Source organism: Peromyscus maniculatus, chromosome X, assembly GCF_049852395.1.
Source record: "Peromyscus maniculatus bairdii isolate BWxNUB_F1_BW_parent chromosome X, HU_Pman_BW_mat_3.1, whole genome shotgun sequence".
Classification (NCBI taxonomy): Eukaryota; Metazoa; Chordata; class Mammalia; order Rodentia; family Cricetidae; genus Peromyscus; species Peromyscus maniculatus.
This window is the reverse complement of record NC_134875.1, coordinates 56948735-57020823: the sequence shown is the minus strand read 5'-3', so window position 1 is coordinate 57020823 and position 72089 is coordinate 56948735. Positions and strand designations below refer to the sequence as shown.

At 40.4% G+C, this 72089-nt stretch overlaps 2 protein-coding genes and 1 long non-coding RNA gene across 6 annotated transcripts; all 3 read right to left on the bottom strand.

Annotated features, from left to right (window-relative positions):
- Positions 1-20182: 20182 nt before the first annotated feature.
- On the bottom strand, positions 20183-24346 carry LOC143270900 (melanoma antigen preferentially expressed in tumors-like). The gene is made up of 4 exons (XM_076562211.1): positions 24285-24346; positions 22690-22989; positions 21645-22226; positions 20183-20764 (listed from the first exon to the last, which is right to left on the bottom strand). The coding sequence occupies exons 2-4, from the start codon at positions 22977-22979 to the stop codon at positions 20251-20253; spliced, it is 1386 nt and encodes a 461-aa protein (XP_076418326.1). The 5' UTR covers positions 22980-22989; positions 24285-24346; the 3' UTR covers positions 20183-20250.
- A 26583-nt stretch (positions 24347-50929) lies between these two features.
- On the bottom strand, positions 50930-59457 carry LOC143270782 (uncharacterized). Its single transcript, XR_013048022.1, has 3 exons — positions 59365-59457; positions 54270-54423; positions 50930-51153 (listed from the first exon to the last, which is right to left on the bottom strand). It is a non-coding gene; the product is annotated as an uncharacterized LOC143270782 (long non-coding RNA).
- A 2734-nt stretch (positions 59458-62191) lies between these two features.
- Positions 62192-71366, bottom strand: LOC143270770 (melanoma antigen preferentially expressed in tumors-like). 4 transcript variants are annotated; one of them, XM_076561856.1, is made up of 6 exons: positions 71295-71366; positions 70776-70874; positions 67579-67703; positions 66627-66926; positions 65597-66178; positions 62216-64718 (listed from the first exon to the last, which is right to left on the bottom strand). In XM_076561856.1, exons 4-6 carry the CDS (start codon positions 66914-66916, stop codon positions 64205-64207), a joined length of 1386 nt encoding a protein of 461 aa, XP_076417971.1. In that variant the 5' UTR covers positions 66917-66926; positions 67579-67703; positions 70776-70874; positions 71295-71366; the 3' UTR covers positions 62216-64204. The 4 variants fall into 4 exon arrangements, with proteins under 4 accessions (XP_076417970.1, XP_076417971.1, XP_076417973.1 ...); XM_076561858.1 differs by having other exon boundaries at positions 67667-67703; XM_076561855.1 differs by lacking the exons at positions 70776-70874; positions 71295-71366 and adding an exon at positions 68360-68655 and having other exon boundaries at positions 62192-64718.
- Between the last annotated feature and the right edge of the window lie 723 nt (positions 71367-72089).

Sequence of the window (72089 nt, the reverse complement as noted above, 5' to 3'; positions counted from 1 at the left end):
TCTTTGTCAAAAATCAGATGTTCATAGGACCCATAGGACTAGACTAGGCCCTCTGGGTAAGGGAGACATTTGTTTAATTTGAACTGTTTGGGGAGCCCCTAGGCAGGGGGATATGGATCCATCCGTGGTGCATGGACAGACTTTCTGGAGTCCAAACTGCCTAGGGTATGACACATTGCTCAGCCTTGGTGCAGGGGGGAGGGGACTGGACCTGCCTCAGCTGACTGTACCAGGCTCTGCTGAGTCCCCATGGGAGACCTTGACTTGGGAAATGTGGGGATGGGGGTGGGTTGGGGGGAACACTGGGGGCTAGGAAGAAGGAAGAGGGGGAATGTGAGGTTGGTATGTAAAGAGAATAGAAAATTTCTTAACAAAAAGAAGAAGAAGAAGAAGAAGAAGAAGAAGAAGAAGAAGAAGAAGAAGAAGAAGAAGAAGAAGAAGAAGAAGAAGAAGAAGAAACTTTCAGAAAGTGGCCAGAATTGGTGACTCAGAGTGTGTGAAGTCGCCTGCCACCCAGCCTGACAATCCCCTGAACCCATATGTTATAAAGACAGAACCAACTCCTGCTATTTGTCCTCAGACCACCGCATGTGTGTGCATGTGGAGGAAGCACAACTAAAAAATGTAAGAAAAAATAAATTTAAATAAAGTGATGTTCAGTGTAAGTTTTTGTGTGTCATCTTAGCATGAGCTCTATTTCTCTGTGCCGTGGAACTTCAACTGAGAAAGCTCCTCCATCTGAATGTAGGCTAGTCTGTGGAGGCATTTTCTTGATTACTGATTGATGCAGAAGTGCCCTGCTCACTCTGGGGGATGCCATCCCTGGGCAGGTGATTCTCTGTGGTATAAGAAAGCCTAATGAGCAAGCCACAGGAGAAACCTAATAAGAAAGCTTCCTCCATGCTCTCTGTTTCAGTGTTTCTTCCAGGTTACTGTCCTGCTTGTGTTCCTGTCCTAACTTCAGTCAGGTTATTACCCTCCTAAAGTTCCTGTCCTGACTTCCATGAGGTTACTTCCCTCCTAATGTTCCTGTAATGACTTCCATCAGATTACTGTGCTGCTTGAGTTCCTGTAATGACTTCCATCACGTTACTGCCCTGCTTGAGTTCCTGTCTAGACTTCCATCAGGTTACTGCCCTGCTTGAGTTCCTGTAATGACTTCCATCAGGTTACTGCCCTGCTTGAGTTCCTGTCCAGACTTCCATCAGGTTCCTACCCTGCTAGAGTTCCTGTCCAGACTTCCATCAGGTTACTGTCCTGCTTGAGTTCCTGTCCAGACTTCCATCAGGTTACTGCCCTGCTTGAGTTCCTGTCCAGACTTCCATCAGGTTACTGTCCTGCTTGAGTTCCTGTCCTGACTTCCATCAGGTTACTGTACTGCTAGAGTTCCTGTCCTGACTCCATCAGGTTATTGCCCTGCTTGAGTTCCTGTCCTGACTCCCATCGGTGATGGAGTATTACCTGAGCATTGTGAAAGGAAATAAATGCATTCCTCTCCAAGTCACTTTAAGTTATAGCATTTTTCACAGCAATAGAATCCAACTAAGCAAAAGGTATTTGGATCTCATACCTATGTAACAAAACATTTAAATGGGTGCATAGAGATTGTTTAATATATATTTATATGTGTGTTAGGTCTCAAACTCAGGACCAATGGATAACTGAAGTGCCTATTTAACACATCAAAGTGGACTCTGGCTGCCAGTTTCTCTCAATTTCTACTTGTTACAGGGTCATCCTGGCTGGCAGATCTCACCTCCTACCCTAAACTGTTGCTGGAGAGCTTCTCTCCCGGTTCCACCAAGCCCTGCAGTCCAACAATCCAAGTATAAAATAATCACTTATTAATTAATTACTTATAAACTGTATGGCCATGGCAGGCTTCTTGCTAACTGTTCTTATATCTTAAATTAACCCATTTCGATAAATCTATACCTTGCCACATGGCTCGTGGCTTACTGGTGTCTTTACATGTCGCTTGTCCTGGAAGCGGCTGGCAGTGACCCCTTCCGTCTTCCTGTTCTTTCTTTTTTCCTCTCTGTTAGTCCCGCCTATACTTCCTGCCTAGCCACTGGCCAATCAGTGTTTTATTTATTGACCAATCAGAGCAATTTGACATACAGACCATCCCACAGCACTAAACTTCTCTAGCCTAGTTCCTGGGTGGGGATTCCCTTCCCTCAGCTTCTCTGATTCCTATATAACTCAGCCTGGCCACAACTGTCTCTTGGTCTCCTGGTTCACTCCTGATCTCATGGCTCCTGTTCCTCTTTCTCCCTCTCTCAATCTCTTTTCCCACCCTCCTCTGGTGGCCCAGTTGCCACTAGACCCAGGCAGGTGAAAGACAGGCACAGGCCACCTTGGTCCTCCCAGTCCAGGCTTGCTGAAGTCATCCACAGAAACACCTTTGCAGAGCCTGGTGGGTAGGTGCAATTAAGATGAGCAAGTATATGTTGGAGAAATGGGAGAGAAGGAGAAGCAGATAGGTTCATGTGCTGTGGAAAGGAGCATAACTGGAGAAGCAAAGGCCATGAGGAACAAGCGAATGTGGGTATCTGCTTGCCACCTGGGGCCTGGGTGAAGTCCAGGCCCAGGCTGCTGCCAAGGGTAATGTCTAGGTCTGTGGCCCTGCAGCAGCCAGGGTCTAAGTTGATGTCTGCGGTTCCTGTTACCACTGAGGTCTGTGCAGATGCCTGCTGTCTGGTCAGCAACCTGAATCCATTAAGGTGTCTGGAGAACATGCTGCCCCCGGGGCCAGACTGATATGGGTGGCCTGTGCTGCCACCGGGGCCATGATGACCTTCCAGAGTGAGCTGCTGCTGAGGGCCATGTCTGGTTCAATGGCCCTGCTGCAGCTGGAGTCATTGTTGATGTCTAGGGCCCATGTTACCACGGAGGGGTCATAGGAACAATGGCTTTAGAAATCTGAGAGTGGGCTGAGCCAAACCTGCTCTTCACTGGCCCTGGGATAGCTGATTCTGTGCTTGGCTGGACACTGCAGCAAGAGAACTGGCCTCACCCCTCATTGAAGCAGATTCACAAGTAAGGAGTTTTTCAAAGAGGATCATGCATCCTCTGCTATAGGGGTTCGCAGGCCACCAAATGCCTGCGGTAGCTGTGTAAGACTCAGAAAAGCTCTCTCTGTTGAGACGGACCTGCTCTTGAAGCCGCAGAAGCATCTATCACAGCTCCTCATGCTGCATCCTGTTTCCTTGGTAACAATCTTCATTTCAGTGTAGGCTCATACTTCAGGAAACTCACTGGATGCTAAACAAGCCCTGAGATTGTCTGAGAAAGAAAAATAAGGTTGCTTCTGGAATCATGAGATACAGTGTTGGGTAAAAGCAAACCTTGACTGGAAAAAAGAAATCTTAGGAATGGATGCAAATGAGATATGGCAGCTCAGCTTTAATACCAAAGTCCTCTTGACCATCAAGAAATGTGAGAGAAGAGGCCGTCAGCTAAGTACCAGAAGCCTTGACAAGAGTACATTGAAGACACAGCACCACATTACTTAATTTTCTAAGGTTTTTAAGACGTTATTCACCAGTACTAATATTACAACTATTTTTGTTCAAATGGATCAGGTAACAGGGAAATGCACAAGGCACAGAATAGGCAAACACAGTTCTGAAACATTAAGGGTTTATACTATGTATGAATTGTGAGAGTCTTCTAACTTATCATTTTAGTCTTTAATTTTCTTTCCCCTTTTTTACTTATTTGTCCTCATTCTGATCCTGAGTATCAATGTTTCACAAGCTATATATAGTACAGGAAGAGAACACGAGGAATATGGACGTGATCAATTGCAACATCACACCCACCACTGTCCAGCCAACTAAACCTTTGACCTGTCCTAGTGTCCACCTACCAAAAAGAAGTAGACAGAAATAGGCTTCTCTGGGCAGCTCACACTCACTTTTACACACTCATACACAAGCCAGGTTCTATTATCATGACCAGAAAATTCTCCCAAAGAGTGTGATAGATTCAAAGAAGAAGAAGTTCACCAGTGCAAACAGCCATGTGAAATCTGCTCTTATATACAGCAGATAAATTGATCAGGCAGTTGAAGGGCAAGAAACCCCAAAAGGACAAATTCCACTCTTTCACAGCCTGAAGTAGAAATGACCTTGGCTTTCTGGCTGGGATACCAGAAGGGAACTCTGGCTTCTCACCTCCTCCTGAATTAGAGCCTCAGCTTGAGGGACATTGGAAGTTGTGACGGAGACTCCAGTCTGGACACTAGTTTCCACTGGGAAACACCTTTGTCATTACAGCTGGGTTTTCATGGTGAACTTGCCATATGTCTATTCCCAAATGTTAATCCATCTCTTACATGATTTAGGGACTCTCGGGGTATGTGTGACAGTACTCTTGGAGGCCATTGAGGATGAATACCAGAACTCTGATGAGGCTCTTTAAGGAAAAGCTCCTTCCTCCTGATGGAAGGAATGGAGGACATCTCTGCCTGTGGCTGGCTGGAGACATGAGAGTGTAGATGACTCTGAAGAACGATGTTACATACTATCATATCGTCCCTTAAGAGTTAGTTAAGCTGGGTCTGTCAGTCATCAGGTGAAGCAACAACCCCTCAGGCAAGCTGATTTTCCTGGAGCCGTGCTAAGGAGACAGAAGAACAGTTATCTGCACAATGAGACGATGTACTGGTCCCTCTCAGAATGCCACCTTTGGCAGGACAGAAGCTTGCAGAGCTTTCCTCCCACAGCACTGTGAACCTGATCAGACAAGTGAAGCTTTTCAGTTTTCTGCTTTCTGTCCCTCCCTAAGCCTGCGCATGCTTTCCCTGGTGCTCTGGGCTTTCTCCCTGTTTCTCTGTAGCTGACCCATCTCCTCTACCACATGTCTGCTTACAACAACATGGTTGTCTCTCCTTCTTCTCTAGCTTCCTCCTCTGGGCAGCTGCCAAGACCCACAGCTTGCCTACCCTGGAGTTTTTCTCTCAAAACTGAGAAAAACTGTGTTTGATCTTCCTTCTGACTCCATTTCTCAGTTTATTAATAAGACTAAGAACTCACAGTAGACCACTCCAGCTTCCCCAGTATCACAGGGGTCCCCACAGGGTGAACTCAGCTATTTAGCAGTGTACAGACCTGGAAAGTATGCTAGCCTCAAGCTCCAGGCATTTGGGACTGTTAGAATATTCTAAATAATGTGGTATTATGAAAATTGATTGTCATACCCATAGGACAGAATTATTTGCAAGGGTGGAAAGTACATTATAAAAAACAGTGGAAGATGATTTGTAGCTGGTCAGAGTAGTATTTTGTCATGTGATTTCCAATGTGTGGGAAAACAGGCACTTCCACATTGTGTTGTCAGGAATATAATTCGTCAATAGGTTATCCAATGTAAAGTATTATTATAAAATATAGATCTTATGATTCTGAAAGAACACCTTCAAGATTCCATTATTACAAATGTTTACAAGAGGTACCTTTGTAGGCAATAGAAAGTATGGGAATGGAAAATTCCCATCACTTGAGGGCTAGTGAGAGAGATTTTAACATATCCCAGACATGGATCACTGTGGACATAAAACTCATTCTTGAAATTTCAGTAAAATTTAAAATGGTGTCAGAGAAACAAAGTCTCAAGCAAATACGGCCAGGGAAAGAACAAACATAGCTTATCATCACATCTGAGAAATAAAGTCCCTGCTAAGAAGCTGTGTCTGGCCATGAACCTGTGGCTCTGGGAAGGAGCCTCCTTGACCACAGACACTGAAGGACCATGGGAATTTCAGTAGTCTGGAGACATAGGAATTTCCTAGGTTCAGAGACTATTTACTTTATCTTGGGCTAATGTTAGGAACAGCTGTTCTCTGTCCCACTCTGTATCTGAACTTACACCTCTTAGAAGAAAACCCTCTCAGAAGCTGTTAATTTAGAACTTTGTCTTGTGATCATAAACAAAAGTCACTTAGAAGCTATCAACTTAGTAGAGCACTACCTTCCACCAATCCAAGAGCTAAAAATGACATCAGACAATGTTGTAGGCCTATGAAAGAGCTTCTCCACTCTCAATGTTTCCCCTTCTCTGGTGTACCTATCAATGTAGTTTAAACTAGCCTTGATTTATAACATATTTTATGTGCTGTAAACACATTAAAAAGACGTGAATCCACTTCTTCATTGGAACATGGAATTTGGGGTAACCTACATCTGTATCCCTGTGTCATGGTCACTCATAATGTCTCCAGAATAAACTACCCCTTATTCCCTTTAATATGGAGCTGAGATTTTTACATCAACAAGTCAAAAATGACACAAATTCACTTTTTTTGTGCAGATCTCTATCCAGAGGTCTCAGAACATGAAAACAACAGAAAACCTTCCACTTCTGGTAGCACAGAACTTTCTCTTTGATAAGGAAAATGATCTAGTTTCCCCCTAGAAGCCACCAGTGTCCCTCAAAGATTTGAACCTTTGAATGCCTTCCAATATTTGTCTTCTGGTTGTACTTCACAACTGTGCCATAAGGTGGCTCTATGATAAAATAACTTAAGTGTCCACAAAGAGCTAAAGAAAAATCTTGGAGCCAGGGATGTACACCCTGGTAGAATTCTTGTCTGGCATGGATATAACAAACAACAACAGAAATGCTCTGGGATGGCAGTGTAACTCATTAGCAGAGACTATGCCTAGCTAGCATTTACAAAGAGAGTGTTTAGATTCTCTGCACCACAAAAATGAACATATAATAATTATTTAAAATGAATGAGGACCCCATGGGAATGGAAATAAGCAGAGTGCTGGAGAGGTCCCCAGATATCCACAAAGATGCCTCTCCTATAGACTGCTGGCAATGGTTGAGAGAGTGCCTGAGCTGACCTCCTCGGGTGATCAGATTGCAGAACACCCTAACTGTCATGATAGAACTCTTGTCCAGTCACTGATGGAAGCAGATCCAGAGATCCAAGGCCAAACCCCAGGTGGGGCTCCAAGAGTTCAATTGGCAAGAGAAAGGAGGGATTGGAAAAAGCACAGGGACAAATAGTCAAGCTTGCAGAAACACATGAACTGTGGACCAATAGCTGGGGAGCCCCCCATGTGGCTGGACCAGGCCCTCTGCATAGGTGAGACAGTTGATTGGCTTGAACTGTCTCGGGGGGCCCCCAGGCAGTGGGACTGGGACTTGTCCTTGATGCATGAGCTGGCTTCTTGGAACCTAGGGCCTATGCTTAGACACTTTGCTCAGGGGCCGAGTTCTTTTCTCATGCATCAAAGGTGTCTCTTGCTCATATAATGGTGCATACTCTTCTGATACATCACTGTATTGCACAGTCATTGTATCTTCCCATATATACACACTATTTTCCACTAGTAGAACTACAGGAAAGAACTTCCACTGAAGCTATTCTTTTCCATTTAATATTCTCACGATTCCTCAGGAACTCATGAGTGCTTGTGTTTGGACATATTAAAAATATGTTGTATGAACTGCTCAATGAAATCACTACCTATCCTCCCCATTAGTAAGTGATCTCAGGGGTAAGAGATAATAACCCAGTGTTTAGAATTTGCTTGCAAATGTTTCCTCCTGGTGTTGACAAAACTCAGTGTTTTTATACAGTTGGAATGTAGTTAAAAAAAACCCTTTTTGTTTATTCTTTGTGGATTTCATAACACGTATCTCCATCCATTTCATCTCCATGTCTTTTTATCTGCCCTCTGCCCTTGTAGCCTCCTCCTTTAAAATAAAATTTAAGAGAAAAGAAAAAAAGAGAGAAAAAAATCTTGGGGTGGAACCTGTTTTGTGGTCCCGTGAATCTCACAGTATATACCTGTGTCCATATATATTTACTTGCAAGAGTTCATTGCAAAGAGTCATCGGTCTGGTTCATGGCCTCTGACTTCTGCTACACTATTGATGCTGGACCCTCATGGGACTCCTTTTGTATATCCTCACCCTGTGTCATGGAGATACTGCAGGTTTGGATCTGCAGGTCTGGCTCCTTTATGTGCTCCAGCAGATCATAGATGAGTTGGATGTTGGGGTAGGCTGAGTCATAGCCCTGGTTATGGGTTTTGGTTCTTGCTGGGTTGATCAACCTGCCAGCTCTCCCCTGTCCTCACCACCAGGGTGAGCTCTCTGGCATTGCCCCAGCTGGTTCACCCTATGCAGGAAGGAGCAAGGGGCAGGACCAGTTCTCCCACTTTCATGCCCCCAGGGTTGGCTCTCCCACACATACACCACCAGGGCCAGCTCTACTGTGTTGCCCATGCAGGTGCAGGGGCACCCTCCCTAGTGTTGCAGCTGGTGAGGGGCAGGGACAGCTCTCCTGCTCTTATGACCTCAGGGCCAGCTCTCCCTCCTCCACAGGTGGTGAGGGGCAGGGTGGAGGGGAAGGCATCTCTCCCTCTCACATCCCATCTTATGGCAGATGAGGGGTGGGGCTAGATCTCCCATGCTCATGTTCTTGGGGCTTCTCACCAATGCCCCTGTCAACAGGGTCAGCTCTACTGTGCTGCCCAAGCGAGGTGCAGGGCCAGTACCCTCAGTGTTGTAGCTGTTAAAGAGAGTGTCAGCTCTCCCTAGCGTTGCAGTCAGTGAGGGCAGGACCAACTCTGTGCAGCCCTATCCTCTTGGTCTTCATTGGTACAGGAGCCAAGGACATCAACACAGACCGTGGCTGGAGCAGGGCCTGGAACCCAGATATGGGTCTTGGCAGCAGCCCAGGCCTGTACTTCAACTTGTGGCACTGGGCAGTTCCATAGGGCAGGTAGTCCTGGGCTGGCAAGGGGGTTTTCTTCTCCCACTCAGTTTTAATGGCACTGAGCTGGGTCTTGTTTCCCTCTAGAATGTAACTTTAGATTCCAATAATATCATGGGATAAAATATTTCAATTATTTGAAAATGTGCTTAGTACCTCATGAAAGATTTAATAGTAGTTCCTAGAGCTATAATATAGCTATAGCAGTTCCTAGAGCTATAATATAGAGTGAAGGGAAATTTAGTAAAGCTTTACAAGAGGTGGGGATGTAAGTTCAAAATACACAGCATGAAATTCTGAAAAAAAAATAATAAAAATACTATATAAAGAAGAAAAGATGATAATTCCAAAATCAGCTGTTAATCTGATGACAAAACCTTGTTTTTCAAATGTACTTAAACTCTCCAAATTAGTACCTCCTTCTGGATATCTGAATAATGATGGCTGTAACTAATACTGGCTTGACGCCTTGCTGAACATGTGACTTCCCCTCGCTCTTCTTCCCCTAACCTCTCTCATCCCTTTAGGGACCTGCTATCTCATGGTGATTCTGTGTGCAGTTATCCTGGGAGGGATTTCCTCTTTTCTCATCACCCAGAGGGCTGTTGATGGGGACTCACCCGACTACAACACCAAGAGATTGTAAAATGGTCCTGCCTCAAGGCTTGAAAGTCCATCTTCTAAAGGAGAGGCTGCTCTCTGGGAAAGGCTAGGGAAGAAAGTTCCACTCAGCTCTGTCAGTGTGACATAAGCTTTGTGAGGAAATTTATTAACTGTTATCTAAGGACACCATCCTCACAGAGCTCACTTGAGGCCATCTTATAAAATCTTCCTGTTGTCCACGTACAGGGTGTGATGTTGATGGATCTTTAAATGTTAGGACATGGGGGCTGGAGAGACGGCTCAGTGGTTTAAACCATTTGCTGCTTGTGCAGAAGACAACGGTTAGGTTCTCAGCAACTATGCCAGGCAGCTCACAACTTCCTGTAACTCCAGTTCCAGGGGATCTGATGTCCTCTTGTGGATGCTGTGGTCACCTGCATGCACTTGGTGCACATACATACTTCCTGCACTCACACATGGACACATGTGAAAATAAATCTTTTTAAAATGTGAAGATAGAGCATTAGATATAGCATTAGCTTGGTAAGGCCTGGGTTAACTGAGATATTGTAAAAATCATTTCTTATTGCCTCTTCCAATGAGAAACAGACATTTACACTAATGAAGTAATGTCTTCGGATGTCTTGAACTCAACATTTTGGAAACAAGGATTCATTTTTCGGTCCATGATAGGTGATAGGGGCTCTTTGTCATCATGTCTTTGAGGAACCCAAGTAGATGTCCCCATGAGGTAACCCAATTAGAGGTCCCCCAATGGGAACACCTCCAATGGGATGAGTCTATGAGTCTGTTTGGTGTATTCTGCAACAGATCACAATGGAGATGCAAAACACAAAGTTTGCTTAATGGCTGTTTCCAGACTGCATAGGGTGCTGGTAGTAACTTTCCTGGACCATTCAACCCATCCCACATTCACAAGTACAGGGCTTCTCTGATCTATCAGTATCCAGCCAAAACCACATCACGATCTCTGCAACCTGCTACCTACCTCAATCACGGAAGTATTACTAATGTTTATTTCACATTTTCCTTGTATTTTCCCCTAAAATTAAATTTAAGCTTTGGGGATACTAGGTTCCCTACATTCTTGGGTGGGTCATTGTCTTACAGATATGGTTTGATATCGTTGGTCTGAGAAAATCAAAATGCCCTTTTCCCTATCTGGAAGACCGATGTGTCTTCAGTTTCACCTGTTAGCCCAGATGACCCACACTGGTGCAGAATTTTGACACCTAGTGAGGCTCTGAGTCTAAGAGGGAAGCAGGAGGTAAATGGAATTTGCATTTTGTTAGTTTATTGTGAGCCTGATGCTATTAAAAAACTAAAGTCTATTTAAATATACTCCTTAAGATCCTCTAAGATACTGAAGAGGAGCAAAGTTTCCTTTTTTTATTTTGAGACAGTATTTCTCTGTGTAGCTCTGGCTGTTCCAGAACTCACTTTATAGACCAGGCTGGCCTCAATATCAGAGATCCACCTGCGCCTGTCTCTCCAGTGCTAGGATTAAAGGCATGGACCAGCAGCACCCAGCGCAAAGTTCTAACTTATTTTATAAAGACAAGATCACTATGATATAGAACCAGACAAACATTGTAAGAATAGAGAGTGATTATACCTCATGTATACTAACAAAAATCTCCTCAAAATGGTAGAAAAAATTTGGCTGTATATTGAAAGAATCTCATACCTCATCCACATAAATTTCATTTCACCAATGTAAGTTACACATTGGGTTTGGTAATGACTTCTTGGGTCTACCAAATCATATGTTGCAGTCCATATGTGGTAGTATACTTAGTGCTTCACATAACAATGCCTAGGAGAAAAATGTAAAACAAGATGGGAGAAAACATTTGTAAATCTTATATCTAACAGTGTTAATCTCCGGAATGTGAAAGCCATTGTATTCAGAGGCTTGAGCATGGAGAGGGGAATCAGGGGTTCATGCTGTAATCAGACACCCTTGTTGGGAAAAGATGTAAGAGAAGAGTGGTGGAGGATGGGATGGTGTGTGACACCAGCTGAACCTGCCATCTCCCTGTTGTGATCCTAGTTGGCTCAGACCAGTAACATGGGTTTTGAAAATGGATGAAGGACTCTGTTACACATTCCTCTAAGACACACAAATGGCCAATAAACTCATGAAAAGATACATAGTGGCACTCCTCATTAGAGAAGTGCATATCCAAACTGCCTCATATCACAATTCTACTACCACAAAAAAATAAATAAAAATCAAGAACCCCCAACATGTAAGTAGAACTTCCAAAGTTGAGCTTGGAGAAAACAGAGCACAGAGTGGATTACCAGAGTTAAGAGTGAAGGAAACAGGGTGCTATTGATTAAAGGATAGAAGTATTCAGTTACAACTGAATGGGTTCTGTAGGCCTATTATATAGTACCAGGACTGTGATATTAGTTAACAGTCATGCATATTATACTTGAAATAATACTGAGAGACTAGATCTGTATTCATGTCACAAAAAGGTCAATATATGATTTGATGGATGTGGTTATTGGCTCTGTTGAGGTAATCATTTCACTATATATACACACACAAATCAATTCTCTGTATCACTTAAATCTATACATTTCTGCTTATCATTTATAGATCAATAAAACTGACAATTAAAAAGTGATTGAATATTCATTATCATCAGCCTACACATTGGGAGTGGCAGGTCTACTAATTCCTAAACAAGATACAGAAGAACAGATAAAAGTGACTGTAATGAATTGTGTGCTAGTCTTTTTCACACACTCCCTGTGCTCACAGCACCAATATGAGACCAATTTCCTACCCTTTCCATGTTATAGATGAAATCTTGAGAGGTGGAGACAATAAGGGTTGTACTCGTGACTACACAGTCAGCAAAGGAGAGACCTTGAATTTGTATCCAGTACACTGTTCTGGGCTCTGGGAAAATGCTGAAAATTTGTTGTTGAGAGAGAGAAGGAGCTGACAAAAGAATACATATTAACAGTAACTATCAATTCGTTGGTGAATTTGTACAAGGTTAGAGAAAATAAAATGGTTGTGACCTTGGTGAGAGGACACCCATTGCAATTTGGGGACAGAAGTCCTGGTGGAGTGGAATGAAGAGTCCGTAGGAAGTTCGAAATCTTAACAGAGAATGGAGAAATCTATTTTTTGTGTTTTTTCAGAGACAAAGAGAGAGAGAGACAGAGACAGAGACAGAGACAGAGACAGAGACAGAGAGAGCAAGAGCCTGCATGAGAGCAGATCCATGATGTCTAGAGATGCAGATGGCAGAGTGGGGAGGGGCAGAAAAAACAAAACAAAATCAAAATAGACAATCATCACCACCACCACCACCATCACCACCACCTGTTGCTAGAGTTTTCTGCCTTGCCCACAGTCAGGAAAAATCTTGGTCACCCGCCAGTCTCACAGCTGCTCAGACTCAAACAAGTAAACACAGAGACTTATATTGCTTACAAACTGTATGACTGTGGCAAGCTTTTTGCTAACTGTTCTTACAGCTTAAATTAATCCATTTCTATAAATCTATACCTTGCCATGTGGCTTGTGGCTTACTGGTGTCTTCACATGCTGCTTGTCATGGCGGCTGGCAGTGACTCTTCCCACCTTCCTGTTCTCTCAATTCTCCTTTCCTTTAGTCCCGCCTATACTTCCTGCATGGCCACTGGCCAATCAGTGTTTTATTTATTGACCAATCAGAGCATTTGACATAAAGACCATCCCACAGCAACCACCATCACCACCACCACCACCACCACCACCACTACCACCACCACCACCAGCAGCAGCAGCAGCACCACCACCACCACCAATTGGAATGACCCCCAGAGATAGGGAAACTGGTGAAGGCACAAAATATGGTAAAAGCCCCTCAGCTTGGCATTTGACTGGAGCAGTGATAATAAGAATTTTGGGGGGACGCCTCACAGGCTCTCCTGGAGCTCTCTACATAAACTATGGGAGCCTTGAACTCACAAAGATCTTACTGCTTCTCCCTCTTGTGTGTTAGGATTAAACATGTGAGCCACCAAGCACCACAGAAGGTATTTTAAAAATAACCTCTACTGAATTTATAGCTAGGAAACTCTAGAGGGTAAGTTCTCTACCTGCATATTCCTCTCTGGGAACCTAGGTAAAGTGTCAAGGGACTACTTTCTTTTTAGATGTTCCCCTCCCTCCCTCCCTCCCTCCCTCCCTCCCTCCCTCCCTCTCTCTCCCTCTCCCTCCCTCTCTCTCTGTTTCCCACCCTCTGTGTGTGTGTGTGTGTGTGTGTGTGTGTGTGTGTGTGTGTGTGTGTGTTTATATCTCCTGTGCAGAGGCTAGAGGTTGACATTGACACTGGGGTGTCTTTTCTCATTACTTCTTCACCTCATTTTTTGAGACAGGGTGTCTTCCTGAATTTGCAGCTCTCCATTTTTTGCTGGACCACCAGGCATGTGAGTCCCAGGATCCACCTGTTTCTGTCTCTCAGTGCTGGGGATCCAGACACACACTGCCACAAGAGAAGAATTGGAGGGCAGGGAAGGGGAGATATATTGGCTACAAATACATTATTTCCACGTATGAATACTAAATAAAATGTCAAAACAACTACAGCAAAGAGAGCAATCAGGAAATGTGGAGGGATCAAAGACACAAAACCCAGTACATTGAAATCCAAGATCTGATTTGCCACTGTTGGCCATTATAGAATTAGTCAAAACCTCCTTTAAAGTATTGTGCAAGTTCTTGTGAGCTGAGCTGAGAGCTGCGTTCATGGAGAGAAGAGCTGGAGAAAGCCCTGCAGATTATCTACTTCAAGACGACCTACCTTGCCCAGGTAAACCAGGGGGCCTTCCTTGTATTCTTGGCTCAGGGTGAATGTTACTCTCTGCTCTTTTCGAAATCAGGGCCACTTCAGATTTCAGTTTGGCAAAGTTACATCGTTTTTATTTGATCATGTCTGCTGGGTTCTCTTGTAGGAGCTGATTTAAAAGGGTGATATCTTATAAGCTTTTCCAAACAGAGGGAAATTTTCAAAACTTCTGAAAGTCAACTAATGAAGCTTTGAAGAATGAAAGGATATTCTATATTCTAATGTGAAAAGACTCAATAGGAATAACATAAATATTCTCCACAAATCAATATTCATATTTTCAAGGTTATATTAAAATAGTTTTTTCTTGACAGCCTAATTCTTAAAATTTTGTTTAATTATGTATATCTGTGTGTATCTGAACATGTAAGTGCAATTGCATACAACTTTGAGAACAGGGTGTCAGATTACCTATTGCTGGAGTTACAGGCATTTGTGAGCCAACCTATATTGGTGCTGGGAATCAAATCCAAATCATCTGTGGAGAGCAGCAAGTGCTCTTAACCACTGAGCCATCTCTCCAGCCCCTCTGGGCAATTCAATTTTAGAGACCATTTGGAAAACAAACGAGTTACCATAAACTAGTGAGGGACAGAAGAATGATGCCAGTGTGGGAATGCACAGGAAACAATGGGTATTGAAACAGAGAGCTGGGTGAAAGACATAATCCCAAGCCTCAGGAACTGTGCACATGCTGAAAGGGGAATCGCAGGTCACTGTGATGCACTGCTTAATATTACTGGAAATGTCAAATGTCAAAAACCTAGAAAAGTCAGAGGAGATTTTTACACAGGAGTTATCTGAAGATAAGGGGAAGCTTTGCAATGGGAAAGGGGGCATTGTAATGGGACACTGCTCTCTGGTCCTGAGCTTGGAGTGGGAGTTTTGAGATGTGATGGAGACTGGAAAAGTCGTTCTGAGGCGATAAGCAACTGACTTTTGAGGTCATAGAGTACAGGCTCCCTGCACAGGGCAGGGCATTCCTGGGGTCTCTCTCCTGCATCAGGTATGTCAAGCTTTAGGCCTGGAAAACAGTAGTGATTTCAGAGTTCAGATCACAGCCCTGTGCAGGAACATGAGGGAAATCCACCTAGGAGAAGTGAAACACAGAGATACACTGGAACTGTAGGTGGGGCAGAGTCTGACCTTAAAGTCTAGTTGAGACATCAAGTCTTACCCAGATGTGCAGCTACCAGAAGTTTACTTGAAAGTACAGCTGCATCTGTGAGACTCATCTGCAAGTGATGGTAAACTAGAAATACATACCTAAACACATACATATCACATTGCATCAACTTTCCTTAGTTCACTGAGATGGATCACAATTTGTCTTTAAGTTTCCTAAACCGAACTGACAAATACAGCTAATGCTGCCATCTTTTATTACATTTTCAAAGCCCACACCATTCTAACATTTCTGACAATTGTAGTTCAGTAAGTGAGTTTGGGACTTCCAGGGGTTGTTGCTTGTATGTATTTAAATTTTTTCCATTTTTATGTGTATGAGTGTTTTGCCTGCACAGATGATTGTGTACCATATGTGCGCAGTGTGAAGAGGCTAGAAGAGGATGTCAGGTCCTCTGGAACTGGAGTTAGAGTTGGTTGTGCCCACAGTGTGGGTGCTGGGAATCAAACCCCAGGTCCTCTGGGAAGGCAGTCAGTGCTCTTAACCACTGACCCATCTCTCCAGCTCCCTTTCTCTATTTTTATGGCCCTTGAAAAATTCATTATTCGAAGTCTTTACCTCAGTCGGGTCTAACTAAAATGTAGATATTGAAATGTCCACTTTGAGCCTCCTGATGGAATATTTAAATTTCAGTATTTTCAAATACTATTTCTGGAAATTAAGACTGAAGGGAGAAAAAAAAAACCCTCTGCTGTAGGTTTATAAAATGTGATGTATGGGCTGGAGAGATGGCTCAGAGGTTAAGAACACTGGATGTTCTTCCAGAGGTCCTGAGTTTAATTCCCAGCAACCCCATGGTGGCTCACAACCATCTAGAATGAGATCTGGTGCCCTCTTGTGGCCTGCAGGGATAAGTGCAGACAGAACTCTGTATACATAATAAATAAAATAAATCTTTGAAAAAACATAACAAATTAAATGTAAGCTGGTTATGTTAATCTATCACACATAATTTAGAACCAGTTAAATCTATACTGTGTTATAAAAGAAGGTATTTTGAACTTCTTATACTCCTGTTAAAAGGAGCCAGGGAGCTAGTACAGTCAATTAAGGCACCTGCTGCCTTACCTGACAGCCTGAGTTGAATCCCTTGGACCCACCTGGCAGAAAGGTAGAACCAACTCCTGCAAGCTGTCTTATGAACTCCACATGTGTACATTCCTTTTGCATATTAAATGTGGCAAAATATTAAAATGCTTTGAATATACAAATATATGTATACACACATATATACATATATATATATATATATATATATATATATATATATATATATATATATATATATATATATTTGAATCACCCCATAAAATAGTGGTTTTCATTATGGAGAGTAGCAGGAATCTTAAAAGTTCTTATTAATAAAATCAAACCCAAGGCCAGTTATTGGGGTCAATGCTGGTAGATCAGAGAGACAGAACAAGCCACAGCTATCTCACCTTGCCATTTCCTCAGCTGGTCCTGTTTCCTCAGACGGGAAGCTTCTGAGTCCTCATCCAGAATGGGTCTCAGCTGAACTGTGTTGCTCCAAAGCCTGAAAGCTTAACCAGCCAAATGCTTCTAGTTTCTGGTCCTCACGCCTTATATATCTTTCTACTTTCTACCACCACTCCCTGGGATTAAAGGCTGGCTTTCTGGGATTAAAGGCGTGTGTCACCATGCTTGGCTATTTCCAATGTGGCCTTGAACTCACAGAGATCCAGAGGGATTTCTATCTCTGGTATGCTACGATTAAAGGTGTGAGTGCCGCCATTTTCTAGCCTTTGTATCTAGTGGCTGTCTGTTCTCTGACCCCAGATAAATTTATTAGAGTACACAATATTTTGGGGAACACAATACCACCACAATATGGAGTTTTCATATTTATTCATAATTTTAAAGGAAATCACAGTTAAGAAACTTTGAATTTTTAAAGAGATCTTGGACTGTTAATGTATTGAAAAAATTAAAGGCTGTGGTATTTTTAAGGTCACACTCTTTTATAATGTGATATTCACATGAGCTATTGGGGATCAACAAGGAAAGGGTGTAGTTTAGTAGTCATGTTTGTGTGGCAAGTTGACAGGATCAACTGCACTGGCTAGTTTTTTGTCAACTTGACACAAACCAGTCATGGAGGAAGAGGGAACCAGAGATGAAGAAATGTCTCCATCAGACTGACCTGTAGGCAAGTCTCTGGGGCATTTTCTTGATTAATGGCTGATGAGGTAGGGCCCAGACCAGTGTGGACAGTGCCTCCTGGGCAACTGGTCCTGGGTTGTATAAAACAGGTAGCTCAGCAAGTCACAGAAAGCCACTAAGCACCTTTTCTGCCCCTGCTCCTGTTCAAGTTCCTGCCCCGACTACCCCAGTGATGGACTGAGATTGGGACATGTAAGTCAAACATACCTTTTCCTCCCTCAGTTGCTTTTGGACAGTTTTTATCACAGCCATGTAGTGGCAACATAGTACACTCCCGTAGGTTATTTTTCAAATCTATTGAAAACAAAGTATCGAGAGAACTTTCTTGTACTAGGAATTTCCAAGAATATCCTTCACATTGTCAATATGACAATAATGAGTTCCAAATTCTCTCTTTATTGTAGGGTCTAGTTTTCACCTCAGGGTGCTGTGTCTATGACAGAAACATGGCACTCAAAGAAGGATGAAGGAAAGGGAGAAAATATGCCAATATTGATCCAGTTGCATCTTTCCCAGTATTCTGCCACTGTAACACACTGGACAGACTATACTTCTGAGAGCACGAGATCCCAGCTTATCCAGAGGCTATATAGTAAGAGCCATATGGATAAAACGAAGAGAAAGTTCAAAGAAACAGGTAGATTTAATTTTAATATTTTATTTAATACAAAGTGTCAAAAACTCCACAATTTTTAACTTGGAAACAATGTAAGTAAATCACTCTTTGCAATGGCATATCAGTAGGTCTTTGAAATTTTGTGCATTATATGATGATACAAGCATTATGGAAAATATGAACAAATGTGAAATGTATCACAAAAGAAATATGACACATTAATTTCAGTATATTTTAACATACTTTTTCTTACAAACTTGGAAATACAATGTTACCAACAAAAAAATAAAAATAGATGTTAACTGTCTTGCCAGTTTTCTTATTATAATAATGCATGTTAAATAAAGTTTGATATATTTACCAGTATCACTAGTGAAAACAAAATTCAATTACTTTTATCTGTGGTCAGACTGAAACTGAGTATGACCTCACTTAAAAAAACAATATAAAGATCTAAGCCATTGCTTTTACTAATTTATCTCAGTAAGAAAATAATTATGTATAAATGATTACTTAGATTCTACACTATTTGTTAGTCAGTCAGTGAAATGAAGTTTTGGCATTTCAAGATGTGGAAGGAACAAATCCTAATCTTCTATCTTTAACATGTCTCTGCAATGCAGTATGCTGTCTCAAGAAATTAACAATACCAGTAAGATATTTTTATGTGTCCATGTTCATGTTCATGTGTGGGAGGAGGTGTGTGCACTAGTCTCTCTCTCTCTCTCTCTCTCTCTCTCTCTCTCTCTCTCTCTCTCTCTCTCTCTCTGTGTGTGTGTGCGTGCGCGCACGCGCACGCGCACACACACACTCATGCACATGCTCACATGCATGGCAAAAGTCATCATCTGGCTTTTTCTTCTACACATATTTTCTGAGGCAGGATCTCTCACTGAACCTCGAATCCCTAATTTGCTAGAATGTCTGGCCACATGGCCACAAGGCTCTTTCTTCCTCCACCTTTTCACACTGGGATGACAAGTGTGCACTTGGATGCTCAGCTTTTTACACTAATGCTAGGTTCGGATCTGAGCACAGGCAGGCTTGTGTGGTAAGCAACTGGAAGACTGAGGCATTCCTTAGCCCTGTGCAAATTATTAACTATAGACTTTATACACATCATTTCTAAGTATATCTAGGATATGCAAACTGAATTTATAATTATGTTGTGTTCTGGAGAATAAAATAAGTTGGACTCAGTACTCACCCATGGATAGTATGTATCATACCAAATGGGGCACAGCTAATGGAAAAGAATCAATATATATATAGGGAATGATTTATACAGCTAAGTAAATGACAGGATTAACAGAATTGGGAGTAGAGTAAGAGAACTAAAGGAAGGAGGGGGAATATTATGGGAAGGACCCTAAATCCCACCTAAAAATTCATGTGACAAAGGCTGGAGAGCCAGCTGAGGACTTCATGGGAAATAGTGGAAACTTTAGCGCAGACCTACATCAAGAAGTAGGAAATGATCTTTATGTTCTTGAAGGTTCTATTGATACCTCAGAGCCTCTGCTGTCTTTCTTTCCTGGCCCCACTATTAAATCCTGATGGATTCCCAAAAGCAACCAAAATCAGCCTAAAGTACCTTAGGGGATGAAAATATTGTCTTCTGAACCACCAACCCTTCCACAAATACAGGCAGGAAAGGCTGTCATTGTTCTGATTTGTGTGATGTACCAACAAGTGAACCAAACAGTGTGGACAGAGAAAGAGCAAACTAGGACTTGATCATCCTGTATTGTACACAATACACATCACTGTAGTCAGTAAAATGAAATATATCAATAGTAGGCCAGTGATACACAGGAACTCTCGAGGTCCTCCATCTTTTCTAAAATACTCTGTGTAAGAATCAGTTACATACCTGTATTCCCTAAGTGTAATTTTCTATAATATATATATATATATATATATATATATATATATATATATATATATATATATATATATATAGTGTGTGTGTGTGTGGGTCCAGGAAATAACATTTAGTACTTAATAGTACATATCGGGTTGAAACTGTGTTGGACTGTGAAATTTACTCTACGTAAGTGATCCAGTTCATGTCAGGCCTCTCTGCAAGTGCTAACATCACCTTCAACCGTAGTTGTACAATAGCAAGCTTCCTTCGGTCTATACTGCCCTGAAAAGGCCACAGTTCATAGCAATGTAGAGGGATGGGATAAATCACATATTTTAGATTCTTCAAGGGTGTTAAATTATTCATGATAGTCACAAGCATAGGCATTGTGATGGGGTTAAAAGCAAAGCACAGGACACGGAGTTGAGTACAACGAATCAGGGCAGGGATAAGGACAGAGATTGCAGTATCACTTATAAGGCAATGATTCATCTCTAGATGCCGAAGAGTACCAGAGAGATTTACCAGAAGAGTTTGAAAAGGCTCAAAATCATCCCAATACATTGGGTTGTTGCTAAGATTCAGCAGCTTTAGGCGGGAGACCTGAGGGTTCTGGGCCAGAAATCTGAAGTCTCTGTGCGAAAGATCACAGAATGTCAGATACAAGAAATTCAGACCAGGTGGCAGGACTCTGTAGGGAGAAAACAAAAAAAAACTTGTGAAGAATGAAGATTGAATAAGGAAAAATATACCTTTGTATCAGGAATAAACTACTTTTCACATGCATTATAATTGGGTATTAATGTGTCAATGTGTTAATGTGTTCACTTAATAGTTTCGTGACTCTGCGAATTTTTTTAGACAGATTCTTACTATGTAGCCCTGGCTGTCCTGAAACTCACTATGGAGATTATACTGGCCTTGAACTCACAGAATCTGCCTGTCTTTGCCTCCTGAGTGCTGAGATTAAAATCCCGTGCCACCACATTTGGCTGAAAGTTTTGTTTTCAACACTGAGATACAATTTCTTTTAATCTTAAGAATGTGTACAGCACATTATAATAAATGATTTTAAGAAATATTAAGAGAAAAAACTGAAAGCACTTGATACTTACAAAATTATCCATTGTATATTTCAGTTCACCTTTTTAGTGGGGAGGGATCAGAAAGAGCAGGCAACTGAAAACTCCCTTTGTTCAGTCCCTACATACCAACCTCTACTTTCATGGCCTATGCCTTGGACAATACATATCAGTAAAGTGATCTGACACTGTGAAGTATGGGCATCTATGATGAGGTGCATCAATGCTACAGCAAAAAGTCTTCCCCCTTCTCAATCCCTGTTCCTCTTCATATCTAGAAGGCTAGTGTTTTTCACCTTTTATTTCTACACTTGTCTGTACATTGCTGGATGTTTAATTTTTGTAATTCTGTCTCCAGTTTCAAATTCCCAGAAGCAACAAAATGGAAAGTATAAAAGCTTTTCAGGAGTTTAGGAATACCCAAGAATGTTTTCTTTCCTGTCTCAACAAGCCTTCAAGGAAACCCAGGGCCCTGGCCCAAACTCTCACCTGAGCACTCTGTCCAGATGACCTGTGAGACAGAATGAAGAGAAGCTGACTTCTTTAAGGGTGTTCATACGTTGCAAGTGACCTAGGAAATTTTTAAAGAGTTTCCCACGCAGAGATCTAAAATTGACTTTAGACAGACTGAGGCTCTCTAGGTGGTCCATCTGAGACAGGACATTGGTGATATCACTCAGCGAACCCATATCAATTGACAACTGACCAACACAGCTGAGATCAAGAAAATTCAGGGTGCATTTGCTGTGACACAGTTTACCAACTTGCAAATCTCGACAGCATATGTGCAAAGACCCTGAACTCTCCCTAATTTTACTTGTAAGCAAAACTAAAAATTCCTTTTCCACTAAGGAGCCATCTAGGGAAAGATCCACTAGTAACTCTACAGGCCTGGGGAACTGAACCATGGACTCTGTATTTACAAAACGATGCTGCCCTTCTATTTTCAGGATAGAGCTGTCAGAATAAGCACAAGAATGAAAACAGAAAGGTTCCTTGATGCTGACATCATGGCATATGGTCCTACAGTCGTTGTCTTGCCTTAAATCTAGGATCCTCAGTTTCGGTCTCCTGTAGGGGTAAGAGGAGACAGAATAGTTGAGAAATAGGGAACGATAATGATACTGAATAGAATCAACAATGACATCAAGGAAGCAATTCTTTTGTCCATAGCTCACACTCCTTGTCCTAATTATCAACAAATCTTTCCCATGAAAATTCAGCCTCCCCCTATCCTTTATACACCTTAGATCCCCTCCAGTCTTAAAGCTCCTGTCTTTCTCTTATGTAACACCCCTTATGTAAACCCATCAACAGAACTCTCAGTAACAGATTTCAAAATGAACACTGAATACAATCAGTAACAGATTTCATAATTAACATTGAATACAATCAGTCTTTAATGTGTTACCAAGTTTGCGGGCAACAGCCTCACACATAAACCTTCAGAATTTACTTGTTTCTCCTTCTGGGAGAGTAGCAGGCTGTGGTATAACCTCCTCTGTCTTTCCATGTTTCTATTATCCAGTCTTACCTAGAAGCAGAGTTCTTTGAAGGACACACTGGAAGATTCTCAATCATGGCTTTCAGGAGTTCATGTTGAGGCTCCTGTACAGTTAATGACCCAATATGGAGACAGTAATAGGGCCACACTTTCACCATCTCAAGCAATGTATTCTTATGGCCACCCTCAAAGGCAGCAATGAACAGTGGAACAAAAAAGACTCTTGGCATATCCTCCAGAGCTTGGATTGCTACAGACTCATTTCTCAGCAGACTCTGTATAGCGAGATCCAACAGTGTCTTTGGGTTCTTTGCATCCATCTTTGTGAACCTGAATCAGAAGGCAAAATATTTAGAAGTTCTGAGAAAACATATACAGTCTCTTCTTTGCAACCAGCGCCAGCAAAGTAGAAATGTAAAGAATAAATGAACCAGATAGCCAACACTAGATGCATCTACTATAGACACAGATTAGAAAGTGACTTGTGAGTGTATAAAGGGGTGTGTGTGTGTGTGTGTGTGTGTGTGTGTGTGTCTTACTATTCCCCCTCTCTTGTGTATAAAGTATGTATATGATAAAAAAAATAGAAATGGGTAATAAGCCGGGCGGGCAGTTGTGGCACATGCCTTTCACATGCCTTTAATCTCAGCACTCGTGAGGCAGGGGCAGGTGGATCTCTGTGAGTTCAAGGTCAACATGTTCTACACAGCAAGTTCCAGGTTAGGCTCCAAAACTACACAAAGAAACCTTGTCTCCAAAAATCTGCCCCCCCCCCAAGAAGTCATTATTAAGTGAACAGAAAACAATTTTGGTCACTTAGCTACATGACTCCAGTATTTTCCCTCCATAGTATATAAGATATGATGAAGAAAAAGATAAATCTACAAAACAGTGGTAAAACAGAAAATATTACAACACCAAGTTCATTGTGATTAAAAAAAAAAGAATGCATTCCAGCCCTTGCTTTGTCTCACCCCTGTCACTGTATTTGTGGAAGACGAAGACACCAAAATGTCACAAGACAGACATGAAGGAAGATGGTTAACAAAACTTAAAGTTGACCTTAAGAATATTTGGAAAAACTAGTCATGATGTAAGCCTAAAAATGAAAAAGAAAACATAAAATCAAAGAATGCAGTACAGTTTAGGGCAAAGACTTCAAAACTGTTCCCTTCAAGTAAGAGATAGTCATCTGATAATGGAATACTGACTTCTGGGTTCTGGGATTAAGAATATATTGTTATGGTTACGAGAAACATTCAAGAAAATTTGTTGATGGTGGAAAAAGAAACAAAATGAGGGGGATTAAGAATCTTGTAACACATGAAAGAGTCAGAAAGCTCCTAAGTTTTTCTTCTACTTCGGGAACAACACCAAACCCTCTAAAAAAAATTACACAACACTGATAAACAGAAAATAGCATGATTACATTAGATAGCTTCTAAAACAATATGAATAAGCCAAATAAAGAAAATTTCCAAGCAAAAACATTAAAACCATAAGAAAACAAAAAATTAATGTTGATCATCCACCTACCTAATAGGGTACTTTGCTACAGCATCTCACACATATTATGGCATTGTCCTTGGATAAATGACTTGATGACTAAGATAAAATTATCATACTTAACAACAAAGAAGTGGTACTTATTCTTGAGGCTTCCAGGATTTCAATCTCAGGGACACATCCTTCATGCTTTCCTGAACACACGTCCCATGTTCTTAAAATGATTGTCTTATGTTGTAGTTCATGGTGTAAGAAAGTTTAAGTATACCCTATCTGTCAAGAACTTCTTTTGTGTGATGAAAAACTCAAACAGTCTTGAAATAAAGGGACTGGCCCATCCAAAGCAGGTGATTTCACACATTGTTACAAATGTTAGTGAAATGTATTCAAGAAGTTGCTGTTTGTGCTCTTTTACAAGATCACCTTGTTCCTTTCCTAGGGATATCTGTAAATATTCCAGTATTTTGGTTCAAAATTCAGTTGTGTATGTGCCTGATATGATTGAATAAGGACTCCAGATTCCATTATAAGGGTTGTGGAGCAATGCTATTTAAATTTGACTTTTCCTTGACAAACTCAGCATTTAAAAAATGTTCTCCCTTAGTTGATGTATAAATTTAATTCAATTTCAAAAATATCTACATTTTACTGAGTTAGACAGTGTGATGGTATAGTCCATATATGAAAGAATACACAAGAATAGCTAATAAGAGAGAAGGAAGACACTTGAGAAGGGACTCATGACACCATACCAAGAAAACGAAAACTTTCTAGAGAATTTCTGTAATTACAGTGTCTCATCATTGCTATAAGAATAGACAAATAGCTCAATGAAATTGGTTAGAAACCTTAGAAATAGAATCCATCATTGATGGACATCAGTGTTTAACCAAGAGCTGAAAGGATGGGGTAGCAATAAGAGTACTGACTGATCTTCCCAAGGGCACGGATTCAATTCCCAGTCCTGAAAATCATCCATAACACACTTCAGTTCCAGGGGATCTGATGCCCTCTTCTGGCTACTAAAGGCCCTGTACAAACGTGCTACACAGATATATAGGCAGGCAAAAAACCCATAGACATAAATCATAATTAAAATAAATAAAAAACCCAAAGGTGACGTGGAGAAGCCACTAAAGGAAAGACAGACATGCAAGGTACAGAGTGAGACTTGATTTAAAAAAAACCCTTAAAGTAGATCCATGAAACATGCCAGGTATAGAGTAACTAAAAATTGAGTTAAAGATTTAAAAGAAAAAATTTAAAGTAGATCCATGAAATATGCCATGTATAGAGTAACTAAAAATTGAGTTAAAGATTTAAAAGAAAAAACTTAAAGTAGATCCACAAAACATGCCATGTATAAAGTAACTAAAAATTGAGTTAAAGAATTAAGCAAAAAGTGGAATCACACAGCTTCTTGAAGAAAACATGAGAGGTTTTCTTTAAGCTTACTGTAGGTAAGGGATTTCTAAATGTCACTCAAATACTAGAGGTAATGAAAGGCAGAAATATATGATCCAATGAAATGAAAATCAAAGAATTTTAAAATATCAAATGCAAGCATTTCAAAAGAGAACTTACAGATTAAAATGATGTAGTAGTAAAACATCCCAGACAAGAGGAAACTCTGCTTCCTATAAAAAAAAAAAACTCAAAAACTGAGGAACAAAGGACCAAAAAGGTATGAAAATGAAGAAAAGATATGAACTAACAGTTCACACAAAAATGTCGAGGAGACAAAACAAATAATATATACCCAAATTTAATGACAATTAGATGTATGCAGTATATTAAAATAACATTGAGTTATCGCTTAGTCTCTGGTAACATGTAGGCAAAATTACAGTGATTTGCGTTCTATTATTAGTGAAATGGTAAGGAATAAAATTTTAAATATCTTACAAAGATCTACTTCTATAAACACAAATGTATATATATATATATATATATGCATATATATACATATATGCATACCCAAGGATATTCAGTGAAGCATTATGTATAATTTCATTATATAAACAATTAAAAACCTCATACAGAGGTAGATTAAAATGGTATGGAATAGCCATACAAATGTGTCTGATGCAAGTGTAAAAAAGGACAATGAAAATCCCTTAAGAAATATTAGGGAGGCATTTCAAGAGATGCTATTAGCTTGGAATACTCAGTCCCAAATGGGTTATCTCCTCCAACTCCCTTCCCTCAGGAGATCAGGGAACTCTCCAAAAGAGGAGGCAGAAAGATTATGAGTCACTGGGGATGGAAGACTCCAAGGAAACAAGACCTAGACACAACCAGAATGATGCCCCTATGAACCCACAGACTGTGGCAATATGTGCAGGGTCTGCAGAAGTGGACACAAGCCCCATCCCTTACTCAGAAGCTATTTCTAAATTTCTCAAAAAGAAAAAATTAGTTTTCTCCAAGAGTCTCATTGAATATACAAATCAGATTTAAGAGTAGACTCTATGCCTAGCAGTAGATGGTTAACACAAAATGAACTCAATGGTATGTTTGGAGTTTTGTTTTGTTTTTTAGTTGAATAATGCTCTATTTGGGTATTTAAAAAAACCTTGCAGGTCTTTTGCTTACATATTATGTTTTCAGTGTTGTGGGATAATCTTTTGTACACTGTGAAGATGTGTCTTTCCCAAGGCACCTTCTGTTTGGTTTAAAAATGAACTGAATGGCCAATAGCTAGGCAGGAGAGGACAGGCAGGACTTCCTGGCAGAGATAGGAACTCTGGGAAGAAGAGTCAGAATTTGCCAGCGAGACAGGGAAGTCAGACAAACAGTGTGGAGGAGAGGTGATGGTTCATGTGGGAAAATGCAGATTAATATAAATGGGTTAATTTAAGTTTTGAGAGCTAGTTGGGAACAAGTTTAAGCTAAGGCCAAGCTCTCATAATTAATAGGAACTCTCCATGTCATTATTTGGGAGCTGCTGGCTCAAACAAATTCTGAGTACACTTCAGATTTTGTTTTTATGGATTTTCTCCATGTGTGAATGTGTGCTTTTCTTTTTTCTGTTTGTCTGCCTATATTGTCCTATTCTGGTTTGGTTTTATTCTAGCTTACTTTATATTATTTTGTTAATCTTATTTGTTTGTTTTCTAATGAGAGAGAGAAAGAAAAGGTACAGATTTGGGTGAATGAGGAGGTAGAAGGAGCTGGGGAAAGTGAAACTATAATCAGAATATATTATATGAAAAAATCTATTTTCAGTAAAGAAAGAAATGCTCTTAAATAAAAAACAGAAATGTGCACAATATGCTCTCATGTAAGAAGGCAATGTAAGAAAATATGTTACCTTTCCTTTGTGTAAAATAAATGTAAGTGATACTAGAGCAAAAAGTGAATGATATTATTCCTTCAGGGAAGGATGAGAAAGAAATGCGAAATGAGAACAGGGTAGCAAGGACTGGTAACTTTCCAAATATACAGATTTATATTGGATTACCTGAATAATAGTAATATTTCACACACCAAAATATAAACACAGTTGGACTTTCTACAGCAGCATCTGTTGTGGAATATTGGTTTAAGATGTGTTACATATGTTTATGCTGTGGAACATTTGCTTTAATAATGCAAAGATGTGCTGCATTCTTTTATGCTGCATTTGTTTAACTCTGTAAAGCTGTGTTACTTTGCCTGCCTAAAACACCCGATTGGTCTAATAAAGATCTGAACGGCCAATAGCAAGGCAGGAGAAAGGATAGGCTGGCCTGGCATGCAGAGAGAATACATAGGAGAGACGAGGCAGGAGAGAGAAAAGGAGAAGAGAGGACAGCAGCGACCAGCTACCCAGCTACACAGCAAGCAGCAGAGTAAGAAGTAAAGAAAGGTATACAGAAATAGAAAGATAAAACCCCAGAGGCAAACGATGTAGGGAAAAGGGGCTGGTAAAGAAACCCCTCCTGACCCTGTAGCCCAGAACTAGGGAAGGAAGGCTCAGCTAAGGCCAGTGAAAGAAACACGGTTTGGCTCAGATCAGAGCCATCTCTGCCTCTGGCCAGCTGACTTGTGAAACCAACCAATCACAGAGCAGGACAGTAGCACCCTGTCCCTGGGACCCAGGACCAGGGAAGCAAAAACACAGCCTGGGTTTGGGACCTGAGCCAGAGAAATGAACACTTTATCCCCAAACCTAGAACCAAGGAAATGCCCTGACTCTGAATCTAGTGCCAAAATAACACTCTTGGTCCCTAGAATCAGAGTCAGTGAAAGAAATGTGACCTGGCCTTAGAAGCAGTGTCAAAAAGTCAAGAAAAGCCAGTGAAAGAAACAGAGTTTGGCTCTGAAATCAGGGCCATCTCTGTCCCTAGCCCACAAAACTGGCCAATTCCTGGGCAGAAAAAAACTAGTCAATCCCTGGTTGACTCCACCTCTAAGACATCCTATATAAACTGCCTTGCCTGGTCAGTTGTGGGCTGTTCTTCCCACCCTGGTAGTCCATCCTGGACTCCTCCTTTCCCAAATAAATCTCTTTCTCAAAAGAGTTTTGGGTGTAAAGATCTTTGTTCACTGGCGTGGAGAAGATCCTTGCTGAGACATCCCTCAGTGAACAGAATAAGGAGGACCTGAACAGAAGATCCTTGCTGAGATGTCCTTCAGTTGACAGAGCAAGAGAAAGCTGAAAAAGTAACACTTTTTTCCAGAGCCAGAGGAGATTGCTATGTTTCTGCAGGGGTTTCCTCTTTTGTAGAGTGAAGCAAAAGAAGCAACATCTTATTAGTTGAGAGAAACAGAGTTCTGCTAGGAAGCCCCCTTAAGCAGGGCTGAGCAAAGCTCAGCTGTAGCAGCTCTCCAGGAGAGGAGCAGGATTGCTATATTCTGTAGGAAGACCATCACCCATTACACCAGGTGTAGCCTGACTCTCCAGAATGTTCAGGACACCCTTCCCTGCAGAGCTGTCCTAGCAGCTCCAGGACTGACTTTCCTGAACAGTCAGGATAGCCTTCCCTGCTAAAGCAGTTCCAGGCCTGACTCTCCCCGGCAGTCAGAAAAATTTCCTTCTAGGGCTGAGCTGTCTCTTTGCAGTTCCAGCCATCAGAGCTGTCCTAAGCAGCTCAAGATGTTGCCTGACTCCCCAAGTAGTCAGGTTACATTTCCCCAGAGTTGCAAAACTCATGTTTTGGTGCCAAAACCTGGGACCCAAACTACAGAGTTGAAACAAATTTACTTACAAAAGGTAAACGAGATAATTTAAGAAAAGCTGGCTAGAAACAAGCAAAGCTAAGGCTAGGCATTCATAAGTAAGAATAAGTCTCTGTTTGTTTATTTATTTGGGAGCTGGGAAGTGGGCACCTAAAGAGTGGGAAAAACCCACAGTTATCCTTGCATGCTGTGAAGATTTCATGTCTGGTGCCAGGTATCATATATTAAGCTGTTGCTGAAACACTATGGTGAACACATCTCCCGTACTAAAATGAGCAAAGGGGAATATGGATGCCATTAGAACAAGTGTTTTTTCAGAAATGTACAATTCCAATACAGCCATAAGAAAACATAAAATTCTTAGGTAAAATGACTACATGGTAAGAGTAGCAGAAAGAGTCAGAGAACTAGGTGTAGTCACATATACCTGCAATCCCAGGACTCAGGAGGTGGAAGCAGATGGACTAGTAGTTCAAGGTATTCTCAACTATATAGTCAGTTAAAAATGCACCTTGGGCTACACGACACCCTATCTCAAAAAATCCAAATCCTTACAAACAAGCAAAAGAGAAGCCAGGGTAAGAAGAGATAGACTACTGAAAGGGAAAAAGATTAAAACATCAGGAATCACAAAGGAAAGGCTAGAACAGCTTAAAAGTGCTGAGAGACAGAAAGGCTATCCATCCACGAGTAGCAAGCTCCAAATGTTCCAGCATCAGTTCCATGGTGGAGGTATGAGGAATGAGGAAAAGCCACTTAAAATGTGGCTCTATAAATGTAACATGTCTCTGACAATAAAAGATGGACACCCCTACCTGAAAGGTCAGCCCAAGATTCTCACAAACATTAATTCAATCTGGGAAATTTGGGTCTGTGACTCTGCTGTTGCACTAGTCCACATAAAAGGAAAACATATTCTTTCCCTCTTCAGTGTCTGAAGGATATCCAGCCAGGTGCACTCTGGAGAGAGGCTAACTCCTTGAGACAAAAATACTCTTGGAAATAAGAAAACAAGGAGCAACTGCAAAATGAGAAGGACTAGAGAGAGTCTGCCAGACCAGCTTTGTGGGAGACACCTTTCGAAGGCAGTGATGGGCTGGGTGAATGACAGGCAAGGACACACTATAAAATGTAGGCAGTAGATCCTCTGGTAATGAAGGGCCCGCTGCTCTGAGGTCCTATCACTTGTGTGTTCATGAGCAGTCACCACCACCTGGTGATGACTGAGGACATTGGTGATCCCATGATTGAGGTTGGGGACCAGTTCTACATCTGCAGCCACTTACCTTCTGTGTGGTTCAATGCTGGTGAAATGGAGAATTCCGAGTTGCAGGTCCACGAAGGCCTCAGGGTGCAGCAGCCTCCTCCCTCTCACGGATGGTCTACTGTTGAGGGAGAAATGAATGCACTAAGACCAAAATTCCAGCACAAATCTCAGTGCTCTATTTCCTTCTCCTGTCTGTTCTCTTCATTTACTTTATTATTTATTATTATTTCTACTTTTACAATAGAACATTTTAATTAATTATTGAAATTTTCATACATGCATGCAATGTATTCTATTAGTATTCAACCCCAGTCCTGCCCATATATCCTCCCAGATCCATTTCCACCTTCAAACTCCTCCCAACTATATGTGCTCTTTCTCACAGCCATCGAGTACAATTAGTCCCACTTTTACCCAAACTGAGTTTTAATTTAATATATTACTGTACGTTATTTCTGTGAGTATCTGATTCATAGTTGGTGGGGCATGGTAGATAACTTTAATACTTTCTGAGTGTACTTCTATATATAATTTACCTATTACAGTGGTTCCTTTTCTTCTTTCTTTTTGGGACTTGAGCCCTCCACAGAAGGACTATACCCAATGAGAAAGGTAAACTTGAAGACATACTCATCCAATGCGATATAGAGATCACAACAAAAAAATATAAATATGAAAAAGCAAAGCAGGCCGGGCGGTGGTGGCGCACGCCTTTAATCCCAGCACTCGGGAGGCAGAGGCAGGCGGATCTTTGTGAGTTCGAGGCCAGCCTGGGCTACCAAGTGAGCTCCAGGAAAGGCGCAAAGCTACACAGAGAAACCCTGTCTCGAAAAACCAAAAAAAAAAAAAAAAAAAAAAAAAAGAAAAAGCAAAGCAGATGAAACTATCTCCTCAAATGCCATATCCAAAAAAATGAAGAAGTGTTTAAAATGCTGGACAAACAGTTTGAAAGTATACTAGAAAACAGGTTCAAGGGCTTTCACACATATGAATGAAGTGATGAAATCAACTCAGAATGTGTATGTATAGGCCAGCAACATAGATGAGAAAGTCATAAGGAGTTTGAAAGAAAACAAACAGAAATTCTGAAAATTAAAAACTCAATTACATCAATAAAAATCTGTAGGAAGTATCAATAAGCTACATTAATCAGAATTAAAAACAATAAGGCTTTAAGTAAAGTTGAAGAAAATATTATATTACACATGAGTAAAGAAAAAATAAGCAATCTTAAGCACAAATTCTGGAGTATGACCACAAGATAAAATACATCTACCGGTAGAAAAATGAGAGGAGATAAAACTTAAGACACAGAAAACAGTCATAGAAATTAAAGCAGACTATTTCCTGAGTCTACAGAAAAATAAATAAATTTTAAGCACAAGAGGCATTTAGACTCCAAACAGATATAACACCTCTAAGATGTATCAGAAGTAAAATGTACTGCTATAGAACATGGACAGTATGCTAAGACTAAAGAATGAAGACATAACATCAAAAGCTGCAAAGAAACATCCATGTCACTTACAAGTGACAACCAATCAGAATAACACCAGACTTCTTGGCAGAAACCTGAAAAGCCACAAAAATAGCAAATGATGGGTTTTAAGCATCACAGTAAATAAATGTCAAGTGAGATTATTATATCCAGCAGTTATCCCCTAAAGTCAATGAATAAAGATTTATAAAACAAAGATATAAAAAATAAGATTAAGGTAACTCCCAACAAAGAAAATCCTAGAAATACATGGATGAAATAAACATTTTATCAGACCTCAAAAATGCTCCCCAACTACTTGGTAAAACATAAAGGAAATGCTAAACTTCTCCTATGTGGACAATATACCATGATCTATAACCTAGTTCTGACTAAAGTTTTTGAAAATGAGGTTTTTGTGATATACATTATTAATAGATTACTTTATTCCAATAAAGTCTTTATAATGTGAATTTAATAATATATTTTAACATCATGATCAATTTGGTTTATATTAGGTATGCAAGGATTTTTCACATGTAAATAGGTTTGGAGTCAGAGATAACATGATGATCTTACAAGTGCAAAACAGGCCTTTATCACAAAAGCCCTGAAGAATCAAAGGCTAGAAGGAACATATCTCACCATGAAATATCTCTACATAATAAATCTATATTCAAAGTCACATTAAACTTGGAAAACTTGAAAGCATTTTTTCTCAAGTCAGGAACAAGAAAACATGGACCACCCTCTCCAATCTTATTCAATATACTGAATGAAGTCTTAGCCCACTGTAGTAGGGCAAGAGAAAATGGTAAATGATAAAAAAAAAGGAAACTGTCTAATTATTCCTAAGAACATTTGCTATAATCCTGTAATTAAAAGACTCCAAACACTCCAATAGAAAATACTTAGATTTGATAAAAGCAGCAAAAAAAATCAGTATTACAAAATAAGTGCAAACATTGGTGGCTTTTCCATATGCCAATAATCATGACATTGACAAATAAATGAGAAAAACTATTCCATGCACAATACCTTCAAAAATTAAATACCAAGGAATAGACCTAAATGAGCAAGTGAAAGACTGGAAGAATCTGACTTAATAACACTGAAGAAAAAAATTGAAGAAGACAGTAGAAGAGGAAAAGACCTCCTATATAGAGGAATTAGCAAGTAAATATTAGTTGCTTTCAAATTATATCATAGAGCAATAGCAACAAAAATAGCATGTTATTGCAACAAAAAGAGATGTGTAAGTCACTAGAATGAAATAGACAACCCTGAAACATCCACTTGAGAAAAGAAAAATTTTTTAAGAACCTTTTGTAATTTTTGCTAGTTTAGTAGAAGCAGCCATCTAAATGTAGAGAGATTTAACTGCATCCCTGTCTCTCTTTACAAAAATCAATTCAAAGTGGATCATTGTTCCTAATGTAAGATGTGACATACTGAAACTTCTATAAGAAGATATGAGAAACACACTTCAAGATACAGGCACAGAAAAGCCTCTTTAAAACACATTCAGGAAACAATAGCAAATACTGACAAATTAAATTGCATGAAATTAAAAAGCTTCTGCAGAACAGTAGAAACAATAGAGTGGCAATAGACAGAATGGTAATATTTTCTAGCTACACATTTGTGAAAATTAATATTTAGAATCTTTAAAGAACTTAAAGCATTAAATACCAAATACAGAAGCCAACACACTAATAAATGACTAATCAACTGAACAGATCTCAAATGTAGAAATGCAAATGGCTAATAAATATAAATGTTTAACTTCATTAGCAATAAGAAATAAATAATTAAAATACTTTGATATGCTAAATGAAACAAATGCTGGTGAGGATGTAATGGAAATGAATGCTTATTAAACACTGGAGAAAATATGAAAATCTTTATGGAAGATTCTGAAAAAATGAAAACTACAACTCTCTTACTTTTCACACATACTACACAAAGCAATCTAAATCAACACACCATAGAGATACCTGAACATTCAGGTTTCTTATGTTACTTTTCACAATAACCTTGGAATGGAATCAGCCTATAATTCCATCAACAGATGAATGGATCCAAGAAATAAGGTGTACATGTGAAATTATTACTAAGTGATAAAGTGAAACAAAATGATGCCATCTATAGATAAAAACACGGCAATGAAAATCATCAGTTTACTCAAAATCATCCAGTCTCAGGAAGACACATATTACTAATTGATCTCACAGGAAGAACCTAGATTTAATATGTAAATATATATTCATATATACACAATGATATGCAATGACAGTAGAAAGGGTCTGTTGGAGTGAAGGAAGGATAACTATCTTAAGAGGCTCAAGGGACAAGAGAGGGCACTGAGAGGGAACAGGAGCAAAGGACCATGATATATATACTAAAAATGTCATCATTCACATTTTGTATGATAATCTGTTTTTTAAGGGATGTGCTGTGGAATAATCCTTCTTTTTACACTGTGAATATGGATTACCTCACATTGGTTAATAAAGAAGCTGACTGGCCAGTAACTGAACAGGATGGGGTTAGTTGAGAAAGCCAAACTGAGAATGCTGGGAGGAAGAAGGGTGGAATACATCCACATAAAGCCCCAGAACGCTTTTAAAAAGGTTCCAAATACACAGAAATAGAGATAAATACAGCTTCCCAGTCTCACAGTCTAATGCCAGCTCAAGTGCAGAGACACATCTCCCTACAGTGGCCTGCCAGACTGAGCCGCCAACTGCAGTGAACTAAGCGGGGTGGTGGGTTCCTGCAGTCTCTCACACAGACCACAGTACAGAGAGGCTTCTGCTAGCCATTACCTGTGGGCTTAAGCTATCAGTGCAAGTTCTGCCAGGATGCTGTCTGATCATGCAGACAGAAAAGGTTACAGATATGCAGTAAAGACAGATGCAAACAGAAAAAACAAACAAATAAAAACACCTCTAAAGAGGTTGCAGTGTGTTTAAAAATATGCATAACTTTGTGAGAGAAAAGGAAAGTGGTATAGAAAAAAATGTAGCAATAAAAAATATAAGCCACATAAAGATGGGAAATACACAGAGTCTGGATCCTTTATTCTATTGTGTTATCTTTGAATTTTCTAGCTGCTAAGAGACATTGGATTACAAAAACTGCTAGATTCAACCATGCTAGATATTTTAAAAATATCTTGACTTCAAAATTTAAGTCAAAAGGTATGTTAACTTTGGGGGAAAGGTTATGCTTATATTTCCACAGGAAATGAGAGGCTATGGACTCATTCTGGTTTAAGGAAAATCAGGTTTGATTGTGGAAGACCTCCTGAAAAACTTGACTACAAATATAAAGAAATAAACCTAGAAAAACTACAAGACGTGATGTATATTTTACCTGCTAAAAATAAAACAAAAAATCATCTTTGGCTGACTTATGTACAATGCACACTCTATATTTGTATTAATGCAGGTATGTATGTTACCATTAAAAATTTTTATATTTTCACAGAGTAACTCTGTCTTGAAAAACCAAAAAAATTATATTTTCAGAGTAAGAGGACAAAACCACAAAACAGATGACCCAGGTGATTCAGTATTTCAAAATGCCTCTGTTACATTCTCCTCAGAAGTCTGCATACAAAACAGCTTCAAGGATGCTGGCTGAGATGATACAGCCTCACAGAATACCACAGTCAGGACTTGATCATAATCCTAAATTTTCTCAGGTTCCCCCAAACATAGCAGCACCCACAAACAACAAGAAGCAGTCTAGAGAACTACACCCACATTCCCAAAAGATGGGTTATGGATATTGATTATCATTTAAGGGGGCTTGGTTCAAGTTGTTACTGGTAATGTTCAGGAAAAAAAGATGAAAAAAAAGATTATATTCAGGGATCTCATTCTAAAAAAAGGGGGAGAGTATAGAAATGATAGGATAAAAGGATAGATTATTGAATCTATTTTAATTCAAAAAGCAAGTATTAATCTTAAATATTTTACATTGGTATGGACTATGGTTTATTGATACAAATTTAAAGTTAATTTTGTTATACTGTATGTATATTTCTACTCTTGTTTAAGATATCATGTTTACGCAGCTCATTAAAAATGTAATATATAATTAAGAAATACAGATTAATAGTCGTCTGTGATAGTTAAACTTATAGTCTTGATAGGTATGTTTTCAAAGCCATACACAGCCATACTTAGATAGACAGATGGTCTTCAAACACTTCAAAGACCTACAGAATATGGCATTTAATATGTTTAATAACCTAAGGCTTTTTTTTAATGACAGTGAGACATGTCTGCTCCTGGTAGCACCAATTTACTTCAAAGGAAGATGATAGGAATCAAAGAACCTTTGCTTTCCTATGGCAAAACTAGCCATTTGGCCAAAGAAACTCACCTTGCCTCAATTGCTAACAGTCACTGTCCATACTGGACCAACAGGATGCAAAAGAAAATGACAGTCAGACTTTGCCAAGACAAGGAAGGGCAGTCCTTCAAAATTCCCTGCTTCACAGGAAAGTCTATCAGATATGCTAGGACTGTAGGTCAGAGTTAGATGCCCCAACATTATAGAGGAACTTTAGGTGACTGTCCAGGTATCCTGATGTCCCTGTCATTAGGTAACATTTCATCCTTCTGGGATTCTGATGGAGTAGAAGACTATATGGTTAAACTTACAGTTTTCCTTAGTTATGATAGAAAGCAAATGAGGTATAAAACTTTAGACTCACCAAGATAAGATGGATAAGAGATAATCTATTTTTGTCAAATACAAATAAATGGACTAGATAAGCAAAATTCTTAATAACTGTTTTTGTTGAATACAATTTTACTATGTTAAAGTTAAAAACCTTCCTTTTTAATTAGACAAAAAGGGGGGAAATGCTTGTGATTAATCCTTCTGTACACTGTGAATATATATTACTCTCATTGGTTAATAAAGGTGGCCAATAGCTGAACAGGATAATGGTACCCGAGAGAGCCAAACTGATAATGCTGAGAGGAAGAAGGATGGAGTCTAGAGTTGGCATCCAGACACAGAGGGAGCAGGAGGTGAACTTGCCATGCTAATAAAGTTACCATCATGTTGCAGAGCATAAATAAGGAATATGGGTTAACTTAAAATGTAAGAGCTAGTTAGTAATAAGCCTTAGCTATTGGCAGAACATTTGTAATTAATATTAAGTCTCTGTGATTATTTGAGAATGGCTGCAGGACAGGAAAACTGTGACTACAGATAAACCCACAAAACTTGAATAAAAACAATTCCTGACCAGTACTCTTCAAACATTTCAGACTTATACCCCTGGATGGGACTATGGAGAAATATGACAACCACATTCAATGAGGTATCCTGAATAGGATCCTGGAAAACAAATGGAATACTTCTGAAATAACATATATGTGGCAATATTTGGACTCAGTGGGTTATCATAAACAAAAAGACACCAAGGTGAAGCTGAGAGGGGATCATGTAGGGGAGGGTATGTAGGAGGAGTTGGAAAGGGGAAATGGGGGTGGATATGATCATATTTTACTGTATACATGTAGGAAATTCTCAATAAAGACAATTTATAATAAAAAGTAAAGGATAACACTGAAAAATGGAAATAAAATCTGTAATAACTCATTTCAATGTTAATCTCTTAGTTTTGACATTTTTATGGCTTTATAAGAAATCTCTCAGTAGAGATATCTTGGAGAACACATTTTAGAATTGTAAAATTATTTTCTAAATGTTTTAAAGATAAAGGTCAGGCATGGAGGCAAACACCTATAACTCTCACTTTCAGAATGCAAAGACAGGAAAATCATGAGGTTTCTGACAAGACTCAGCAGGTAACTGAAAAAAGTTCTAAATGCCTTGAAAATGAAATTACACTGGTCTCCAGTATGTATTTGTATTTCAAATTAAAATCCATTTAAAAATACATATTAAATAAACTGAAAGGGAAATAAGTATCTTCACAGCTCATTTAACTACCATTTTAAAAGCTGACTTATGAAAACTAGTAAGACTAAGATGCAAAGGAAGGAAAAAATTTGTTTTGTTTTATTTAGACAAGGTTCACCACGTACCCAGGCTGATGCAAAGGGAGAAAAAAATAATGTATTTTTTTAAACAAGGATAAACCTGGTACTCAGGTGGATGCAAAGAATGTTTTTTTTTATTGTTGGCTGCATTTTTTTTAAGGATTTTTTTGTTGTAGTTTTTGTTATGATTTTTCTTTTCTTTTCTTTTTTCTGAGACAAGACCGCACCATGTAACCCCGCTGAGGAAGAACTTGAAATCTGCTGGCTTCAGCCTCTGATATGCTACCACACCCAGCTCAGAAACACAAATAATTAAATAAGAGCTTAAAGGTTGTGCAAAGGATTTTAAATTGAGAATATAAGGCAATGGGTCACAGAATAAAAGCCACTCACACCTAGGAAACAATGCAATGAGCGAGCAAGGCAGATTCCTCCAGCCAAAGTAATGGAACCGAAGCCTCGAGTGAACAATGCCACACTGTTAAGATATCCAGGGAAACTGGCGGTTAATCCCACAACAGGTTCAATTTTAAAAAAGAAACTTCTGCCATTTATTTACCTGAGCGGGAGAGTGGGATGAATCTTCCGACTTTTTCACCCCCTCAGGCGCGGCAGCTGTGACCTCCAGACCAGAGCGCGATCCTCGAAAAGTCCTGCTAGGACCCCAACAGTTCCTTTCCAAATTTAGTGCCGTAACTGGAGGACTCCGATTGGCTTAGCTGGGTCAGCTGGACTCCGATTGGCTTAGCTGGGTCAGCTGGACTGTGATTGGCTTAGCTGGGGTCAGCTGGACTGTGATTGGCTTAGCTGGGTCAGCTGGACTGTGATTGGCTTAGCTGGGGTCAGGTGACTTCACCTCCCTCTGCGCACTTCCGTTCACGAGGCTGAGGTCCTCAAGTCATAGGTGTCTATGCACTTGCCTGCGTCGTTTTTGGTTCAAAGTTCTATGTGGACTATGTGAGTGTGACTGCAGCACTGCCTGACTGGAGGATTCTCCCAAGCCAGGTCTCAAGCTCAGGGACCAAAAGTCAGATAGAGTGGACAAAAGCACAGAAGCTTTTCTCTTAAAAACCAGGCCCTTGTTGGAGAGACGGTTCAGGGGTCCAGAGTCCCGGCTGTTCGCCCAAAGGCCCCAGGTCGGAAGGATGCACAGATCGGCTTTCTACATTAGGTACCTGAGTTCCCTCGAATCCACCACTCTCTTTAGGTGTCCATCAAGAACAGATGCCCTCTTCTGGATTTTGTGGGCACTGCAGGCACATGGTGCAAAAACCATACTTGCACAACCCCATACATCAAAAATGCATTTGTTAGAAAACACTCTCGTGTATTAATGTCCCTAGTTCTCTGATGTATGTGGTAGTGGGACCATCCCTGAAACATGGCTATAGTAAAAATATCCCTGAGACATGGCTATAGTAAAAATATCCCTGAGACATGGCTATAGTAAAAATATCCCTGAGACATGGCTATAGTAAAAATATCCCTGATACATGGCTATAGTAAAAATATCCCTGATACATGGCTATAGTAAAAACATCCCTGATACATGGCTATAGTAAAATTATCCCTGATACATGGCTATAGTAAAAATATCCCTGAGACATGGCTATAGTAAAAATATCCCTGATACATGGCTATAGTAAAAATATCCCTGAGACATGGCTATAGTTGTGGCATTTGGGAGGCAGAAGCAGAAGACTGCGGGAGACAAGCCTGAACAAAATAGCAAAGCCCAGTTTTAAAAACACAAAACGGGTTGGGGATTTAGCTCAGTGGTAGAGTGCTTGCCTAAGACCTGGGTTCGGTCTTTAGCTCCGGAAAAAAAAAAAAAAAGGAAAAACACCAAACAGGCTGGGCTGTGGTGGTTGCCCCCTTTGATCTCAACAATCAGGAGGAAGAGGCAGGTGGATCTCAGTGAGTTTGAGGCCAGACTGGTCTAAAGAAACCCTGTCTTGAAAACTCATAAATAAATAATAAACGAACAAATAAAAACAGAAAATGGGTTGGAGAGATGGCTTACTGGTTAAAACCACTCCCTGCTCTTGGAAGGAGCCCCGGTTCATTTTGGAGCTATCATATCGTGTCTCACAATCATACGTAACTCCAGTTGCAGGGACTCTAATGCCTTCTTCTGACCTCCATGATCACCAGACAAAACACTTACATTTGTAACATACATCTAAAAAAATTTTAAAACACAGAAAATAAAAGTTACTTTTCATTTTAAAATCTTGACAAATGGTTCTTATTTTTATCAATTGCTTTTTTCTGGCTGGTGACACAGTCATTTTATTTTTCTTCTTAAATTTCTTTTCTTTTATTTATTTATTTATTTGGTTTTTTGCGACAAGGTTTCTCTGTGTAGTTTTGGTGACTATCCTGGATCTTGTGCTATAGACCAGGCGGGCCTTGAACTCACAGAAATCTGCCTGGCTCGGCCTCCCGAGTGCTGGAATTAAAGGTGTGCACCATTGCAGCCTGGCATTAAATTTCTTAATATAGTGAAATTATTAATATAGTGATCTCATTTTTCAGAAACTGAGTTACTGGATAACAACCACTTTGTGATGCTGTATTATACTTTGTATATTGATAGATCCAATTTACTAATGTTTTCCTGAGAATTTTTACAACTATGTACAAGAATACTGGTCTATTTGTTCTTTTGATAGTTTTGGTTAGGTTGTCACAGAGAGTTTCGGATCATAAAACAGGAAGCTGGTCATATTTATATTCTTGAAAATGTTCTTCAGACTAGATTTACTTTACCTTTAAGTTTTGTTGGTATTTACAATTTCATTACTGTGGACCTATAGATTATTATTATTGCATTTGAAAATTTTTCAGCTATTAATTTAATATTTTTAATTGCTTCAAGGCTAAACAAAATTTCTGTTCCTTCCTGGGTATGTTTGTATCTTTCAAAAATTGCTAAGGTTTGTCTAATTTTCAAGTTATTTATATTGGTTTTAGTATTTCTTACTATAATATATTGTTTATTAATTCTGTAATAAAACCTTGCTTTCATTATTAAGAAGTTTTAATTTGTGTATTTGTCATAAAATACGATGCTTTTTGATGTGTATGTATGCGTGTATATTGTGTATCCTGTTCGAATTTCTGTGTGTGTGTGTGTGTGTGTGTGTGTGTGTGTGTGCTAGAGATTGATACCAAGTGTCTTCCTAGATTTGTCTCCTCGTTATTTCATCAAAACATGATCCTTCACTTCAACCCAAACCCACCTAGCCAGTTAGCTCTGGAGGTTCCCTATCGCTGCCTCCCAAGCACTGGGATTACAGATGGACCGCCTTGCCTAGTGGGCATTGTTTTTGTTTGTGTGTGGGGTGTGTGTGTGTGTGTGTGTGTGTGTGTGTGTGTGTGTGTGTGCGCGCTAGGACTCTAACTCGGCTTCATGCTTTAGTGGCAAGTGAATTATTGACTGAACTATCCTCCCAGCCCCCAAAATATTTTATATATGTTTTAGTCACTTTTAAATTGCTCTGAAGCAAAACCATGACCAAGGCAACTGAAAAGGAAATTATTTACCTTGGGGACTTGCTCACAGTTTCAGAGGTTTCATCCATTACCGTCATGATGGAGAGCATGGCAGCAAGCAAAGCAGCCATGGTGCTGGAGAAGTAGCTGAGAGCTACATCCTGATCTGCAGGTAGAGAGGCAGAGAGCCTGGGCCTATCATCAGCTTTTTGAAACCTCAACTCCCACCCCCAGTAACATGCTACTTCCAACAGGGACACACCTTCTAATTCGTCTTAAATAATGGTATTCCTTGATCATGTTACAACTCAGATGTGAAAGGTATTCTGGCAGTTGGGGGCCAAAGAATACCACAAAGTCATACCACACAACAAACCTCACACAAGAGATTCATTGGGAGGGAAAAACCCAGGAGGATGGCTGCCTCAGCTCTGCTCAGGCAAGAAGCATCAGAGAACTGAGCAGAAGAAAGGGTTTATATACATTTTGATTTCCAGGGTCACCAGGGATTGGAGGTATTATGTGGCCATTCTTGGAGGAAGTTCAGGGGTTAGTAGGATTTATTTTTCTGTAGGGCATAGCCTGGTCACTCTCCTGCTTGCGGGGGGTGGGGGTGGGGGGGTGGGAGGGATTACATTCCTTTGGATGGGGGAGCATGGCCTGGCTGTTGGAGCTCCTCAAGGCAGGGGTGTGGAGTTAGGGGCTGCAGGATGGCCACTCACATGCCTTAGGGGGTCAGGCCTGCCACTAGAGTAGTCTGGGGGTGGAGACTGGTGGCTAGAGGTCTCCAGGGCCATCTCTATGTGCAGCAGGGAAATCTTCCTTCACCACCCAAGTTGGTATGAATACCTAACACTGATGACTAAGAATTCAAAGTTATGAGCCTATTGGAACCATTTTTAATCCATCACATTCCATCCCTGGCCCCTGCAGGCTCATAGCCATATCATAATGCAAATATCCATTCAGTAGAACTTCAAAAGTCCCCATAATCTATAACAGTCTCAACACTGCTTGAAAGTTCAAAGTTCAAATTATCTTCCGAGATTCCTGGTAATCTATCAACTGTAATTCCCTGTAAAATAAAAATCATTAAGCAGATCATGTACTTCCAACATACAATGGCACCAGCTATACATCTCCATTTCAAAAGGGAAGAAAGGGAGCATAGTGAGAAAATACTGGACCAAGTAAGTTCCAAAACCAGCAGGACAAATTTCAGATTCTGTATCTCCATGACTGATGTCAAAGCTCTCTGCAGAACTCCAACTCCTTCCAGTTTTGTTGACTGTATCATGCCTGTCTCTCTTGTGGGCTGATTCTACATCTAGTCTGCAGCTCTCCTGGGCAGATATCCCACAGCTCTGGCTCCACCTTCACAGCTTCACAAAATGGCCTCTTACAGCCTCCATTCAGGGAATGCAAGGTCATGTGCCTGGCCTCAGCTGCTCTCCTTAAGCATAGAGGAAGATTCCACAAACTCTATCTTCAGTCCTTGACTCTGAAGTCAGAACCACGTGGCCAAAACTGCCAAGTTCTGATGCTTTATGGGGCTGGTAGTTTTCCCCCTTGTCCAACTACATTTTCATCAGATTGCTGTTGTTTCTGGTTTCCTTCACTGCTGTAGCTTTTCTTTATTGCTTTCCACAAGTTGGAAGTTTAGCTGGACAGGATCTTGCTCTGAGGTCACCACTCCATTTATTCTGTTTAGCATCAGGCATTTACTTAAACTTTTTATCTCCTTGAGTACTGAACTGAGCTCAATTATACTTCCTAATGTTCCTTCAGAAATTTGGGCAAGGGCAGAAATCAGCTACATTCTTTGCCAAAATATCACAAGAATGGTCGCTAGGCCTTAGTACTATTCTTCCCCTCTGAAACTTCTTGAGCTGGGCCCACATTGCTCTCAGAGCTACTGTCTTCCACCCTATCAGCACAGCCCATTAAGCCCCACTTAAGTGTTCAACTGCTTTTCTTTCCAAAGTCCCAAAGTCTCCCATAGTCCTCAAACCACAGCGTAGTTGGGCCTTTCACAGTGAGATCACAGTCTTTAGTACCACCTTCTGTCTCAGTCACTGTTCTATTGCTGTGAAGAAACAATGGCCACGACAACTCTCATTAAGGAAAGCAATGTTTCCCCTTCTCTGGTGTACCTATCAATGTAGTTTAAACTTGCCTTGATTTACAACATTTTTGTGTGCTATAAACATATTTGAAAAATGACAACCATGAATCCACATCTTCATTGGAACATGGAATTTGGGGTAACCTACATCTGTATCCCTGTGTCATGGTCACTCATAATGTCTCCAGAATAAACTACTCCTTATTTCCTTTAATATGAGAGCTAAGATTTTTGCATCAACTAGTCAAAAATGACACAAATTCACTTTTGTTTGTGCAGCTCTCTATCCAGAGGTCTCAGAACAGGAAAATGACAGAAAACCTTCCACTTCTGGTAGCACAGAACTTTCTCTTTGATAAGGAAAATGATCTAATTTCCCCCTTAAAGGCCACCAGTGTCCTTCAAAGATTTGAACCTTTGAATACCTTCCAGTATTTCTACTGTCTTCTGCTTGTACTTCACAACTGTGCCATAAGGTGGCACTATGATAAAATTACTTAAGTGTCCACAAAGATATAAAGAAAAATCTTAGACCCGGGGATATATTCCCTGTTAGAATTCTTGTCTGGCATGGATACAGCAAACAACAACAGAAATACTCTGGGGTGGCAGTGTAACTCATTAGCAGAGACTTTGCTCAGCTATTATTTACAAAGACAGGGTTTAGATTTTGTGCACCACAAAAATGAACATAAAATAATTCCTTAAAAATCTAGTTTAGGGGGGCTGGAGAGATGGCTCAGAGGTTAAGAGCACCAACTGCTCTTCCAGAGGTCATGAGTTCAATTTCCAGCACCCATATGGTGGCTCACAACCATTTGTAATGAGATCTGGCACCCTCTTCTGTGTACATAATAAATAAATAAATCTTTAAAAAAAAATCCAGTTTAACCAGGCATCATGCTGCACACTTTTGATCCCAACACCCACAATACATGAGTAAGCAGATATCTGTGACCTCAAGGCCAGACTGGTGTCTACACATGTTCCAGGCCATTGAGGGTACAATGAGACTGTCTAAAAAATTTCATTTTATGTACCTAAGCAAAAAAAATTTTATTATTCTGAAAATCCTGATAGGTATAAGGGAAGACCATGTACTTTATGTTTCCAAGAGTAACAAATATCTTAGACTACTGGGTTATACAGCAAAAAAGCAGTTTTGCTTATAGTGTGTAAACCTCCAGTCCTGGACAGTTTGACTCTGTTGCTTTTGACCTGTGGTGAGGCAGCACCATTTGGTTGAGTGCATGGTTAGCAAAACCAGCCCTCTCATGGTTAGGAAGCACAGGCAAAGAGACAGGCCTGGGTTCCTTGATCCATCCCTTCAGAGGCACGACCCCAATGGTATAGGGTCTCCCACAAAGTCTTGCTTATTAAAAGTCTTACCTTCTCCCAATAGTGTTGCCTTGACAACAAAGATTCAACAAATAGATCATTGGAGAATACCCAAGCTTCAGTCCAGAGCACATGCTAGAGACACACTAATATACTCCAAGTGTCCACATTACAAAACATCAGGTAGTTCTGGAGTTTGGTGGGAATCACCAGCATGTGCCAGGGAAGGCAGGGGCGAGTGGAAGCAGATGGAGATGCTGGTTCAGGACTTGGCAGGGGTGTGCAGAGCAGACAGGAGAGGAAGGGACTCCAGGACCTGGACAAATTTGGAGAGGCCTGTGAAGGGATGGCATGTTGGAGAACCCATACTCTACTCCAGGAGAGAAATCTCTACAGTGTGCAGAGCTCAATCTCTACAGTGTGCAGAGCTCAATCTGCACCGAGGCAGGAATAGATGAACATTGAGTGGATTGCAGATTTGGGGTCAACAGCAAACAGAACTGTCTGAATGTGCATGCGCGGAGATTTCAACACAGAAACACTGTTACAGTGAACATTTAAGATATTTAACTGGAAACAACTCAAAAGGACACAGCTGTGGTGCCGCCTAGTGGCCAGAGTCAGGATTTTCCCTCTGAGAGTCTGAACAGCTTACTCTGTAGTCTGGAAAGTGAGACCAAGACTAGGAACTTGAAGGAATGTATCAGTCTGAGCTTTATGAATATTTTAATGACTGGATGTGTTCACTTTATGTTTATCCATTCCTAGGATATCTAACTGAAACCGATAATCCTGAGCCCTCTCTGCAATGAGGGAAAAACTGCACATGGGAATACATAATGCTAGAGGAGACACAATCACATCCTCACCCACAATGGACACGTGCACTCAAACTAACAAAACATTGCTGTTATCCATTTTGTTCCTCCATAACACTGAATACAATGCATGCTTTTCCAAAGATCTGTATATCCAAAATACTTGTGTTAATCTGCTCACAATTTTATTCTGTAATATTTTAGTTATGAAATTACTGTTGTCTTGACTGAAGAAATTTAAAACTAGAGAAATGATGTTGTAGAGGGAAATCATTTACTCAGTGGCCCAGTTCTTTTTTTGTGCATCAAAGGTGTGTCTTGCCCATAGAATGGTGCATATTCCTTATACTTTACTGTATTCCACAATCATTATATCTTCCCACATATACGCACTAGTTTCCATTAGTAGAACTACAGGAAAGAACTTCCACTGAAGCTATTCTTTCCATTTAATATTCTCACGATTCCTCAGTAACTCATGAGTGCTTGTGTTTTGACATATTAAAAATATGTTGTATGAACTGCTCAATGAAATCACTACCTATCCTCCCCATTAGTAAGTGATCTCACAGATAATAATAGATAATAACCTAGTGTTTAGGATTTGCTTGCAAATGTTTCTCCCTGGTGTTGACACAACTCAGTGTTTTTATACAGTTAGAATATAGTTTAAAAAACCCTGTTTGTTTATTCTTTCTGGATTTCACAACATGTATCTCCATCCTTTTCATCTCTGTGTCTTCGTATCTGCCCTCTGCCCTTGTAACTTCCTCCAGCAAAATAAAATAAAATTTAAGAGAAAAGAAAAAAAGAGAGAAAAAATCTTGTGGTGGAACCTGTTTTGTGGTCCTGGGAATCACACAGTATATACCTGTGTCCATATATATTTACTTGTAAGATTTCATTGCAAAGAATCATTGGTCTGGTTCATGGCCTCTGACTTCTGTTACACTGTTGATGCTGGACCCTCATGGGACTCCTTTTGTATATCCTCACCCTGTGTCATGGAGATACTGCAGGTTTGGATCTGCAGGTCTGGCTCCTTTATTTGCTCCAGCAGATCATAGATGAGGTGGATGTTGGGGTAGGCTGAGTCATAGCCCTGGTTATGGGTTTTGGTTCTTGCTGGGTTAATCAACCTGCCAGCTTTCCCCTGTCCTCACCACCAGGGTGAGCTCTCTGGCATTACCCCAGCTGGTTCACCCTATGCAGGAAGGAGCAAGGGGTAGGACTAGTTCTCCTGCTAAATGCCCCCAGGGTTGGCTCTCCCACACATACACCACCAGGGCCAGCTCTACTGTGTTGTCCAGGCAGGTGCAGGGGCACCCTTCCTAGTGTTACAGCTGGTGAGGGGCAGGGACAGCTCTCCTGCTCTTAGGACCCCAGGGCCAGCTCTCCCTCCTCCACAGGTGGTGAGGGGCAGGGTGGAGGGGAAGGCATCTCTCCCTCTCACATCCCATCTTATGGCAGATGAGGGGTGGGGCTAGATCTCCCATGCTCATGTTCTTGGGGCGTCTCACTAATGCCCCTGTCAACAGGGTCAGCTCTACTGTGCTGCCCAGGCGAGGTGCAGGGCCAGTACCCTCAGTGTTGTAGCTGTTAAAGAGAGTGTCAGCTCTCCCTAGCATTGCAGTCAGTGAGGGCAGGAACAACTATGTGCAGCCCTATCCTCTTGGTCTTTGTTGGTACAGGAGCCAAGGACCTCAACACAGACCGTGGCTGGAGCAGGGCCTGGAACCCAGATATGGGCCGTGGCAGCAGCCCAGGCCTGTACTTCAACTTGTGGCACTGGGCAGTTCCATAGGGCAGGTAGTCCTGGGCTGGCAAGGGGGTTTTCTTCTCCCACTCAGTTTTAATGGCACTGAGCTGGGTCTTGTTTCCCTCTAGAATGTAACTTTAGATTCCAATAATATCATGGGATAAAATATTTCAATTATTTGAAAATGTGCTTAGTACCTCATGAAAGATTTAATAGTAGTTCTATAGAACTACTTATTATAGTAGAGCTCTAATTCCATTCTGAAACCAGAAAGAGTGAAGGGAAATCTAGAAAAGCTTTCCAAGAGGTGGGGATGTGAGTAAGTTCAAAGTACACAGCATGAAATTCTGAAAAATTAATAATACTATCTAAAAGAACAAAAGATGGTAATTACAGAATCAGCTCTTAATCTGATGACAAAATCTTGTTTTTCAAATGTACTTAAACTCTCCAAATTATCACCTCGTTCAGAATATCTGAATAATGATGGTTTGTGGTGGTATTGTGTTCCCCGAAATATTGTGCACGCTAATAAACTTATCTGGGGTCAGAGAACAGAACAGCCTCAATATTAAACATAGAGGTAAGGCAGTGGTAGCACATGCCTTTAATCCTAGCATTCCAGAGGCAGAGATCTACCTGGATCTCTGTGTGTTCAAGGATACAGCCAAGCATGGTGACTCACACCTTTAATCCCAGAAAGTGAGCCTTTAATCCGAGGGAGTGACGGCAGAAAGCAGAAAGATATATAAGGTGTGAAGATCAGGAACAAGAAGCTTTCAGGTGGTTAAGCTTTCAGGCTTTTGAGCAGCACATTTCAGCTGAGATTCATTCTGAATGAGGACTCAGAGGCTTCCAGTCTGAGGAAACAGGATCAGCTGAGGAACTGGTGAGGTGAGGTGGCTGTGGCTTGTTCTGCTTCTCTGATCTTCCAGCATTCACCCCAATACCAGGCCCTGGTTTGATTTTAGTAATAAGACCTCTAAGATTCCTGCAACAATGGTTGTAACTAATACTGGCTTGACGCCTTGCTGAACATGTGACTTCCCCTCCCTCTTCTTCCCCTAACCTCTCTCATCCCTTCAGGGCACCGTTATCACATGGTGATTCTGTGTGCAGTTATCCTGGGAGGGATTTCCTCTTTTCTCATCACCCAGAGGGCTGTTGATGAGGACTCACCCGACTACAACACCAAGAGATTGTAAAATGGTCCTGCCTCATGCCTTGAAAGTCCATCTTCTAAAGGAGAGGCTGCTCTCTGGGAAAGGCTAGGGAAGAAAGTTCCACTCAGCTCTGTCAGTGTGACATAAGCTTTGTGAGGAAATTTATTAACTGTTATCTAAGGATACCATCCTCACAGAGCTCACTTGAGGCCATCTTATAAAATCTTCCTGTTGTCCACGTACAGGGTGTAATGTTGATGGATCTTTAAATGTTAGGACATGGGGGCTGGAGAGACGGCTCAGTAGTTTAAACCATTTGCTGCTTGTGCAGAAGACAACGGATAGGTTCTCAGCAACTATGCCAGGCAGCTCACAACTTCCTGTAACTCCAGTTCCAGGGGATCTGATGTCCTCTTGTGGATGCTGTGGTCACCTGCATGCACTTGGTGCACATACATACTTCCTGCACTCACACATGGACACAAGTGAAAATAAATCTTTTTAAAATGTGAAGATAGAGCATTAGATATAGTATTAGCTTGGTGAGCCTTGGGTTAACTGAGATATTGTAAAAATCATTTTTTATTGCCTCTTCCAAAGAGAACACAGACAGGTATACTAATGAAGTAATTTTTTTGGATGTCTTGAACTCAACATTTTGGAAAGAAGGATTCATTTTTGGGTCCATGATAGGTGATAGGGGCTCTTTGTCATCACATCTTTGAGGAAATCCAAGTACAGGTCCCCATGAGGTAACCCTATTAGAGGTCCCCAGGTGAGAACACAGATTAGTCTATGAGTCTGTTTGGTGTATTCTGCAACAGATTACAATGGAGATGCAAAACACAAAGATGCAAAACACTAATGGCTGTTCCCAGACTGCATTGGGTGCTGGTAGTAACTTTCCTGGACCATTCAACCCATCCCACATTCACAAGCACAGGCCTCTCCGATCTATCAGTATCCAGCCAACACCACATCAGGATCTCTGCCGCTTTCTGCCTACCTCAATCATGAAAGTTATACTAAGCTTAACTTCACAGTTTTCCTTGTATTTTCCACTAAATTAAACTTAAGTTCACAACCTGTACTCTCATTCCAGGTGTCTCATGAGATCGAAGGGAATCAAGAGAGGAATACTCTCACAACATTAAGATTCTTGTGTTTCCTAACTCTTCCACATTATGTTTTCAAACTTACTCGAGTTTCACAAATGGAACACTTTCCACAACCTCTCCTCGGGCACCATCATCTCTGCAGTAATGAGAGTCATCCCTTGCTCCATTTCCCTTTCCTTTCTTCCACTGCCTGTCCTCCCTCCACCCTTCCACTTTCACATTCGTAACAGAGGGTTCTATGTTATCTGTAACAGGCTTTCCTTTGCAGATTTTTGGCATGATCCTCACAGCTTCATGCCTGTCTCAATCATGCACGATTGTGGGAACTGCTGCTTTCACTTAACAATTTGTCAATGTTTGCCCAGGCTATTAAGACTGATGTAGGTACTGCTGCTAAATCTCACAGATGCCTCAGCTTTCCAGATTTGGGGATACCAGGTTCCCTACATTCTTGGGTGTGTCATTATCTTACAGATATGGTTTGTTCTCATTTTTCTATGAAAATCAAAGTTCCCCTTTCCCTATCTGAATGACACATATGTCTTCAGTCTCACCTGTTAGCCCAGATGACCCATACTGGTGCAGAATTTTGACACCTAGTGAGGCTCTGAGTCTAAGAGGGAAGCAGTAGGTAAATGGAAGTTGCATTTTGTTAGTTTATTGTGAGCCTGATGCTATTCAAAAACTAAAGTCTATTTAAATATACTCCTTAAATATACTCCTTAAGATCCTCTAAGATACTGAAGAGGAGCAACGCTTCTTTTTTGTTGTTGTTGTTGTTTTCTTTTTTCTTTTTCTTTTCTTTTTTTTTTTTTTTGGTTTTTCAAGACAGGGTTTCTCTATGTAGCTTTGTGCCTTTCCTGGAACTCACTCGGTAGCCCAGGCTGGCCTTGAACTCACAGAGATCCACCTGTCTCTTCCTTCCAAGTGCTGGGATTAAAGACACGTACCACCACCACCCGATGCAAAATTCTAACTTATTTTATAAAGATAAGATCACTATGATAAAGAACCAGACAAACATTGTAAGAATAAAGAGTGGTTATACCTTATGATAATAAAAATCTCATCAAAATAGTAGAAAAAATTTTAGCTGTATATTAAAAGAATCTCATTCCTCATCCACACAAATTTTACTTCACCAATGTAAGTTACACAGTGGGTTTGGATATGACTTCTTGGGTCTACCAAATCATATGTTGCAGTCCATATGTGGTAGTATACTTCGTGCTTCACATAACAATGCCAAGAGAGAAAAAAGTAAAACAAGATGAGAGAAAACATTTGTAAATCTTATATCTAACAGTGTTAATCCCCATAATGTGCAAGCCATTGTATTCAGAGGCTTGAGCATGGAGAGGGGAATCAGGGATTCATGCTGCAATCAGACACCCTTGTTGGGAAAAGATGTAAGAGAAGAGTGGTGGAGGATGGGATGGTGTGTGACACCAGGTGAACCTGCCATCTCCCTGTTGTGATCCTAGTTGGCTCAGACCAGCAACCCAAGTTTTGAAAATGGATGAAGGACTCTGTTACACATTCCTCTAAGACACACTAATGGCCAATAAACTCATGAAAAGATACATAGTGGCACTCCTCATTAGAGAAGTGCATATCCAAACTGCCTCATATCACAATTTTACTACCACAAAAAATAAATAAAAATCAAGAAACCCTAACGTGCATGTAGAACTTACAAATTTGAGCTTGGGCAAAACAGAGCACAGCGTGGATTACTAGAGTTAAGAGTGAAGGAAACAGGGTGCTATTGATTAAAGGATAGAAGTATTCAGTTACAACTGAATGGGTTCTGTAGGTCTAATATATAGTACAAGGACTGTGGTATTAGTTAACAGTAATGTGTATTATACTTGAAATAATACTGAAAGACTAGATCTGTATTCCTGTCAAAAAAAGGTCAATATATGATTTGATGGATGTGGTTATTGGTTCTTTTGAGGTAATCATTTCACTATACATACACACATCTATGGTGATATTTTATTTGTGCTGCAATGTGATTTTATTTGTATGTTAATAAATAAAGTTACCTGGGGGTCAGAGCTAATAGCAAGCCATTTAGCAGAAGTCTGGCAGTGGTAGCACATGCACTTAATCTGATCACATGGCAGGCAGAATCTGTGTGTTCAAGAACACAGCCAGCTTGATGACACACACCTTTAATCCCAGCACCAATCATAGAGACCTGGAGGTCTGTATAGACAGGCAGTGACAAAGAAGTCATGTGGTTGGGTTTAAAACCAATGAGAAGGCAGAACAGAAAGTCAATAAAAAAATATAGACACACAGGAAGTAGGTCTCTTTCTCGGGAAGGACTACAGGGGCTGGTAAGCTAAAGGCTATTTGCTAGTGCTCTGACCTCGTGGGCTTTTAACTTTATTTGGCTCTGTATTTCTTATTTAATAAGACTCTTTAGAATTACATCTACACACATCAAATCAATTCTTTGTATCACTTAAATCTATACATTTCTGCTTATCATTTATAGATCAATAAAACAGACAATTAAAAAGTGATTGAATATTCATTATCATCAGCCTACACATTGGGAGTGGCAGGTCTACTAATTCCTAACCAAGATACAGAAGAAGAGATAAAAGTGACTGTAATGAATTGTGTGCTAGTCTTTTTCACACACTCCCTGTGCTCACACCACCAATGTGAGGCTAATTTCCTACCCTTTCCATGTTATAGATGAAATCTTGAGAGGTGGAGACAATAAGGGTTGTACTCATGACTACACAGTCAGCAGAGGAGAGACCTTGAATTTGTATCCAGTACACTGTTCTGGGCTCTGGGAAAATGCTGAATATTTGTTGTTGAGAGACAGAAGGAGCTGACAAAAGAATACATATTAACAGTAACTATCAATACGTTGGTGAATTTGTACAAGGTTAGAGAAAATAAAATGATTGTGACCTTGGCGAGAGAACACCCATTGCAATTTGGGGACAGAAGTCCTGGTGGAGTGGAATGAAGAGTCCGTAGGAAGTTGGAAATCTTAACAGAGAATGGAGAAATCTATTTTTTGTGTTTTGTCAGAGAGAGAGAGAGAGAGAGAGAGAGAGAGAGAGAGAGAGACAGAGAGACAGAGAGACAGAGAGACAGAGAGAGACAGAGACAGAGACAGAGACAGAGACAGAGACAGAGAGAGCAAGAGCCTGCATGAGAACAGATCCATGATGTCTGGAGATGCAGATGGCAGAGTGGGGAGGGGCAGAAAAAAAGAAAACAAAATCAAAACAGACAATCACCACCACCACCACCACCACCACCACCACCACCACCACCACCACCACCACCACCACCACCACCATCAGTTGGAATGACCCCCAGAGATAGGGAAACTGGTGTAGGCACAAAATATGGTAAAAGCCCTTCAATTTGGCATTTGACTGGAGCAGTGATAATAAGAATTTTGGGGGGGAAGCCTCACTGGCTCTCCTTGAGCTCTCTACATAAAATGCGGGAGCCTTGAACTCACAAAGATCTTACTGCTTCTCCCTCCTGTGTGTTAAACGTGAGCCACCAAGCACTGCAGAAGATATTTCAAAAATAACCTCTACTGAATTCACAGCCAGGCAACTCTAGAGGGTAAGTTCTCTACCTGCATATTCCTCTCTGGGAACCTAGGTAAAGTGTCAAGGGACTACTTTCTTTTTAGACCTCTCTCTGTCTCTCTCTCTGTCTCTGTCTCTCTGTCTCTCTGTCACTCTCTCTCTCTCTCTCTCTCTCTCTCTCTCTCTCTCTCTCTCTCTGTGTGTGTGTGTGTGTGTGTGTGTGTGTGTGTGTGTGTGTGTGTGTGTGTGTGTGTGTTTATATCTTCTGTATGGAGGCTAGAGACTGCCACTGGAGTGTCTTCTCTCATCACTCCTTCACCTTATTTTTTGAGTCAGGGTGTCTTCCTGAATCTGCAGCTCTCCATTTTTTTGCTGGACCACCTGGCATGTGAGTCCCATGATCCACCTGTCTCTGTCTCTCAGTGCTGGGGATCCAGGCACACACTGCCACAAGAGAAGAATTGGAGGGCAAGGAAGGGGAGATATATTGGCTACAAATACATTATATCCACGTATGAATACTGAATAAAATGTCAAAACAACTACAGCAAAGGGAGCAATCAGGAAATGTGGAGGGATCAAAGACACAAACCCCAGCACATTGAAATCCAAGATCTGATTTGCCACTGTTGGCCATTGTAGAATTAGTCAAAACCTCCTTCTATAAAGTAGTGTGCAAGTTCTCGTGAGCTGAGCTGAGAGCTGCGTTCATGGAGAGAAGAGATGGAGAAAGCCCTGCAGATTATCTACTTCAAGACAACCTACCTTGCCCAGGTAAACCGGAGGGCCTTCCTTGTATCCTTGGCTCAGGGTGATTGGAACTCTCTGCTCTTTTGGACTACAGGGCCACTTCAGATTTCAGTTTGGCAAACTTACATTGTTTTTATTTGATCTTGTCTTCTGGGTTCTCCTGTAGGAGCTAATTTAAAAGGGTGGTATTTTATAAGCTTTGGCAAACAGAGAGAAATTTTCAAAACTTCTGAAAGTCAGCTAAGGAAGCTTTGAACAAGGAAAGGTTATTCTATATTCTAGTGTGAAAAGTCTCAATGAAAGGATATTCTATATTTTATTGTGAAAAGACTCAATAGGAATAACATAAAAATTCTCCACAAATATTTACATTTTACATGATTATATTAAAAATGTTATTGTCTTTTCTTGACAACCTAATTTTTAAAATTTTGTTTAATTTTGTGTATATCTGTGTATCTGAACAGGTAAGTTCAATTGCATACAACTTCCAGAACAGGGTGTCAGATTACCTATTGCTGGAGTTACAGGCATTTGTGAGCCAACCTATATTGGTGCTAGGAATCAAATCCAAATCATCTGTGGAGAGCAGCAAGTGCTCTTAACCACTGAGCCATCTCTCCAGCCCCTCTGGGCAATTCAATTTTAGAGATCATTTGGAAAACAAACGAGTTACCATAAACTAGTGAGGGACAGAAGAATGATGCCAGTGTGGGAATGCACAGGAAACAATGGGTATTGAAACAGAGAGCTGGGTGAAAGACATAATCCCAAGCCTCAGGAACTGTGCACATGCTGAAAGGGGAATCGCAGGTCACTGTGATGCACTGCTTAATATTACTGGAAATGTCAAATGTCAAAAACCTAGAAAAGTCAGAAGAGATTTTTACACAGGAGTTATCTGAAGATAAGGGGAAGCTTTGCAATGGGAAAGGGGGCATTGCTGTGGGACCCTGCTCTCTGATCCTGAGCTCTGGGCCTCTCAGCTTAGGGAGGGAGTTTTGTGATGTGATGGAGACTGGAAAAGTCGTTCTGAGACGATAAGCAACTGACTTTTGAGATCATAGAGTACAGGCTCCCTGCCCGGGGCAGGGCATTCCTAGGGTCTCTCTCCTGAATCAGGTATGTCAAGCTTTAGGCCTGGAAAACAGTAGTGATTTCAGAGTTCAGATCACAGCCCTGTGAACTTTCTGATTATGTCAGTCTATACTCAAGAATTGGCTTCGCCCATGCCATGGGGCTTGCCATTGGCGCTGCCCTCCGGTCAGCCTACAAAGACCCTAAAACTTGTTTTAACTGCAAACAACAGTTTTTTCCCCCCGAGAATGCACTGTGCCTCATGCAGCTCCCAATGAGCGCCCTCCCCCCACTTCTCTTTGCCCGTGCTGCAGCGGGGTCAAGCACTGGGCTTCAGAATACAGATCCAAAACAAATGCACAGGGTCAACCATTACCTCCTAAACAGCAGGGAAACTTACAGAGGACAACCCCAGGGGCTATCAGATTTGTCCCCACTGCCCAGACTCAGCCACTCCCCAACCCTGCCAATCCATTTCAGATCTCTGGAGAGCAACTGCAAGGAGGACAGGACTGGACCTCTGTTCCACCACCCAGTCAATATTGACCCCTGAAATGGGCCCTCAGCTCCTAAATACCGGAGTCTATGGCCCCTTACCTCCCCATACCTTTGGCCTAATCACTGGAAGGGCTAGCACCACCCTTCAAGGGATTCAAATTTTCCCAGGGGTTATTGATAATGATTTTACTGGAGAACTTAAGATTCTTGCCTCTACAAGTACAAGCATGATTACTATCCACCCAGGAACCTGCACTGCCCAACTCCTATTGCTTCCTCTCCGACATTCAAACCTTAATTATAGAAAATTTGCCCACTATGAGGATGGTCCCTGTTGCTGGAGAGCTTCTCTCCAGCTCCCACCAAGCCCCGCAATCCCACAACCCATGTATAAAATAATCACTCAGACACTTATATTACTTATAAACTGTATGGCCATGGCAGGCTTCTTGCTAACTGTCTTACATCTTAAATGAACTCATTTCTATAAATCTATACCTTGCCATGTGGCTGGTGGCTTACTGGCATCTTTACATGCTGCTTGTCCTGGCGGTGGCTGGCAGTGTCTCCCCCTCCTTCTTCCTGTTTCCTCAATTCTCCTCTCTCCTTTTCCCGCCTATACTTCCTGCCTGGTCACTGGCCAATCAGTGTTTTATTTATATAGAGTGATAGCCACAGCAGTTCCGGTTCCTCCGATGGATATTTATTGGTTTCAACAATTCTCCCAATCCTGCCCCCTCTTAACTCTCAAGCTTAAAGGCAAACCCTTCCAAGGAATTTTGGACACAGGAGCTGATACCACTGTTATATCACATAGAGACTGGCCCACTATGTGGCCTCTTACCACAACCCACACCAATCTTAAAGGCATTGACCAGACTTCAAACCCTCAACTGAGTTTACAGGTCCCTAGTTGGACTGATGAAGAAGGCAATTCTGGTACTGTTACACCTTTTGTTGTCCCTGGCCTACCTATTAATCTCTGGGGCCGAGATATTCTTACCCAAATGAACGTCATCATGTGCAGTCCCAATGAAATTGTCACCAATCAGATGCTTAAACAAGGTTTCATTCCTGGCTAGGGTTTAGGAAAAAATTCTCAGGGCATTAAAACACGTATCCCAATATTTGTTAAAAATGGTTGGGCTGGATTAGGGTCTTCTCAAAATTTATCCTAATGGCCATTGACATTCCTGTACCCCATGCAGATAAAACTACCTGGAATACAAATTGATTCTGTTTGGGTTGATCAATGGCCTTTAACAAAAGAAAAGGTTGCAGCTGCTATAGAGTCAGTATAGGAACAACTTGCTGCAGGTCATATCGGACCAACAAACTCCCCATGGCATACACCTATTCTTGTTATTAAAAAGAAATCAGGAAAATGAAGATTATTACAAGATCTTAGGGCTATAAATAAGGTCATGGTTCCCATGGGTGCCTTACAGCCTGGCTTGCCCTCTCCAGTGGCAATTCCTTCTGGGTACTATAAAATTGTTATTGATCTCAAAGATTTTTTTTTTTTTTTACTATTCTCCTATACCCCAAGTATAAATCACATTTCGCTTTTAGCATTCCCCAAATTAATTTCCGGGGACCAATGCTACATTTCCAATGGAGGGTCCTGCCCCAGGGAATGGAAAATAGTCCCATTCTATGCCAAAAATGTGTGACTAAAGCAATAGATCCCATCAGAGTAAAGTGGCCTTCCATCTGTATTCTCCATTATATGGATGATACACTTTTGGCAGGCTGACATCAAGACCAATTCTTCCAGTGCTATAAGGAGCTAACCTATAGCCTTTCAACAAGGGGACTTCAAATTGCCCCTGACAAAGTCCAATTAGCAGATCCCTATCTTTGCCTGGGTTTTGAACTTTATCAACAGTGAGTCTTAACCCCAAAGATTCAATTACGGACCTCCCATCTTCAAACCCTAAATTATTTCCAAAAATTATTAGGTGATATTCAATGGCTCAGACCTTATTTAAAACTTACCACTGATGAACTGGTCCCCCTTAATGAGATTCTAAAAGGAGACTCAAATCCTTCATCTGCCAGAAAGCTTATGCCTGAGGCCCAGGTCTCTCTGGCTTTAATCAATAAAGCTATTCAAACCAAACTGTTTTTCAGATATCCTATTCTGACCTTGTTATACATAGCTTTTGCGACATCCCATGTCCCCACAGGAGTCTTCTGGCAACAAATAACCATCAGAGAAGAAAAAAGAAGGAATCCCCTACTCTGGGTCCACCTACCCACCTCTCCCTCAAAGGTCCTGGCCACTTACCCATCTTTAATGGCCAAGCTAATTATTAAGGTCAGAGAAACAATTAGGCAATACTTTGGAAAAGATCCTGACTCCATAGTCATCCCCTATACGTGAGAACAATTAGATTGGCTACTTCAAACAAATGGTGAGTGGCCCATTGCCTGCTCCTCCTTCCTTGGTGCTATCGATAACCATTATCCTAGAGATCCCTTGTTACAGTTTGCCAGAATTCATCCATTTGTTTTCCCCAAATTACTGCCTCACAACCTATAATGGAGGCTCCCCTGATATTTACAGATGGCTCGGCCAATGGGGTTGCCGCCTATGTTGTGGACGAAAAGGCTACCTCCTGCCTCATATTCCTCAGCACAGCTTGTTGAACTTTATGCAGTAATTCAAGTTTTTCAACTATTTCATTCTCAGCCCTTTAATTTGTATACTGATAGTGCTTATGTTGTCCATTCTGTTCCCTTACTGAAAACTGTTCCCTTTATTAAACCCTCTACCAATTGTAGCTTCATTTTTTCTTCAGTTGTGTTCCTTGATTATGGCTAGACAGTGCCCCTTTTTTTATTGGCCATCTACAGGCCCATTTAAAATTGTCTGATCCTCTGTTTGAGGGAAATGCCTTGGCTCATGCGGCCACACAATCATTTTTTCCTGTTCTTGCAGGATCCCTTTCTCAGGCTGCCCAAGCACACTCTCTTCACCATTTAAATGCTCATTCCCTTCGTTTGTTGTTTAAGCTTACCCTAGAACAGGCCCGGAAACTGTTAAAAATTGCAGACTGTGCTGTCTCCCTCCTGGTTCAACATCTAGGAGTTAACCCCCGGGGCTTGGTTCCCAATGAAATTTGGCAAATGGATGTTACTCATTTAATTGAATTTGGAAAACTTAAATATGTACATGTTACAGTTGATACCTCTAGTAGTTTTATATTTGCCTTTCTCCAGGTCGGAGAGGCCTCCAAAAATGTTATTTCCCATATTTTACAATGTTTTCCTGTCCTAGGAAAGCCTAAAGTTATAAAAACTGATAATGGCCCAGGATATACTGGAAAAAATTTTCAATATTTTTGCCAACAACTTCAGATTAAGCATGTCGCTGGCATTCCTTACAACCTCCAGGGCCAGGGCACCGTTGAACGTGCTCATCAGACTCTAAAATCTATGCTTAATAAATTAAAGAGGCGAAGCCTGTATGATACACGAGGCACCTCCGAAATCTTCTATGTCATGCCCTTTTTGTCCTTAACTTCCTTACCTTGGACAAGAATGAAAGGTCTGCACTGGATCAATTTTGGCATCCACAAAGTCAAAGCCACTAAGTATTGTTCATGTGGCGAGACCCCTTAACCGCCCAGTGGAAAGGGCCCAACCCAGTCCTGATCTGGGGTTGAGGGTCAGCATGCATCTATGACCAAACAGAGGGAGGCCCTCGTTGGCTCCCTGAGAGATTAAACAAGTCAGCTCTCACCAATCACCCAGGGAAAAGGATAGCCCCTGGGGTCGTTTTCCCTTTCCTTCTCCTTCTTTACAGATGCGGATGAAGAAAAAACTGGGAGAATTTCCCTGGATATTCTGGATCTTGCTGCTGCCTGTACCTTCTCATCAGGACCAGAGACCAGTCGACACATCCCCATTCGTATGGTGCTTTTATTTGACTGAAAATTATACTAATTATGCTAAAACACAGACCTTTGATCACCTATTGGCTATTGCTGATTGCCCCTTACACGGATGTCAGAGTCCCATTTTACTCAACTTTACTGATTTCCATAATTCCCCCGGCAAGGTGGCTCCTACTATCTGTTTTTTGTATGACCAGACTGTCCACAAGTGCAAAACTTATTTGAAGGAGAAAAGCAAAGGAGTCCCCTATTCTTACTGCAAAATTTATGATGCCATTCCTCCTGCTAAGGGACAGGTAATTGGGAGAGAATGGAATGGCCCTAAATTTTATAAGACATCCACAGGATATTCCCTAGTGGTTTGGGACCCGTGGGACTTGCAATGGACTAGTCCAGTAGAAGGAGCCATGTACATGACCCAAATGGCCACATGGCCTAGCTCCAGACTTTACATTTGGTGCTCTTATGTACAAGTACAGTCTACAGTCCATCATAATATCCTTATACAAGAAAAAATATTAATGACACAACTATCATCCCCCTCCTCTCCATTTTCTTGGCTTTCCCTCCTCTGAGAAGGCCTTATGTTTGCCAATGTTACTGGCATTGGGAATCTCTCATTGTGTTTCCTATGTGCAGCCTTGGGATGTCCTCCCCTGATAGCAGTACCCCTGCTGCAGGTCCTTAGTTGTACCACCACTGATAATCCCCATGGCTTCCGCCCCATCCCCGAAGTACCCTTGTTTCTTGACCCAGGCCTCTCCAAGTTTGACTTTTGCTTTTCCAGTGTTTCCCTTCCCTCTTGCAGTCAGACCGTATTCCCGTCATCCTTTTGCCCTCCCTGGGTTTTTCTTTCAGTACAATGGCACTCTATCAAAAAATTTGACCATCCCTATCCCACAGGACATGCTCTGCCTACCCAGCACTCTGCTCTCACAACTTATACTCAGGACCCCTGCAGAGTTCTTGGGATGGGATGCCTCCCCCACCTCCCACCCCTGCCCAAGCAAAAAAGAGCTGTCTTCTTGCCCCTTGTGGCCGGAACTTCCCTTGACCTCCCTGGTCTCTGCAGGCTTGGTAGGAGAAGCCCTGGGTGATTCCCTCATGACAACAGCTCACCTATCTGAACAACTTCAGGTAGCAATTGAGGCTTCTGCAGCATCCTTGTCCTCCCTCCAGAGGCAGTTAACCTCCCTAGAACAGGTTGCCCTACAAAACTGACGGGCCTTGGACCTGCTGACAGCAGAAAAGGGTGGGACATGCCTTTTTCTGAGGGAAGAATGTTGTTATTATATTAATGAGTCTGGAATGGTAAAAACCCAGATAAATAAGCTACATAAACTTAGCCTAGAGCTACATAAGCAGCAACTGTCTGCCGCCGCAGATAACTGGTGGAGATCATCCACGTTCTCCCTTTTGATGCCTCTCGAAGGACCATTAGTCAGCCTTTTGTTATTTATAACTTTGAGTCCCTTTATAATTGGCAGGCTAATCCAGTTCATCAAAAAAAAAAATACACTCCCTGGCATCAAAACCTATACAGGTTCATTATCATCAGCTCGAAATGCTGGATCGAGGATGTGATCCCTATGATATTTCTCAGTCCTCTTCTCCTTAGGAGCAGCATAAAGTCCAAACCTATGCTTATTGGCATCAGCCAGTATGGACACCGCTGGGAGCAAGGCCAAGTACTGCAGGGGAAGGCTGATTTAATAGCTTTGGTTCAGATTCCCTGAGAGACAAACCTGACTTGCATTGAGGTTGGTATCTAGAGGCAACAAAATGCCTAAGCCCTCTCCTCCCCAAAAGGTACCCTTCACAAGCCCTCAGCAGCTCTAGGAGGAGTCAGGTCAATGTCTCCCTGAGCCGGTAAAGGTCCACCACTATTCAGGTGGGCACACTTCCTCATATAATAAAATAAAGGGAGGAGATGCCAAGAACAATTGTAAGAGCCATGCCATATTGCCTGCCCAAGTTAAGTTTCTGTTCTCCAGTACTGACCCACTTACCAGAAAACTGTGACATGCCTGCACAAGTCCTGAGTTATTATAAAATAACTTAACATTTCCTTATCTTTCTGCTACACTGACCATTAGTAACAACGTTTTAGCAACCCAACACTACCCTGATCTTTTCCCAAAGAAAGCTTCCTGGTCTGCTTGCTATAACACTTGCCTGAGCAAAATAAAAATTTGCAGCTTGATGAGAATACCTGTCTTATTGTCAATTCTTTGTGTTTCTTGTCCCTTTCATTCGCCATTCCCCCTTCTAGAATCTCCACTGAAGATTCCACTGGTCAGGAAAAATATTGATCCAATTGCATCTTTCCCAGTATTCTGCCACTGTAACACACTGGTCAGACGGTACTTCTGAGAGCACGAGATCTCAGCTTATCCAGAGACTATATAGTAAGAGCCATATGGAAAAAATGAAGAGAAAGTTCAAAGAAACAGGTAGATCTAATTTTAGTATTTTATTTAACACAAAGTGTCAAAAACTCTTTTGACTTGGAAACAATGTAAGTAAATCACTCATTACACTGGCATATTACTAGGTCTTTGAAATTTTGTGCATTATTATTACCATGGTACCAGCATTATGGAAAATATGAACAAATTTGAAATGTATCACAAAAGAAATATGACACGTTAATATTAGTATATTTTAACATGCTTTTTCTTACTAACTTGGAAATACAAGGTTACCACAAAAAATTAATAAAAAACAAATGTTAACTGTTTTGTCAGTATTCTTATTATAATAATGCGTGTAAAATATAGTTTGATACATTTACCAGTATCACTAGTAAAAACAAAATTCAATTACAGTTATCTGTGGTCAGACTAAAACCAAGTATGACCTCACTTTAAAAAGAAAACAATATAAATTTCTAAGCTATTGCTTTTACTAATTTACTTCAGTAAGAAAACATTATGTGAAAATGATTACTTACAGTCTACTCTTTTTGTTAGTCAGTGAAATGTTGTCATTTTGGCATTTCAACATGTGGAAGGAACAAATCCTAATCTTATATCTTTACCATGTCTTTGTGATGCAGTATACTGTTTCAAGAAATACAATTGTTTATGTATTATTTTAACAATACAAGTAAGATGTTTTTATGTGTCCATGTTCATGTGTAGGAGGAGGTGTGTGCACTTGCTTCTCTCTCTCTCTCTCTCTCTCTCTCTCTCTCTCTCTCTCTGTGTGTGTGTGTGTGTGTGTGTGTGTGTGTGTGTGTGTGTGTGCGTGCGTGCGCGCGCGCGCGCGCGCGCGCACTCATGCACATGCTCACATGCATGCCAAAATTCAGTATCTGGCATTTTCTTCTACACATATTTTCTGAGGCAGGATCTCTCACTAAACCTCGAATCACTAATTTGCTAGAATGTCCGGCCACATGATCCCAAGGCTCTTCCTTCCTCCACCTTTTCACACTGGGGTGACAAGTGTGCACTTGGATGCTCAGCTTTTTACACAAACGCTAGGTTCTGATCTGAGCACAGGAGGGCTTGTGTGGTAAGCAACTGGAAGACTGAGGCATTCCTTAGCCCTGTGCAAATTATCAACTATAGACTTTACACACATCATTTCTAAGTATGTCTAGGATATGCAAACTGAATTTATAATTATGTTACGTTCTGGAGAATAAGATAAGTTGGACTCAGTACTCACCCATGGCTAGTATGTATCATAACAAATGGGGCACAGCTAATGGAAAAAGAGTCACAATATATATATAGGGAATGATTTATACAGCTAAGGAAATGACAGGATTAACAGAATTGGGAGTAGAGTAAGAGAACTAAAGGAAGGAGGGGGAATATTATGGGAAGGACCCTAAATCCCACCTAAAAATTCATGTGACAAAGGCTGGAGAGCCAGCTGAGGACTTCATGGGAAGTAGTAGAAACTTTAGCGCAGACCTACATCAAGAAGTAGGAAATGATCTTTATGATCTTGAAGGTTCTATTGATACCTCAGAGCCTCTGCTGTCTTTCTTTCCTGGCCCCACTATTAAATCCTGATGGATTCCCAAAAGCAACCAAAACCAGCCTAAAGTAACTTAGGGGATGAAAATATTGTCTTCAAAAACCACCAACCCTTCCACAAATACAGGCAGGAAAGGCTGTCATTGTTCTGATTGTGTGATGTACCAACAAGTGAACCAAACACTGTGGACAGAGATAGAGCAAACTAGGACTTGATCATCCTGTATTGTACACAATACACATCACTGTGGTCAGTAAAATGAAATATATCAACAGTAGACCAGTGATACACAGGAACACTCGAGGTCCTCCATCTTTTCTAAATTATGCTCCATAAGAATCAGTTACATACCTGTATTCCCCAAGTGTAATTTTCTATAATATAAAGATATATATATATAGTGTGTGTGTGTGGGTCCAGAAAATAACATTTAGTACTTAAATAGTACATATCGGTAGAAACTGTGTTGGACTGTGAAATTTATTCTAAGTAAGTGATCCAGTTCATGTCAGGCCTCTCTGCAAGTGCTAACATCACCTTCAACTGTAGTTGAACAATAGCAAGCTTCCTTCGGTCTAAACTGCCCTGAAAAGGCCACAGTTCATAGCAATGTACAGGGATGGGATAAATCACATATTTTAGATTCTTCAAGGGTGTTAAATTATTCATGATAGTCACAAGCATAGGCATTGTGATGGGGTTAGAAGCAAAGCACAGGACACGGAGTTGAGTACAACGAATCAGGGCAGGAATAAGGACAGAGATTGCAATATCATTTATAAGGCAATGATTCATCTCTAGATGCCGAAGAGTACCAGAGAGATTTACCAGAAGAGTTTGAAAAGGCTCAAAATCATCCCAATACATTGGGTTGTTGCTAAGATTCAGCAGCTTTAGGCGGGAGACCTGAGGGCTCTGGGCCAGAAATCTGAAGTCTCTGTGCGAAAGATCACAGAATGTCAGATACAAGAAATTCAGACCTGGTGGCAGGACTCTGTAGGGAGAAAACAACAAAAAAAACTTGTGAAGAATGAAGATTGAATAAGGAAAACTATACCTTTATATCTAGAATAAACTACTTTTCACATGCATTATAATTGGGTATTAATGTGTTAATGTTTGCTTTAATTCACTTAATAGTTTTGTGACTCTGAGAATTTTTTTTTAGACAGGATCTTACTATGTAGTCCTGGCTGTCCTGGAACTCACTATGGAGATTATACTGGCATTGAACTCACAGAATCTGCCTGTCTTTGGTTCCTAAGTACTGAGATTAAAATCCTGTGCCACCACATCTGGCTGAAAGTTTTGTTTTCAACACTGAGATACAATTTCTTTTAATCTTAAGAATGTGTACAGGACATTATATGATTTTAAGAAATATTAAGAGAAAAAACTGAAAGCTCTTGATACTTACAACATTATCCATTGTATATTTCAGTTCACCTTTTTAGTGGGGAGGGATCAGAAAGAGCAGGCAACTGAAAATTCCCTTTGGTAAGTCCCTACATACCAACCTCTACTTTCATGGCCTATGCCTTGGACATTACATATCAGTAAAGTGATCTGACATTGTGAAATATCGGCATCTATGATGAGGTGCATCAATGCTACAGCAAAAAGTCTTCCCCCATCTCAATCCCTGTTCCTCTTCATATCTAGAAGGCTAGTGTTTTTCACCTCTTATTTCTACACTTGTCTGTACATTGCTGGATGCTTAATTTTTGTAATTCTTTCTCCAGTTTCAAATTCCCAAAAGTGACAAAGTGGAAAGCATTAAAGCTTTTCAGGAGTTAAGAATACCCAAGAATGTTTTCTTTCCTGTCTCAACAGGCTCTCTAGGAAACCCAGGGACCTGGCCCAAACTCTTACCTGAGCACTCTGTCCAGATGACCTGTGAGACAGAATGAAGAGAAGCTGACTTCCTTAAGGGTGTTCATACGTTGCAAGTGACCGAGGAAATTTTTAAAGACTTTCCCACCCAGAGATCTAAAAGTGACTTTAGACAGACTGAGGCTCTCTAGGTGGTCCATCTGAGACAGGACATTGGTGATATCACTCAGCGAACCCATATCAATTGACAACTGACCAACACAGTTGAGATCAAGAAAATTCAGGGTGCATTTGCTGTCACACAGTTTATCAACTTGCAAATCTCGACAGCATATGTGCAAAGACCCTGAACTCTCCCTAATTTTACTTGTAAGCAAAACCAAAAATTCCTTTTCCACTAAGGAGCCATCTAGGGAAAGATCCAGTAGTAACTCTACAGGCCTGGGGAACTGAACCATGGACTCTGTATTTACAAAACGATGCTGCCCTTCTATTTTCAGGATAGAGCTGTCAGAATAAGCACAAGAATGAGAACAGAAAGGTTCCTTGATGCTGTCTTCATGGCATGTGGTCCTACAGTCGTTGTCTTGCCTTAAATCTAGGATCCTCAGTTTAGGTCTCCTGTAGGGGTAGACGAGATAGAATAGTTGAGAAATAGCCAACGATAATGATACCGAATAGAATCAACAATGACATCTTAGACCTAATTCTTTTATCCATAGCTGACACTCCTTGTCCTAATTATCAACAAATCTTTCTCATGAAAATTCAGCCTCCCCCCCAATCCTTTATACACCTTAGATCCCCTCCAGTCTTAAAGCTCCTGTCTTTCTCTTATGTAACACCTGTTACATAAACCCATCAACAGACCTCTCAGTAACAGATTTCAAAATGAACACTGAATACAATCAGTAACAGATTTCATAATTAACATTAAATACAATCAGTCTTTAATGTGTTACCAAGTTTGTGGGCAACAGTCTCACACATTTACTTGTTACTCCTGGGAGAGTAGCAGGCTGTGGTATAACCTCCTCTGTCTTTCCATGTTTCTATTATACAGTCTTACCTAGAAGCAGAGTTCTTTGAAGGACACACTGGAAGATTCTCAATCATGGCTTTCAGGAGTTCATGTTGAGGCTCCTGTACAGTTAATGACCCAATATGGAGACAGTAATAGGGCCACACTTTCACCATCTCAAGCAATGTATTCTTATGCCCACCCTCAAAGGCAGCAATGAACAGTGGAACAAAAAAGACTCTTGGCATATCCTCCAGAGCTTGGATTGCTACAGACTCATTTCTCAGCAGACTCTGTATAGCGAGATCCAACAGTGTCTTTGGGTTCTTTGCATCCATCTTTGTGAACCTGAATCAGAAGGCAAAATATTTAGAAGTTCTAGGAAAAAATACACAGTCTCTTCTTTGCAACCAGCGCCAGCAAAGTAGAAATTTAAAGAATAAATGAACCAGATACCCAACACTAGATACATCTACTATAGACACAGATTAGAAAGTGACTTGTGAGTGTATAAAGGGGTGTGTGTGTGTGTGTGTGTGTGTGTGTGTGTGTGTGTGTGTGTGTGTATTACTATTCCCCTTCCCTTGTGTATAAAGTATGTATATGATAAAAAAAAACATTAGAAATGGGTAGTAAGCCAGGAGGGCAGTTGTGGCACATGCCTTTATTCCCAGCAGTCGTGAGGCAGGGGCAGGTGGATCTCTGTGAGTTCAAGGTCAACATGTTCTACACAGCAAGTTCCAAGTTATCCTCCAAAGCTACACAAAGAAACCTTGTCACCAAAATCATGACCCCCCAAAAAAAAGTCATTATTAAGTGAACAGAAAACAATTTTGGTCACTTAGCTACATGACTCCAGTATTTTCCCTCCATAATATATAAGCTATGATGAAGAAAAAGATAAATCTACAAAACAGTGGTACAACAGAAAATATTACAACACCAAATTCATTGTGATTAAAAGAAAAAGAATGACATTCCAGCCCTTGCTTTGTCTCACCCTTGTCACTGTATTTGTGGCAGACGAAGACACCAAAATGGCCCAAGGCAGACACGAAGGAAGATGGTTAACAAAACTTAAAGTTGACCTTAAGCATATTCGGAAAATCTAGTCATGAAGTAAGCCTAAAGATGAAAAAGAAAACATAAAATCAAAGGAATGCAGTACAGTTTATGGCAAAGACTTCAAAACTGTTCCATTCAAAGCTGTATGTTGTCTCACATCTGGAAAGTAAGAGATAGTCATCTGATAATGGAATACTGACTTCTGGGGTCTGGGATCGGTGCCAGGGTTGTGGTGGCAAAGCACAGTTGGATATGATTCATGTAAGCTAGAGGTTGGTATGGACACATAACAATGAGTCTCATCAAGATGTGTTATGAATATGTGTTATAATCAATGAATATCTAAGGCATATCCAATAAGTGATATGGAGGTTAGTTTAAAACTGCAATCTTAAAAGACACAGACTGTGGGAAGAATATATTGTTATGGTTAGGAGAAACATTCAAGAAAATTTGTTGATGGTGGAAAAAGAAACAAAATGAGGGGGATTAAGAATCTTGTAACACATGAAAGAGTCAGAAAGCTCCTAAGTTTTTCTTCTACTTCAGGAACAACAATAAACCCTCTAAAAGACGTACACAACACTGATAAACAGGAAATAACATGATTACATTAGATAGCTTCTAAAACAATATGAATAAGCCAAATATAGAAAACTTCCAAGCAAAAACATTAAAACCATAAGAAAATAAAATTAATGTTACTCATTACCTACCTAATACAGTACGTTGCTACAGCATCTCACACAAATTATGGCATTGTCCTTGGATAAATGACTTGATGACTAAGATAAAATTATCACCATTAAGAACAAAGAAGTGGTACTTATTCTTGAGGCTTCCAGGTTCTCAGGAACACTGTTCATGCAGTCCTAAAAGCCTGTCCCAGATTCTTCAAATGATGGTCTTCTGTTGTATAGCTCAAGGTGTAAGAGAGTTTAAGTACATCCTATTTGGGAAGAACTTTCTTTTGCGTGAAGAAAAACTCAAACAGTCTTGAAAGAAAGGGACTGGGCAGTCTCATGAAACAAAGCAGCTGATTTCACACATTGTTACAAATGTTAGTGAAATGTATTCAAGAAGTTGCTGTTTGTGTTCTATTACAAGGTCACCATGTTCCTTTCCTAGGAATATCTGTGAATATTCCAGTATTTTGGTTCAATATTCAGTTGTGGATGTGCCTCATATGACTAAATAAGGACTCCAGATTCCATTATAAGGGTTGTGGAGCAATGCTATTTAAATTTGACTTTTCCCTGACAAACTCAGCATTTAAAAAAAAGTTCTCCCTTAGTTGATGTATAAATTTAATTCAAAAATATCTACATTTTACTGAGTTATACAGCCTGATGGTAAAGCTCATTGTGAAAGGATACACAAGAATAGCTATGAAGAGAGAAGGAAGACACTTGAGAAGGGACTCCTGACACCATACCAAGAAAATGAAAACTTTCTAGAGAATTTCTGCAATTATAGTGTCTTATTACTTCAATAAGAACAGACAAATAGCTGAATGAAATAGGTTAGAAATCTTAGAAATAGAAGCCAACATGGTTGGACATCAGTGTTTAATGAAGTGCTGAAAAGATTGGGTGGCAGATAAGAGCACTGACTGATCTTCCAGAGGGCATGGATTCAATTCCCAGTCCTGAAAACCATCCATAACACACTTTAGTTCCAGGGGATCTGATGCCCTCTTCTGGCTACTAAGGGCCCTGTACAAACTTGCTACACAGATATACAGGCAGGCAAAAAACACATACACATAAATCATAATTAAAATAAATTAAAAAAAAACAAAGGTGACATGGAGAAGCCACTAAAGGAAAGACAGACATGCAAGGTACAGAGTGAGATACGATTTAAAACAAAACAAACTTAAAGTAGATTCATAAAACACGCCATGTATAGAGTAACTAAAAATTGATTTAAAGATTTAAAGAAAAAACTTAAAGTAGATGCATGATTTATGCCATGTATAGAGTAACTAAAAATTGAGTTAAAACTAAGCAAAGAGTGAAATCACACAGCTTCTTGAAGAAAATATGACAGGTTTTCTTTAAGCTTAATGTAGGGAAGGGATTTCTAAATGTCACTCAAATGCTAGAGGTAATGAAGGAAAGCAATAAGTGATCTGACCAAATGAAAATCAAAGAATTTAAAAATATCAAATACAAGCATTTCAAAAGAGAACTTACAGTCTAAAATGATGTAGTAGTAAAACATTCCAGACAAGTGGAAACTCTGCTTCCTATATAAAGAACTCAAAAACTGAGGAACAAAGGTCCAAAAAGGTATGAAAATGAATAAAAGATATGAACTAACAGTTCACACAAAAGTGTCATGAAGAGACCAAACAAATAATAAATGTCTCCCAGCACTCGGGAGGCAGAGGCAGGCGGATCTCTGTGAGTTCGAGGTCAGCTTGGGCTACCAAGTGAGTCCCAGGAAAGGCACAAAGCTACACATAGAAACCCTGTCTCGAAAAACCAAAATAAATAAATAAATAAATAAATAAATAAATGACCAAATTTAATGACAATTAAATGTAGTATATTAAAATAATACTGATTTATAGCTTAGTCTCTGGTAACATATAGGCAAAATTACAAAGTGATTTTGTTCTATTATTAGTGAAATGGTGAGGAATAAAGTGTAACATGTCTCTGACAATAAAGATGGACACCCCTACCCCAAACATCAGCCCAAGATTCTCACAAACATTAATTCAATCTGGGAAATTTGGGACTGTGACTCTGCTGTTGGCTCTAGTCCACATAAAAGGAAAAATATTTTTTTTCTTCAGTGTCTGAGGGATATCCAGTCAGGTGCACTCTGGAGAGAGGCTAACTCTTTGAGACAAAAATACTCTTGGAAATAAGAAAACAAGGAGCAACTGCAAAATGAGAAGGACTAGAGAGAGTCTGCCAGACTAGCTTTGTGGGAGACACCTGTCGAAGGCAGTGATGGGCAGGGTGAATGACAGGCAAGAACACACTATAAAATGTAGGCAGTACATCCTCTGGTAATGAAGGGCCCGCTGCTCTGAGGTCCTATCACTTGTGTGTTCATGAGCAGTCATCACCACCACGATTGAGGTTGGGGACCAGTTCTACATCTGCAGCCACTTACCTTCTGTGTGGTTCAATGCTGGTGAAATGGAGAATCATGAGTTCCAGGTCCACGAAGGCCTTAGAGTGCAGCAGCCTCCTCCCTCTCACGGACGGTCTACTGTTGAGCAAGAAATGAATGCACTAAGACCAAAATTCCAGCACAAATCTCAGTGCTCTATTTCCTTCTCCTGTCTGTTCTCTTCATTTACTTTATTCATTTATTGTTATTTCTACTTTTACAATAGAACATTTTAATTAATTATTTGAATTTTTCATACATGCATGCAATGTATTCTATTAGTATTCAACCCCAGTCCTGCCCATATACCTTCCCAGATCCATTTCCATCTTTAAACTCCTCCCAACTATATGTGCTCTTTCTCACAGCCATTGAGCACAATTAGTCCCACTTTTACCCAAACTGAGTTTTAATTTAATATATTACTGTACATTATTTCTGTGAGTATCTGATTCATTGTTGTTGGGGCATGGTAGATAACTTTAATACTTTCTGAGTGTACTTCTATATATAGTTTACCTATTACAGTGGTTCCTTTTCTTCTTTCTTTTTGGGACTTGAGCCCTCCACAGAAGGTCTATACCCTATGAGAAAGGTAAACTTGAGAACATACTCATCCAAAGCAATATAGAGATCACAACACAAAAATATAAGAAAAGCAAAGCAAATGAAAATTTCTCCTCAAATGCCTTATCAAAAAAATTGAAAAAGTGTTTAAAATGCTGGACAAATTGAAAGTATACGTGAAAAACAGTTCAAGGACTTTCACACATATGAATGAAGTGATGAAATCAACTCAAAATGTGTATGTATAGGTCAGCAACATAGATGAGAAAGTCATAAGGAGTTTGAAAGAAAACAAACGAAATTCAGAAAATTAAAAGCTCAATTTCATCAATAGAAATTTGTAGAAAGTAACAATAAGCTACATTAATCAGAATTAAAAACAATAAGGCTTTAAGTAAAGTTGAAGAAAATATTATATTACACATGAGTAAAGAAAAAATAAGCAATCTTTAGCACAAATTTCTGGAGTATGTCCACAAGATAAAATACATCTACCGGTAGAAAAATGAGAGGAGATAAAACTTAAGACACAGAAAACAGTCATAGAAATTAAAGCAGACTATTTCCTGAGTCTACAGAAAAATAAATAAATTTTAAGCACAAGAGGCATTTAGACTCCAAACAGATATAACACCTCTAAGATGTATCAGAAGTAAAATGTACTGCTATAGAACGTGGACAGTATGCTAAGACTAAAGAATGAAGACATAACATCAAAAGCTGCAAAGAAACATCCATGTCACTTAC

Bases quoted from the DNA above. Each gene is read 5' to 3' on its own strand.
- LOC143270770 (XM_076561856.1), bottom strand. From the start codon at position 66,916: ATGGATGCAAAGAACCCAAAGACACTGTTGGATCTCGCTATACAGAGT. The intron at 66,179-66,626 runs GTAAGACTGTAT...CTACCCCTACAG, and splicing joins TCAAAGAACTCTGCTTCTAG to GAGACCTAAACTGAGGATCC. The intron at 64,719-65,596 runs GTAAGAGTTTGG...TTCTCCCTACAG, and splicing joins CATCTGGACAGAGTGCTCAG to AGTCCTGCCACCAGGTCTGA.
- LOC143270900 (XM_076562211.1), bottom strand. From the start codon at position 22,979: ATGGATGCAAAGAACCCAAAGACACTGTTGGATCTCGCTATACAGAGT. The intron at 22,227-22,689 runs GTAAGACTGGAT...TTACCCCTACAG, and splicing joins TCAAAGAACTCTGCTTCTAG to GAGACCGAAACTGAGGATCC. The intron at 20,765-21,644 runs GTGAGAGTTTGG...TTCTCCCTACAG, and splicing joins CATCTGGACAGAGTGCTCAG to AGTCCTGCCACCTGGTCTGA.